General features: G+C 49.9%; 2 protein-coding genes across 2 annotated transcripts; one reads left to right on the top strand and one right to left on the bottom strand.

The window, feature by feature from the left end:
* The first annotated feature begins 7,389 nt into the window (after positions 1-7,389).
* LOC139239083 (thioredoxin domain-containing protein 2-like) lies at positions 7,390-9,708 on the top strand. The gene has a single exon (XM_070867601.1). The coding sequence runs from the start codon at positions 7,437-7,439 to the stop codon at positions 8,139-8,141; it is 705 nt and encodes a 234-aa protein (XP_070723702.1). The 5' UTR covers positions 7,390-7,436; the 3' UTR covers positions 8,142-9,708.
* An 8,991-nt stretch (positions 9,709-18,699) lies between these two features.
* Positions 18,700-68,148, bottom strand: blvrb (biliverdin reductase B). Its single transcript, XM_070867837.1, has 5 exons — positions 67,907-68,148; positions 31,117-31,278; positions 29,155-29,244; positions 25,770-25,901; positions 18,700-18,966 (listed from the first exon to the last, which is right to left on the bottom strand). The coding sequence occupies exons 1-5, from the start codon at positions 67,980-67,982 to the stop codon at positions 18,806-18,808; spliced, it is 621 nt and encodes a 206-aa protein (XP_070723938.1). The 5' UTR covers positions 67,983-68,148; the 3' UTR covers positions 18,700-18,805.
* Positions 68,149-71,064: the final 2,916 nt, after the last annotated feature.

Raw genomic sequence — 71,064 nt, 5'->3', positions numbered from 1 at the left:
CAAAAATACTAGGGGACCGAGGGTCTAGCAAGAAGAGGGAACTGTGGGAAATCCTTATTAGTCAGGAAATGATGGGAAATTGAAGGGACTGAGGCCGATAAATCCCCAGGGCCTGATAGTCTGCATCCCAGAGTACTTAAGGAAGTGGCCCTAGAAATAGTAGATGCATTGGTGGTCATTTTCCAACATTCCACGGACTCTGGTTCAGTTCCTATATATTGGAGGGTAGCTAATGTAACCCCACTTTTTACAAAAGGAGGGAGAGAGAAAACAGGGAATTATACATTAGTCTGATATTGGTGGTGGGGAAAATGCTGGAATCAATTACTAAAGATGAAATAGCAGCACATTTGGAAAGCAGTGACAGGATCGGTCCAAGTCAGCGTGGATTTATGAAAGGGAAATAATGCTTGACAAATCTTTCAGAGTTTTTTGAGGATGTAACTAGTAGAGTGGATAGGGGAGAGCCAGTGGATGAGGTGTATTTGGACTTTCAAAAGGCTTTTGACAAGGTCCCACACAAGAGATTTGTGTGTAAAATTAAGGCACATGGTATTGGGGGGTAACGTATTGATGTGGATAGAGAATTGGTTGGCAGACAGAAAGCAAAGAGTGGGAATAAACATGCCCTTTTCAGAATGGCAAGCAGTGACTAGTGGGGTGCCGCAGGGTTCAGTGCTGGGACCCCAGCTATTTACAATATACATTAATGATTTAGACGAAGGAATTGAATGTAATATCCCCAAGTTTTCAGATGACACTAAGCTGGGTGGCAGTGTGAGCTGTGGGGAGGATGCTAGGAGGCTGCAGGGGGATTTGGACAGGTTAGGTGAATGGGCAAATGCATGGCAGACGCAGTATAATGTGGATAAGTGTGAGGTTATCCACTTTGGTGGCAAAAACAGGAAGACAGAATATTATCTGAATGGTGACAGATTAGTAAAAAGGAGAGACGTGGGTGCCATGGTACATCAATCATTGAAGGTAGGCATGCAGGTACAACAGGCAGTAAAGAAAGCAAATGGCATGCTGGCCTTCATAGCAAGGGGATTTGAGTATAGGAGCAGGGAGGTCTTACTGTACAGGGCCTTGGTGAGACCACACCTTGAGTATTGTGTGCAGTTTTAGTCTCCTAATCTGAGGAAGGACATTCTTGCTATTGAGGGAGTGCAGCGAAGGTTCACCAGACTGATTCCCAGGATGGCAGGACTGTCAGATGAAGAAAGACTGGATCAACTAGGCTTATATTCACTGGAATTTAGAAGAATGAGAGAGGATCGCATAGAAACATATTAAATTCTGACGGGATTGGACAGGTTAGATGCAGGAAGAATGTTCCCGATGTTGGGGAAGTCCAGAACCAGGGGTCACAGTCTAAGGATAAGGGGTAAGCCATTTAGGACCGAGATGAGGAGAAACTTCTTCACTCGGAGAATTGTGAACTTGTGGAATTCTCTACCATAGAATGTTGTTGAGGCCAGTTTGTTAGATATATTCAAAAGGGAGTTAGATGTGGCCCTTACGGCTAAAGGGATCAAGGGGTATGGAGAGAAAGCAGGAAAGGGGTACTGAGGTGAATGATCAGCCATGATCATATTGAATGGTGGTGCATGCTCGAAGGGCCGAATGGCCTACTCCTGCACCTACTTTCTATGTTTCTATATCAATAGAAACACTTTTGACACCGAATCGCAGAAGGAGATACCAGGACAGGTGATGAAAAGTTTAGTCTAAGAGGTAGGTTTTAAGAAGTGTTTCAAAGGAGAATAACTCCCATCCCCCCCCCCCTCCCCCCCCCATGTACACCTGGCAGTGGGAGTTTCCAATTAGGTTGTGAAAGCTTAGGATGGGCAGAACTGAGTGGTTGACGGGAGATGTGTGTAACAGAAGACAGAAACATTTTACCAGTAACTTGAGCACATAAATCTAGGCTGACACTCTCGTGCTCAGGAAGTGCTATATTGTCAGAGGTGCCATTTCGGATGCGATGATAAACATAAACGCCTGCCCTCTCAGTGGACGTAAAAGATCCCATGGCACTATTTTGAAGAAGAGCAGGGGAGTTATCCCTGGTGTCCTGGCCAATATTTATCCCTCAATCAACATTATTAAAACAGTTTCTCTCTTCATTATCACATTGCTGTTAGTGAGAGCTTGCTGTGCGCAAGTTGGCTGCCGCGTTTCCCACATTACAACAGTGACTACACTCCAAAAAATACTTTGTTGGCTGTAAAGCGCTTTGGGACATCCAGTGGTCGTGGAAGGCGCTATAGAAATGCAAGCCTTTTCTTTTATTGTATCTTATTTATACAACTTTAGGTCAGTAGATTGAGTGATGTGTTTTAAAGATTGGCTTTGATTAACTGTAAAGAGTTCCTTTGTCATTTGCGGCGAAGGAGATAAGAACAACACACAAAACAGTCTCGAGATAGCTGTTAGAGTGGAGTCCAGTCACCCACCCATTGTTGATGCTGCTGCCTGTAATCAGAATCTAATCAGGACAAATTTGCTTGGCTTTGCAAGATTGGTAAAGTCAGGGCTAAACTCAATCACCTGTGGTCCCACAATAGAAACATAGAAAATAGGTGCAGGAGTAGGTCATTCGGCCCTTCGAGCCTGCACCACCTTTCAATAAGATCATGGCTGATCATTCACCTTAGTACCCCATTCCTGCTTTCTCTCCATACCCCTTGATCCCTTTAGCCAGAAGGGTCATATCTAACTCCCTTTTGAATATATCTAATGAACTGGCCTCAACAACTTTCTGCAGTAGAGAATTCCACAGGTTCACCACTCTCTGGGTGAAGAAGTTTCTCCTCATCTTGGTCCTAAATGGCTTACCCCTTATCCTTAGACTGTGACCCCTGGTTCTGGACTTCCCCAGCATCGGGAACGTTCTTCCTGCATCTAACCTGTCCAGTCCCGTCAGAATTTTATATGTTTCTATGAGATCCCCTCTCATTCTTCTAAACTCCAGTGAATACAGGCCCAGTCGATCCAGTCTCTCCTCATATGTCAGTCCTGCCATCCCGGGAATCAGTTGCCATCCCGGGAATGCGTCGTGATAAAAGTCCACCATAAGAATTAGGAGCAGGAGTAGGCCATATGGCCCGTTGAGCCTGCTCCGCCATTCAATTCGATCATGGCCGATCTACCTCAACTCCACTTTCCCGCCCGATCTCCAATTCCCTTGATTCCCCTAGGGTCCAAAAATCTTAGCCTTGAATATACTCAGCATCCACAGCCCTTTAGGGGTAGAGTATTCGAAAAGGTTCACAGCCCTTTGAGTGAAGAAATTGCTCCGCATCTCAGTCTTAAACGGCCGACCTCTTATCCTGAGACGATACTCACTAGTTCTAGACTCCCCAGCCAGGGGAAACATGGATCAGCCATGATCCTATCGAATGGCAGAGCAGGCTCAACTGGGAAACAACCAACTCAGTATCTACCCTGTTAATAGCCTTTATATGTTTCAGTGAGTCTGGTGAGCCTTGCTACACGCAGGGTTGGTCCCTGGATTGCGTGGAGTTTGGCTGAATCTCAGCTGAAGAAAGAGGTCAGGGAGCTGAACAATAAACAAGACAACTGCCATCGAACCCTTAATTAAGAACTAGGAGGGATAGTTTATTTGTAGCCTCAAGAACTCTGTTACTGATATCACATCCCACAAGTCCTGCTCAACCATCCTCTTGACCTCATTAACCCATATTGACCCCTGGTCCTCCAACCCCTCAAATTTAAAATTCCCATCCTTGTATTTAAATCCCTCCATGGTAGCTCCACTCCTTATCTCTGCAATCTCCTCTATCCACAAATCTGCACCAAGAAAAGTCATGACCACAAGCCTGCAAAATCTTCAGCAATCCAGGAAGACTCACAGCTAGGGTTGCCAGGTCAAGCCTCCCGGATTGTCCCGGAGTCTCCAGCGATTAAAACATTAACGTCCTGGACACTTCGGCGAGCAAACCCAGAGAAAAATCACAACAACATCAGCTTTTATTTATGAGTCTGGTGAGTCCCAAAGCAAGTGCTCTACTCGGAACTCCTTCACGGCAAACGAGCCAAAGGTGGGCAGAGGATACGTTGCAAGGACACCCTCAAAGCCTCCCTGATAAAGTGCAACATTCCCCACTGACACCTGGGAGTCCCTGGCCAAAGACTGCCCTAAGTGGAGGAAGTACATCCGGGAGGGCGCTGAACACAGAGTCTCATCGGCGAGAGCATGCAGAAAACAAGCGCAGGCAGCGGAAGGAGTGTGCGGCAAACCTGTCCCACCCACCCTTTCCCTCAACGACTATCTGTCCCACCTCTGACAGGGACTGTGGATCTCGGATTGGACTGTTCAGCCACCTAAGGACTCATGTTAAGAGTGGAAGCAAGTCTTCCTCGATTCCGAGGGACTGCCTTGCTGCACACAGGTTTGGTCCCTGGATTGTGCAGAGGTTGGCTGACTCTCAGCTGAAGAAAGAGTTGAATGTAGTGAAATGTCCCAAGGCGCATAACAGCATTATGCGATAAAAATTTGACACTGAGCCGCATAAGTAGAAATTAGCGCAGGTGATCAATAGCTTGGTCAAAGAGGTATGTTTTAAGGAGCGTCTTGAAGGAGGATAGAGAGGCGGAGAGGTTTAGGCAGGGAGTTCCAGAGCTTGGGGCCTAGGCAACAGAAGGCATGGCCACCAATGGTTGAGTGATTATAATCAGGGATGCTCAAGAGGGCAGAATTAGAGGAGCGCAGACATCTCGGGGCGGGGGGGGGGGGGGGGGGTGCGGTTGTGGGTCTGGAGGAGATTAGAGATACGGAGGGGTGAGGCCATGGAGGGATTTGAAAATAAGGATGAGAATTTTGAAATCGGGGCGTTGCTTAGGGTGAAAATGCTCTGGTTGACAGCCAAGAACCATCAATCAGATAACAAAGAGTCTGTTTTACTTTCTATTGGTGGGGCACCGTGAGGATCACCGTGTCAGGCGATCCATGTGAGGTGCAGCGACTGGACATGTGATGAAACCTTCTTCAGGAATATGTCCAATCAGAGTTGGCATCCCCACTCACAGCCGTATTTTCTATGAATTAACACAGCCCATGTTTTCATAGAAACACACAGAACAGGAGGCCGTTCGAACGGACCGTCGTGCCCGTGCCGGCTCTTTGAAAGAGCTCTCCAATTAGTCCTCCTCTTTCTCCTGCAATGTTTTTCTTTTCAAGTATATATCCAATTCCCTTTTGAAAGCTGTTACAGAACCTGCTCCCACCACCCTTTCAGTCAATGCATTCTAGACAACTTAGTAAATTCTCATCTCCCCTAGTTTTGTTTTTGCCAATTCTCTTAATTCTGTATCCTTTGGTTACAGACCCTCCTGCCAGTGGGATGAGCTTCTCCCCATTCACTACCAAAACCGCTCCTACATTTGAACAACTGAATTAAATCTACCCTGCCTGCTCGGAGAACAAACCTAGCGTCTCTAGTCTCTCCACATAACGGATGTCCTGGTTCCAGTCTGGTAATTCTCAACTGTACCCTCTCCAAGGCCTTGACATCCTTCTTAAAATGTGGTGCCCAGAATTGGACACAATACTCTCTAGCTGAGGTCTAACCAATAATTTATAAACATTTAGCATAACTTTCTTGCTTTTATACCGTGTGCTTGTGTTTCTAAAGCCCAGGATCCTGTATTTGTTTTAACAGGTTAATCAACTTGTCCAGCCACCTTCAAAGATTGTATGTGAACCCCCAGGTCCCTCTGATCCAGTATCCCCTTTAAAATTAGACCATTTAGCTTACATTGCCTCTCGTTGTTTTTCCTTCCAAAGTACATCACTTCTCTGCATAAAATTTCATCTGCCACGTGCCTGCCCATTTTGTTTGGATGATGAAATTCCTAGATTCCTGGGTTGCAGGAAGAATGTTCCCAATGTTGGGGAAGTCCAGAACCAGGGGTCACAGTCTAAGGATAAGGGGTAAGCCATTTAGGACCGAGATGAGGAGAAACTTCTTCACCCAGAGAGTGGTGAACCTGTGGAATTCTCTACCACAGAAAGTTGTTGAGGCCAATTCACTAAATATATTCAAAAGGGAGTTAGATGAAGTCCTTACTACTCGGGGGATCAAGGGGTATGGCGAGAAAGCAGGAAGGGGGTACTGAAGTTGCATGTTCAGCCATGAACTCATTGAATGGCGGTGCAGGCTAGAAGGGCCAAATGGCCTGCTCCTGCACCTATTTTCTATCTCATCCTACCTCCAACTCTTTTCAACCTGGGTGATCGTTGACCCCTCTCCTGGGACCGCAACGCTGCTGATTCTTCTAGTGCCTGTCTGCATCACCTTCTCCAGTGCAGCTTGCCTCGCGTCGGTGTTTCGGATGAGACGATAAACCGCAGGATCCATCCGCCCTCTCGGGTGGACGTAAAAGATCCCGTGGCATTATTTCGAAAAAGAGCAGAGGGAATTCTCCCCGGTGTGCTGCGACCAACATTTATCCTTCAATCAACATCACTAAAACAGATGATCTGGTCATTATCCAGTTGCTGTTTTGTGGGATCTTGCTGTGCGATTATTGGTTGTTGCATTTCCCCACGTGACGACAGTGACCACACTTCAAAAAGTACTTCATTGGCTGTAAAGCGCTTTGGGACGCCCCTGAGTTGGTGAAAGTGGCTATATATTTAAATTGCAAGTCTTTTTCATTTTCCTCCAGACCGCAAGGATGGAGGTCGGATGACGTCACACACAGAGCGGGCGCGGTGTCGATTGTGGAACAGCGCGGTCTGTGACGTCACTGCCCGCTTTCCCGCCCGCCCGCCTGCGCGCGCGGAAAATCGTCGGGACTGCGCATGCTCCCCAGTCCGGCGCCTATTCCCGCTCGCCCTGTGGCCGTTACAGGTTGGTCAAAGCGCGCGTGCGAGGAGCCGCCCGCCCGCGCACTCATTCACTCACTCACCTCACGGTGCAACAAGAAATGGTTTATCCTACCCCACACACTTCCCCTTCACCCCACACCTCACCCACCGGAGCTTTTTCCCACCACCTCCGTCCTCCGACGGGACGCCTCACGACGCCACGTCACCTCAGCCTCGTCGTCGCTTGAATTCCGACGTCCCCCTCCTCCTTATTGGCCCAATCTAATCCAATCAGCAGCCGACTGGGGCAATCGCGGTTGCTGATAGGTTCAAGCGCAGCCGGCTCAATGGGGGAATTGATTGGCCGGCCTTTCACCCAATCGCGAAGACGGCTGTGCCGCGCCGGCAGCCGCGGTGATTGGCTGTCGGCGTGGCGGCCGCTAACGTTTAAAAAAAAGAGCGGCAAGGAGGGGGGCGGGGGGAAAGGCGTCTCGTTCCCCGGCAGACCAATCGGGAGACGGCGGGTGACGTCACAGTGGGTGGGCGTGCCGCTGCAGTCAGGGTCGGCGGGGGGAGGGGGCCAGAGGCCGAGCAAAGCATGGCAGGGGCGGGGAGCAATCTGGGCAAGCCCAAGAAAGCGGCGGGCAAGAGCGTGCCGCCGGCCTCCTCCCAGGCCAAGGCCGGCCAGGCCCCGGCCGAGGTGGGGCCGAGCAAGGGCAAGGGCAAGGCCGAGTCGGCGGCCAAGGCCGAGCCCAAGAACACGACGGCTGTCGCCAAGGAGACGCCCGCCGCCCTGCTCTCGCACAAGACACAGGCCAAGCCGGCGGCGGCGGCCGAGGCCAAACCACCGGCGGTCGAGGCCATGCCGGCGGCCGAGGCCAAACCACTGGCAGTCGAGGCCAAACCACTGGCAGCCGAGGCCAAACCACTGGCAGCCGAGGCCAAACCACTGGCAGCCGAGGCCAAGCCAGCGGGCGAGGCCGTGCCGTTCAAGGCCATCAGCAGCAAAAACGAGCTGGACAAGCTGGTCAAGGAGGCGGGCGAGCGGCTGGTGGTCATCTTCTTCTCGGGCATCTGGTGCGAGACGTGCCAGACCCTCAAGCCCTACTTGCGGGAGATGGCCCAGCTCAACACCCTGGTCATGTTCTACGAGGTAAACGTGGACGAATCGGAGGACACGGCCGAGGCCTGCGACGTCATCCACATTCCCACCTTCCAGTTCTTCAAGCTGGGCCAGAAGGTGGCCGAGGTCCTGGACGACAATAAGGATTCGGTGGCGGAGAAGATCAAGGAGCTGAAGTAGACTTTTTGGGGTTCCCTTTTCTGTTTTAAATACGAACCCTTGAGCCTTTAGAACAAAACCCCACACCATCCACTCTCGACTTCGCTGGCTTCCACTGGAGCAACAGCACTGAAAGCCATCCACATCCAACAAGTTTGTAAGTGCAAGATCTTTCATCTGCCAAGTCACCCAGGAGGGAACGGCCAGATCGAACTCGCGCGTTGCCATCTCGTTTCCTTTGCCCCCCTCCCCCCACTCCCTCCATTTTGCTTTTGCCCTTGACAAGTGTCAGAAAGCCAGCAACATCAATGGAGGCAGACCTGTCCCAATCAGTCCACGCCACAGTGGGAAAGCCCCTCTGTTGAAAGTATAAGTGCTGTGGGTGTAATCGAAGGGGGTTCACTACTCTTGGGTTTAGCACTCACTAACGCTTTCCTGCTCTTGAGATTGTGGGGAATTGGCATCAACTTATTGGAAAATCCAATAAAATGTTAAAAGTCATATTTCTCTTCTATACTTTCGCTTCTCTCCACACCATTATTGCACCCTGCAGTGAGAAAAGGCCCCCCAGGTCTCTTGTCTTGCAAAACCAATTTGATTTTGTCCTCCGCAAAACGAGGTTGGTTTGTGGTGAATGAGCCTTTGATTCTACATCCATTCCCATGGAGATGTTGAATATTTTGGGATGGCATGGCCAACATCGGGAACCTTCATCCACTCATTTCCGTGTGTAGTGGGTTGGAGCACAATGGTGACGGGTCCTTGACAGCTTTAAAAACCAAGAACGCACAGCTAACGTGTGTGTACATAGGCAACTGATGTACCAAAGCACGGTGCAAGGATGGACGTGGAACTGGGCGATGGCTGCACGTCACCTGTGAGAAGCGTTTTTTGACTCACCCCAGAAACTAAATAGTTAATATTTCCTTTAGCCACTGGAGATAGATAAATAAATTAAGTTCTTTCCATCACAGACCACTGATACATGAATAGAGAAATCTCCACGTGTCTTTATCAGGTGCGGGGACAGGATCTCTTGAGCTGTACCTCCCATCTGCTGAGAACGTGGTCTCTTTCAGTGAGGACCAAGAAAAGATGAATTTGTATCTTGCTTTAATGTATCTCTGCAGCAGTAATTAGTGTTAAGGAAAGTTCCCGCTTAAATCCACCCGTTTCAGTTCAAAACTTTTATTCAGAAACCTGAACAATAGCGCAGTTCTTCCAGAACTCGTTTTTGTTACTAGTTCAAATGCACATTATTAAAAGAATTGCACCCGCCATGACCATTTATAGTGCACAACATTATTATATAGTGTATGTGTGCATTTCCCTTTCAATTTGTGGTGATTTTTGATGACACTTTTCTGTCAACATTTAACATTGAAACTGTCCATGTCGACATTAAGAATAGAAATCCTGTATGTAAACAGTTGCCTGTAATTTTGCCTGTGGCCTACAGGCGGTGCTGTGGAGCAAGTCAGTTGTGTCTCTCAGCTCTGCAGTACTCTTGTCGCATACATCACTTGATTCTGAGTAACGCTGCAGGAACTTTACTGGTGAATAAAAATGCCAATTTTGAAAGTGCAAAGTTTCATTTGTCACATGTAACTAGCTGCGATTGCTAAATAGACAAACCCAGCTTAACATCCGTGCTAGGAAAAATAATGGAATCCCTCCAGGAGAAAATAGAACATCTAGAAACCAAAAATATAATAACGAATAGTCAGCATGGATTTCAAAAGGGCAGTTTGGGTTTCCATATTTACGAAAGGATATACTTGCTTTGGAGGCAGTTCAGAGAAGGTTCACTAGGTTGATTCTGGAGATGAGGGGGTTGACTTATGAGGAAAGGTTGCATAGGTTGGGCCTCTACTCATTGGAACTCAGAAGAATGAGAGGTGATCTTATCGAAATGTATAAGATTATGAGGGGGCTTGACAAGGTGGATGCAGAGAGGATGTTTCCACTGATGGGGGAGACTGGAACTAGGGGGCATAATCTTAGAATAAAGGGCCGCCCATTTAAAACTGAGATGAGAACGAACTTCTTCTCTCGGAGGATTGTAAATCTGTGGAATTCGCTGCCTCAGAGAGCTGTGGAAGCTGGGACATTGAATAAATTTAAGACAGAAATAGACAGTTTCTTAACCAATAAGGGGTTATGGGGAGTGGGCAGGGAAGTGGACATGAGTCCATGATCGGATCAGCCATGATCGTATTAAATGGCGGAGCAGGCTCGAAGGGCCATTTGGCCTCCTCCTGCTCCTATTTCTTATGTTCTTATGAAATTCTTGCTTGACCAAACTCATTGAATTTTTTGAAGAGGTAACAGAGAGAGTAGACAAGGGTAATGCAGTAGATGTAATTTATCGAGATTTTCAAAAGGCCTTTGATAAGGTATCCCATAATAGACTGATGAACAAAGTCAGAGAATGCGGAGTCGGGACAAGTAGCAGAATAGATAGCTAGCTGGCTTCAAGACAGAGAGTAGGGGTAAAGAGCAGCTATTCGTGGGTAGGGGTGTTCCAAAAGGATCAGTGCTGGGACCACTGTTGTTCACAATTTATATTAACGATTTAAACTTTGGAATCAAAAACACAATTTCAAAATTTGCGGATGACACCGAATTGGGGGATAGTCAATACTGAGGACAGCAACAAATTACAGGAGGACATTCATAAACTTGCAGAATGGGCATATAATTGGCAAATGAAGTTTAACACAGATAAATGTGAGGTATTACATTTTGGTAGGAGGAATAGGGAGGTCACTTATTACTTGGAGGGTGCGAGTCTGGGTGGGATAGAGGAACAAAGGGATCTCGGAGTACAAATACACACATTACTAAAAGTTGCGACACAGATTAGCAAGGCCATAAAAAGCAAACCAAGCACTAGGGTTTATTTTTAGAGGGATAGAATCGAAGTTATGCTAAACCTATATCGAACCTTGGTTAGACCACACTTGGAGTACTGTGTACAGTTCTGGTCACCATATTATCAAAAAGATATAGAGGCACTGGAGAGGGTGCAGGGAAGATTTACAAGAATGACACCAGAAATGCGAGTGTATACATATCAGGAAAGGATGAACAGGCTGGGTCCCCTTTCTCTTAGGGCGACCTAATAGAATCTTTAAAATTATGAAAGGTTTTGATAGAGTGGATACAGAGAGAATGTGTCCACTTATGGGGCAGAGGATAACTAGAGGCCATCAACATAAATTGGTCACCAAGCAATCCAATAGGTAATTCAGAAGAAACTTCCTTTACCCAGAGAGTGGTGAGAATGTGGAACTCGCTGCCACAGGGAGAGGTTGAGGCGAATAGTATCGACGCATTTAAGGGGAGGCTGGACAAACATATGAGGGAGAAGGGAATAGAGGGTTATGCTGATAGATTTAGATGAGGAAAGGCGGGATGAGGCTCAAGTGGACCATAAACGCCGGCATGGACTGTTTGGGCCGAATGGTCTGTTTCTGTGCCGTATATCCTGTGTAATAACTTGCATTGTTTTTCCCACTGCCTCAAAATTCTGAAGAGTTCACGCTTTATCTTGTATTTGATCTTGGCTGCAAAGAAAAATCTCGTGACGTTTACCGCTCCTAAAATGCTTCACTTGGCTGTTAATGCTTTCGGCTGTTCTCAATTAGTGGACCGAGGCAGCGAGGCTTGCAGACATGAATTGCTGGCACATTCTGTCAATGGCGGGGAGGGGGTTGGGGAGGAGTTAAATTTCCTCAGGGCCCCTTCCGTTTCGCCGCTGTAAGGTAAATGAGGTTTCCGCCGATCTTGCGCCAAAGTTGCAGCGTCAGAGCAGGGGAAGGTCCAAGGAAATCCGCTCCGCAGGTGGTCTTGTCAATCAAAACAAAATTCCCAACGCACGATGGGAATTTCTTGCCGCTACCTGGCTCCGCCTCTTCAGATGGCAGGGATGGTTCCTGGTGTTGGGGTAAAAAGAAGACTTCTCTTCTTCAAGGTGGACTCTCTGATATAAGGAATCGACCCCCGCCCGTTAATGTAACCACGGAATCACTCAGACCAAACCTCGTTTCAACCGGTCCTAATTCAAGCATGCAAGGGAAGAGTTCACGAATGAACCTTCGAAGAACAGAAGTTTCGACATCGACAGTTATACATTTTCTGAGGTGTGCGACCCTCCTACAAAACCACCGATTGGCCCACTGCTTACCAGCGAAGTTACATTGATTCGTTGACCCTTATCAGACTGGCTCTGGGTGGTTCCCCCCCAACCTGTCCATCTCCCATCAGTCTTATGGAATGTGTTGTTCAGTGGTATCAATTTTGCCTCAGTTCCTCGTGACGGGTTGATTAACCTTGTTTCCCAGAGTGGTGCCTCCCTCTCCCAAGAACTCTAATCAAAACTACCAGTCAATACTATCCCATTCCCATGCTGCTATAATTTATGTTCCCAAACAGCTTACTCTCTACTGTCCTTGGCAAGCGTTGTTCTGTACTGAAGGTGTTGTTTCCATCTTCTATCAGTCTGTGCTAGGGTTCAATGTATTGTTAGTTACTTATGATGGTTCATTTGCCAGCAAGCCTTGCTTTTTAGCTGTTCTTCATTTTAGAACCCATTTGTAAGTGAGTTTTATAAGCAAGCTTTTCATGCATGTAAGTGAATGTCTACTTCCACTTTGGTGACAGTATTTTGTCCCCTTACACTGGAAACGTCACAAACTCAAGCCTAGGCTCCTCTGGAAGGCACAGGCCACTGGTGGAAAATAAGCACTTACGTTTCAAACAAAATCACCGCTGATAGATGAGCTTAAAGAACATAAGAAATAGGAGCAGGAGTAGACGCTGTGGCCCCTCGAGCCTGCTCCGCCATTCAACAAGATCATGGCTGATCTTCGACCTCAACTCCACTCTCCTGCCCGATCCCCATAGCCCTTAATTCCCCTAGACTCCAAATATCTATCTATCTCAGCCTTTAATATACTCAACATCTGAGAATCCACAGCCCTTTGGGGTAGAGAATTCCAAAGATTAAAACCACTCTCTGAAGAAATTCCTCCTCATCTCAGTCCTAAATGGCCAACCCCTTACCCTGAGACTGTGAACCCTGGTTCTAGTGTCTCCAGCCAGAGGAAACAACCTCTCAGCATCTTGTCTGGCGGCCCCCAGCCTGCGAGCACCATCGGTGAGGCTGGGGAGCGGAAGGAGCAGCATGGCGGCATACCACTGCAGGGAGCAGCACGTCCTGGAGCAGGAGAGCAACGGCAGCGAAAAGTGACGTCATCAAGGTCCAGGTCGGTAATTGGAGCTTGGGCAGGTACTGAAGGAGCGGCGAGAGATTGTAGAGGAACGTGATCGGGGCCCAGGAGGGGAGTGAGTTTGGGGCCCAGAAGAGGCAGCACAGGCCAGCCCACACTGCTACCAGTGCCACGTGCTAATCAGAGTAGAGGGAGTAGGATAGTTAGAATAAATACGTGGCTTGAGCAGTGGTACAAGAGGGAGGGATTCAAATTCCTGGGACATTGGAACCAGTTCTGGGGGAAGTGGGACCTGTACAAAAGGGACAGTCTGCACTTGGGCAGGACTGGAACTGATGTCCTAGGAGTAACATTTGCTAATGCATTTCGGGAGTGTTTAAACTGATATGGCAGGTGGATGGGAACCTATGCAGTGAGATAGGGCGAAGTAATATGGAGTCAGAAACAGATGGTAGAAAGGTAAAAAGCAATAGTGGAAGGCCGAGTAAACAAAGGCAAGAAACAAAAAAGGCCACACTACATCATAATTCTAAAAGGACAAAGGGTGTTAAAAAAACAAGCCTGAAGGCTTTGTGTCTTAATGCAAGGAGTATCCGTAATAAGGTGGATGAATTAATTGTGTAAATAGATGTTAACGGATATGATGTGATTCGGATTACGGAGACGTGGCTCCAGGATGATCAGGGCTGGGAATTCAACATCCGTGGGTATTCAACATTCAGGAAGGATAGAATAAAAGGAAAAGGAGGTGGGGTAGCATTGCTGGTTAAAGAGGAAATTAATGCAATAGTTAGGAAGGACATTAGCTTGGATGATGTGGAATCTATATGGGTAGAGCTGCAGAACACCAAAGGGCAAAAAATGTTAGTGGGAGTTGTGTACAGACCTTCAAACAGTAGTAGTGATGTTGGGGAGGGCATCAAACAGGAAATTAGGGGTGCAAGCAATAAAGGTGCAGCAGTTATCATGGGTGACTTTAATATGCATATAGATTGGGCTAACCAAACTGGAAGCAATACGGTGGAGGAGGATTTCCTGGAGTGCATAAGGGATGGTTTTTTTAGACCAATATGTCGAAGAACCAACTAGGGGGGAGGCCATCTTAGACTGGATGCTGTGTAATGTGAGAGGATTAATTAGTAATCTCGTTGTGCGAGGCTCCTTGGGGCAGAGTGACCATAATATGGTGGAATTCGACACTAGGATGGAGAATGAAACAGTTAATTCAGAGACCATGGTCCAGAACTTAATGAAGAGTAACCTTGAAGGTATGAGGCGTGAATTGGCTAGGATAGATTGGCGAATGATACTTAAGGGGTTGACAGTGGATGCGAAATGGCAGACATTTAGAGACCGCATGGATGAACTACAACAATTGTACACCCCTGTCTGGCGTAAAAATAAAAAAGGGAAGATGGCTCAACCGTGGCTATCAAGGGAAATCAGGGATAGTATTAAAGCCAAGGAAGTGGCCTACAAATTGGCCAGAAATAGCAGTGAACCTGGGGACTGGGAGAAATTTAGAACTCAGCAGAGGAGGACAAAGGGTTTGATTAGGGCAGGGAAAATAGAGTACGAGAGGAAGCTTGCAGGGAACATTAAGAAGGACTGCAAAAGTTTCTATAGATATGTAAAGAGAAAAAGGTTAGTAAAGACAAACGTAGGTCCCCTGCAGTCAGAATCAGGGGAAGTCATAATGGGGAACAAAGAAATGGCAGACCAATTGAACAAGTACTTTGGTTCGGTATTCACTAAGGAGGACACAAACAACCTTCCGGATATAAAAGGGGTCAGAGGGTCTAGTAAGAAGGAGGAACTGAGGGAAATCCTTATTAGTCGGGAAATTGTGTTGGGGAAATTGATGGGATTGAAGGCCGATAAATCCCCAGGGCCTGATGGACTGCATCCCAGAGTACTTAAGGAGGTGGCCTTGGAAATAGCGGATGCATTGACAGTCATTTTCCAACATTCCAAAGACTCTGGATCAGTTCCTATGGAGTGGAGGGTAGCCAATGTAACTCCACTTTTTAAAAAAGGAGGGAGAGAGAAACAGGGAATTATAGACCGGTCAGCCTGACCTCAGTAGTCGGTAAAATGATGGAATCAATTATTAAGGATGTCATAGCAGTGCATTTGGAAAGAGGTGACAAGATAGGTCCAAGTCAGCATGGATTTGTGAAAGGGAAATCATGCTTGACAAATCTTCTGGAATTTTTTGAGGATGTTTCCAGTAGAGTGGACAAGGGAGAACCAGTTGATGTGGTATATTTGGACTTTCAGAAGGCTTTCGACAAGGTCCCACACAAGAGAGTAATGTGCAAAGTTAAAGCACATGGGATTGGGGGTAGTGTGCTGACATGGATTGAGAACTGGTTGTCAGACAGGAAGCAAAGAGTAGGAGTAAATGGGTACTTTTCAGAATGGCAGGCAGTGACTAGTGGGGTATCGCAAGGTTCTGTGCTGGGGCCCCAGCTGTTTACATTGTACATTCATGATTTAGACAAGGGGATTAAATGTAGTATCTCCAAATTTGCGGATGACACTAAGTTGGGTGGCAGTGTGAGCTGCGAGGAAGATGCTATGAGGCTGCAGAGTGACTTGGATAGGTTAGGTGAGTGGGCAAATGCATGGCAGATGAAGTATAATGTGGATAAATGTGAGGTTATCCACTTTGGTGGTAAAAACAGAGAGACAGACTATTATCTGAATGGTGACAGATTAGAAAATGGGAAGTTCAACGAGACCTGGGTGTCATGGTGCATCAGTCATTGAAGGTTGGCATGCAGGTACAGCAGGCGGTTAAGAAAGCAAATGGCATGTTGGTCTTCATAACGAGGGGATTTGAGTACAGGGGCAGGGAGGTGTTGCTACAGTTGTACAGGGCCTTGGTGAGGCCACACCTGGAGTATTGTGTACAGTTTTGGTCTCCTAACTTGAGGAAGTACATTCTTGCTATTGAGGGAGTGCAGCGAAGGTTCACCAGACTGATTCCCGGGATGGCGGGACTGACATATCAAGAAAGACTGGATCAATTGGGCTTGCATTCACTGGAGTTCAGAAGAATGAGAGGGGATCTCATAGAAACGTTTAAAATTCTGACGGGTTTAGACAGGTTAGATGCAGGAAAAATGTTCCCAATGTTGGGGAAGTCCAGAACCAGTTGTCACAGTCTAAGGATAAGGGGTAAGCCATTTAGGACTGAGATGAGGAGAAACTTCTTCACCCAGAGAGTGGTGAACCTGTGGAATTCTCTGCCACAGAAAGTTGTTGAGGCCAATTCACTAAATATATTCAAAAAGGAGTTAGATATAGTCCTTACTACTAGGGGTATGGCGAGAAAGCAGGAATGGGGTACTGAGGTTGCATGTTCAGCCATGAACTCATTGAATGACGGTGCAGGCTCGAAGGGCCGAATGGCCTACTCCTGCACCTATTTTCTATGTGATATGTGATATGTGTGCGCACTAGGTCCGTGCAGCAGAGCCGGTCTCCAGTCGTCTGGGTTAACCCTTGCCACTGTACCAAGACCTAGCTCTGTCAAGCCCGTGTGGTGGCTGGTGTGCAACGGTCACCACACGTTAAAAAAAAATCCATGCACAGGCATCTTCCACCCTTCAAGATTTAGTTCCAAACCTGGAATTTTAGGTCCTTCATTGAAACACCTGTGAACCTTTTGATGTGAAAGCAAGTCATCCTCGACTCAAGGGACTGCCTATGATGATGATGATGTTTCAGTGAGATCACCTCTCATTCTTCAAAACACATAGGAACAGGCCATTTAGTCCCTCGACCCTGTTCCGCCATTCAATTAGATCATGGCTGATCTGTGACCTAACTCCATGCCTCAGATCTCTTAATATCTTTGATTAACAAAAATCTCTCAATCTCAGATTTAAAATGAATAATTGACCTAGCATCAATTGCCGTTTGTGGAAGAGAGTTCCAAACTCCTGCCCCACTTTGGGCTGGATTTTAGGCTTTTATGTTTTTGGGGCGATAATGGCGGCGGGGCGGGAAAGTTAGCTGCTGGGAATAGTTTGCGCTTTTGTATGTAAGTTTGGGCATCAGCGCTAAGGGAGGCATTAGGATGCGAAACTCCCGAGCTAAAGAGCCGAGCCGAGAGACGCCTGGGGGAACCTAAACAAAACGCACAAAAACATTCCGAAAACATTGCCCACACCACCACAACACAAATTGCTAAAATAAAAGGAAAATCAATCACACTTCCCTGAGGAGTCCAGTTCTCACCTCTTCACCGACGGGATGGCCAGACCGCCCTGATTTCCCAGGCGGTCACTGCGGGAGGACCGGTCAGGCAGGAGCTCAAACTCACGCCGGTGTTGCAACCAGGGGCGTTGCACACCGGGCGCAGCTCTTCCGGGAGGTGCTGCTCCACGCCATTCCCCATCTGACTTCCCAGCAAAAGTCACAGAACAGGGATCAGGAGAAGGCAAAGGATCCTATAGCACTATTTCGAAGTAGAGTTGAGTATATTCAAGGCTGAGATAGATTTGTGGACTCGAGGAGGATCAAGGGATCTGGAGATCGGACGGGGAAGTGGAGTTGAGGTTGAAGATCAGCCATGATCTTATTGGATGGCGACGGACCATATGGCCTACTCCTGCTCCTAATTCTTATGTCCTTCTAAGAGCCGAGGAGTTCTTCCTCATTCTCCCCAGTGTCCTCGCCCAATATCTATTCCTCAACCAATCACTAAAACGATGTTTTGGCCATTAGCACATTGCTGTTTGTGGGTTCTTACTGTTTTCCCCCCAGGATTATTGAGGTTAACTTCAGCCCACCCCTCAGCTGAATGCAGCTAATTCAGCACAGACCAGGAATCAAACCCGAGATATTGGGCCTCGACTCATTAGAATTAAGAATGAGAGGTGATTTTATCGAAACGTATAAGATTATGAGGGGGCTTGACAAGGTGGATGCAGAGAGGGGAGACTAGAACTAGAGGGCATAATCTTAGAATAAGGGGCCGCCCATTTAAAACTGAGACGAGGAGGAATTTCTTCTCTCAGAGGGTTGTAAATCTGTGGAATTCGCTGCCTCAGAGAGCTGTGGAAGCTGGGACATTGAAAATATTTAAGACAGGAGTAGACAGTTTCTTAGCCAATAAGGGGTTATGGGGAGCAGGCAGGGAAGTGGACCTGAGTCTATGATTGGATCAGCCATGATCATATTAAATGGCGGAGCAGGCTCGAGGGGCCGTATGGCCTACTCCTGCTCCTATTTCTTATGTTCTTATTCCTGGTCTGTCCGGCTGCAGCAACACACTGTGTGGTGGATTTACCCATTGACTGGCCAAGGGCGACAGGAACATTCAACGAAAGCTGTGGATTTATATCTTTTAATTATTATTCCGACTCCTAATGGTTGGAGAGAAGTGTTAACATTGAACAGCACAGCCCATTCCCGGCTCATGGTAAACTCCCGCCGGGATCACGCGGACGTGTAGGTTCCCGACACACAAACAAACTTCCCATCGTATTCTGCAGTCTCCAGGCACCTGAGGAAGAAGTGTCCTAGGTCGTGTTTGGAGATGACTCGGCCTCCCTTCTCATTGACTGACACGGTATAATTCTTGGTCAGAGGGTGTGCATCTGTGAGAGGAACGAAACAGTGTTAAATAGAACATCGGGACAGGGAGGATACAAACAGGAATATCGGGGGTGAAAAGAGGGATATTATCAGGAGTATTAGGATAGAATCAGCGAATCCTAGAAATTTACAGCGTGGAAGGAGGCCATTTCGGCCCATCGTGTCCGTACCGGCCGACAAAGAGCTATCCAGCCTAATCCCACTTTCCAGCTCTTGATCCGTAGCCCTGTAGGTTACGGCACTTCAAGTGCACATCCAAGTATTTTTTAAATGTGGTGAGGGTTTCTGCCTCTACCACCCTTTCAGGCAGTGAGTTCCAGACCCCCACCACCCTCTGGGTAAAAAAAGTTCTCCTCCATTCCCCTCTAAGCCTTCTACCAATTACTTTAAATCCATGCCCCCCTGGCTATTGACCTCTCTACTAAGGGAAATAGGACCGTCCTATCCACTCTATCTTGGCCCCTCGTCATTTTATACACCTAAATTAAGTCTCCCCTCAGCCTTCTCTGTTCCAAAGGAAACAACCCCAGCCTATCCAATCTTTCCTCACAGCTAAAATTCTCCAGTCCTGGCAACATCCTCGTAAATCTCCTCTGTACCCTCTCTATGCAATCACATCTTCCTGAAATGCGGTGACCAGAACTGCATGCAGTACTCTAGCTGTGGCCTAACTAGTGTTTTATACAGTTCAAGCATAACCTCCCTGCTCTTGTATTCCATGCCTGGGCTAATAAAGGCAAGTATTCCAAATAGAGCATAAAAAATATGTAGCAGGGGCAGAGCGGGATGGGGGGGGGAGAGAGGGGAGAGGATGGTGGGGGGGGGGGGGGGGGGAACGTCCTGAGGTTGTGAAAGGTGCCTTTAAATGCAAATTCTTTCGTGAAACAGTCTTGGGGCCCGAACTTGGTGGCCTTACCGGCCACTGCCACCAGCTGCCGCCGAGTTTTTTGGGCGGTCTCCCCACGGTGACAGATTCCTCTAGGCTTCCTGCCGGCGGGAGGGGAGTACCGCCGGGAACCTCCCGCTGACGGCTTCTGGCGTGCAAGTCGCGTAAGTGTCCTCCCGCCCGCCGAGCTGCCCTATTGTTGCGTGCGGGAGTCGGTGGCAGCAGGGGGAAGGACGTGGAGGCAGGTCTAACCACAAAAGACCTGCAAAAAAAGGTTAGTGAACTTTGAATTTTTTTTTGAGTATAGGGTCCGCTGAAGGTGTTCCAGTGTTTTAAAACATTTTTTATGAAAATGTTTATTTTAGCTGTTCCTCCCGCCCTCTGCCGCCCAGATTGACGGTAAGTCATTATTTTGCTGCCGGTCGGTACTGCCATATCTTTTAGAGGAATCTTCCTGGCAAAGTACCGCCCGGTCTCTTGGCGGTCCTTTGGGTGGCCCCTGGGCGGGCCTTGGCTTTCACCAAGTTCGGTCCCATGGGGTCTAAGAGTGCAAAGTTCACCCAATTCGCCCAAAACAAGAATGCCTTTTATAAAAAAGTAAAATTTAGACCAGTTCTTGGATAACTCACTGAGACAGGTATTACACCAGTGCAATATCCTGTAACTGCCACTAGAGGTCGATAGCAGACTCTAATCCACTGTTTGCTATTGGGTTCACCACAGACTCTTGTGACACCTGGTGGCTGAAACTGGATTGTCTGGCAACCTGCAGAATCTCTCCACTTGCTTGGATGAGTGCAACTCCAACAACACGCAAGAAGCTCGACACCATCCAGGACAAAGCAGTCCGCTTCATTGACACCCCATCCCCCGCCTTCAACATTCACTCCCTCCATCACCGGCACACCGTGGCTGCAGTGTGCACCATCTACAAGATGCAATGCAGCAACTCGCCAAGGCTTCTTCAACAGCACCTCCCAAACCCGCGACCTCGACCGCCTAGAAGAACCAGGGCAGCATGCGCATGGGAACACCACCACCTCCACATTCCCCTCCAAGTCACACACCATCCTGACTTGGAAATATATCGGCCGTTCCTTCATCGTCGCTGGGTCAAACTCCTGGAACTCCCTCCCTAACAGCACTGTGGGAGCACCTTCACCACACGGACTGCAGCGGTTCAAGAAGGTGGCTCACCACCACCTTCTCGAGGGGCGATTAGGGATGGGCAATAAATGGCAGTCGTGCCAATGATGCTGATACGTCCTTACTACACAGTATAAATGCACACGAGGCCCATGCTTGAGAGGTCAGTCTGTGACCTGTCCTTTATTCCTTAGCACTCAAGTGATGAAGGTGGGTGGAGCTTCCCCTTTTATACCTGAAGATCCAGGTTAGGAGTGTCTCCCACCTAGTGGTCAGTGTTCTCACGGTGTACAACTTAGGTCAGTTTATACATGGGTTACAATGCTGGTTGAATACATGACATCACCTCCCCCCGCAAAGTTTTATTGGGATCACAGGTTGAGTCTCTCTGGTGGTTTACGCTCCCTTATAGAGCGCCTGAGTTGGGGCTCCGGTTGTTGGGCTGTCTGCTGTTTGCAGTGCCTCAGGCCTGTCCGGACTGCCCACAGTGACTGGGCTCTCCTCCCTTTGGTTCCGGTGTTCGGTCACCTGTGGTGGAGTGAACTCTATATCGTGTTCTTCCTCTGCTTCTTCGATGGGGTTGCTGAACCTCCTTTTTGTTTGATCCATATGTTTGCGGCAGATTTGTCCATTGGTAAGTTTAACTACCAGAATCCTATTTCCCTCTTTGGCTACCACAGTGCCTGCGAGCCATTTGGGCCCTGCAGCGTAGTTGAGGACAAAAACAGGATCATTTACATCAATACATTGCGCCCTCGCATTCCTGTCATGGTAGTGATATTGTGACTGGCGCCTGCTCTCGACAATTTCTTTCATGGTGGGGTGTATAAGGGATAATCGGGTTTTGAGCATCCTTTTCATTAATAGCTCTGCGGGTGGAACCCCTGTGAGCGAGTGTGGTTGTGATCTATAGGCCAACAGGAGGCGTGATAAGCGGGTTTGTAGGGAACCCCCTTGGAATCTGAGCATCCCTTGTTTGATTATCTGCACTGCTCGTTCTGCCTGGCCGTTTGAGGCCGGCTTGAACAGTGCAGTTCTAACATGGTTAATTCCATTGCCTGCCATGAAGTCCTGGAATTCAGTGCTTGTGAAGCACGGGCCATTGTCGCTGACCAAGATGTCCGGTAGACCGTGGGCGGCGAACATTGCCCGTAGACTTTCTACCGTGGGAGAGGATGTGCTTGAATTTAAAATGTCACACTCGATCCATTTGGAGTAGGCGTCTACTACAACCAAAAACATTTTCCCCATGAAAGGATCTGCGTAGTCCACATGGATGCGTGACCAAGGCTTGGCGGGCCAGGGGCTAAGGGGGGCTTCCCTGGGCGCATGGCCCAACTGGGCACACGTGTTGCACCTGCGAACACAAAGTTCCAGATCTGCGTCTATCCCTGGCCACCAAACGTGTGACCTGGCAATTGCCTTCATCGTGACAATGCCCGGGTGCCCATTGTGGAGTTCTCTGATGAACACCTCTCTGCCCATCTGGGGCATGACTACGCGGTTTCCCCACAGTAGGCAATCGGCCTGAATCGAGAGTTCATCCTTGCGCCTGTGAAATGGTTTAAATTTCTCAGGGCATGCCCTGTACGTGGCTGCCCAGTCCCCATTCAGGACATATTTCTTGACTAGAGACAATAGCGGGTCTCTATTTGTCCAGACTTTAATCTGACGGGCTGTCACGGGTGAGCCTTCGCTTCCAAAAGCTTCAACAGCCATGACCATCTCAGCACCATGCTCGGTAGCCCCCTCAGTGGTGGCTAGTGGGAGCCTGCTGAGTGCATCGGCGCAGTTTTCGGTGCCCGGTCTGTGCCGAATTGTGTAGTCATAGGCAGCTAACGTGAGTGCCCACCTCTGTATGCGGGCCGATGCGTTTGCATTTATGGCCTTGTCGTCGGCCAAAAGGGACGTTAGGGGTTTGTGATCTGTCTCCAGCTCAGATTTCCTACCAAACAGGTACTGGTGCATTTTCTTTACCGCATATACACATGCGAGCGCCTCCTTTTCTACCATCCCGTAGCCCCTTTCTGCAGACTCCTGGAGGCATAAACTACCGGCTGTAACTGACCCTTGGCATTGACATGCTGCAACACACACCCGACACCATAGGACAACGCATCGCACGTTAACACAAGTTTCTTACATGGGTCATATAGCGTTATCAGATTGTTGGAACATAACAAATTGCGTGCTCTATTAAAAGCCCTTTCTTGGCTGTCCCCCCAGACCCATTCACGACCTTTGCGTAGGAGCACGTGTAGCGGCTCTAACAGCGTGCTCAATTTGGGAAGGAAGTTACCAAAATAGTTCATGAGCCCCAGGAACGAACACAGCTCCGTCGTGTTACGGGGTCTGGGTGCTCTCTGGATTGCTTCCGTCTTGGACGCAGTAGGGCTGATCCCGTCTGCTGCTACCCTCATCCCCAGGAATTCTACCTCGAGCTAGGAAGACGCACTTCGCCTTTTTCAGTTGCAGACCTACCCGGTCCAGTCTGCGTAGCACCTCCTCCAGGTTGTGGAGGTGTTCTTCAGTATCGTAACCCGTAATGAGGATGTCGTCCTGAAAAATCACCGTCCCTGGAATCGACTTGAGGTGGCTTTCCATACTTCGTTGGAAGATCGCGGCGGCCGAGCGAATCCCAAACGGACATCTGTTGTACTCAAACAACCCCTTGTGTGTCGTGATGGTGGTCAGCTTCTTCGACTCACTCGCCAACTCCTGGGTCATGTAAGCTGAGGTCAGGTCCAATTTTGAAAAAAGTTTGGCACCGGATAGCGTCGCAAAGAGGTCCTCCGCTCTCGGTAGCGGGTACTGGTCTTGGAGTGACACCCGATTGATGGTGGCCTTGTAATCGCCACATATCCTGACCGACCCATCCGCCTTGAGCACCGGCACAATCGGGCTCGCCCAGTCACTGAATTCGACTGGCGAGATGATGCCTTTCCTCAACAGGCGGTCCAATTCGCCTTCTATCTTTTCCCGCATCACGTACGGCACCGCTCTGGCCTTGTGGTGTACTGGTCTGGCATCCGGGTTTATGTGAATCACTACCTTGGCCCCCATGAAAGTGCCAATGCCGGGTTGAAATAATGAGTCAAATTTGTCCAGGACCTGTGAGCATGATGCTCGCTCCACAGAGGAAATTGCATTGACATCGCCCCATTTCCAGTTCATGACAGCAAGCCAACTCCTCCCCAGTAGTGCGGGACCGTCCCCTGGGACAATCCAGAGTGGCAACCTGTTCTCCGAATCTTTGTGGGTCACGACTACTGTGGCGCTGCCTAGCACCGGAATGATCTGCTTTGTGTAAGTCCGTAGCTGTGCGTCAATCGGCGATAATTTTGGCCTCCTGGCCTTGGATGCCCACAACTTTTCAAACTGTTTGATACCCATCAGGGACTGGCTGGCACCCGTGTCTAACTCCATTAATACTGGGATGCCATTGAGGAGCACTTTCATCATTATCGGTGGCGTCCTGGTGTATGAACTGTATACGTGCTCCACATGAACTCGCTGAACTTTAGCTTCCAGCGATTTCCCCCAGTGTCCATTTCTGCAATTTCTGCAGGTATTTTGCTCATCTCTGCAAACTCCGGCTGAATGTATGCCTCCACGCCTCCAGCATGAGTTGCGGTTTGAAACAAAAGGTCCCTTGCCAGTCGATCATCCCTGACTGCCCCTGTTATTGTCCTTGAATGCACCATTAACAGGTGTTGATGGCCCCATTACTGGCCGCATTGTCCCTTGCAATGGCGTGAATCGCTGTTCAGCTTGCCATTGTCTCTGTCGAACTCCCCCTCTGGGTTCGACTACATGCTGGGGCATGCCTGACTGCCCTTGTCTGCCTGGAGAACTGTGTGCTGCATTAACAATGTTGAATCTCTGTCCCAACCATTCCTTAACACAGTACCTCTCGTCTGTTCTGCTAGTGGCCATGCTCGCGTGGTTTAAATCCCAGTTTCTTGTCGCCATTGATAAGTCCTTACTACACAGTATAAATGCACACGAGGCCCATGCTTGAGAGAAGGTCAGTCTGTGACCTGTCCTTTATTTCTTAGCACTCAAGTGATGAAGGTGGGTGCAGCTTCCCCTTTTATACCTGAAGGTCCAGGTTAGGAGTGTCTCCCACCTAGTGGTCAGTGTTCTCACGGTGTACAACTTAGGTCAGTTTATACATGGGTTACAATGCTGGTTGAATACATGACAGATGCCCACATCCTGAGAACAAATTTAAAAAAATATATAATCTCAGCCACCAATGGGCACCAGCGAGTCGGAGCAGATTGGTTAACGTGCTCAACATTAGTATTATCATAAAAGCTTACAACACAGAAGGAAGCCATTCGGCCCATCGTGCCTATGCTGGCTCTTTGAAAGAGCAGTCCTGCTTAGTGCCACATCCTCACTTTTTGTCCTTAACCCTGCAAGGTCCTCATCCTCAAGTATCTGTCCAACTCACTTTTAGAATGATTGATGGAATCAGCTCCCAACACCATTTCAGGTTGGGCGTTCCAGATCCCAACACCTCTCTGAGTGAAAACATTTCTCCTCATCTCCCCTCTAGACCTTTGTCAATGAATTTGAAGCAATGACCTCTGGTTATTGACACACTCGGCTGAGGGAATAATTTTTCTCCATCCATTCTTGCCAAAACCTCTCATCAGCCCCATTCTACTTCTCTGAGGTGGGAAACCAACTTAGACAGGAAACCCGCTCCATTGCGCCCAGCACCAATTCTAATCCCCATTCCCGCCATAGTAAAGAAAATCTAACCGTCAATGTGAGGTGGAAACACAGCCACATACTCCAGGCCAGACTGCTTCAGCACTTCATACATCCTCTGGTGGTCCTTGGTCACGTCCAGCAGACGTGGAGGAATCTTGGCTTCATCCCACAGCAGGAAAGCTGTAGAAATGGAAATGTCACGTCAACTGCATCTCAACAACAACAACAACTTGTATTTATATAGTGCCTTTAACGTAGTAAAATGTCCCAAGGCGCTTCACAGGAGTATGATGAGACAAAGAACTTGACAACGAGTCAGAAAAAGAAGAAATTAGGGCAGGTAACCAAAAACTTGGTCAAAGAGGTATATCTTAAGGAGCGTATTAAAGAAGGAAGGAGAGGCAGAGAGGTGGGAATTCCAGAGCTTGGGGCCCAGGCAGCTAAAGTAATGGCCACCAATGGTTGAGCGATTACAATCAGAAGTGCTCAAGAGGGCAGAATTAGAGGAGCGCAGACATCTCAGTGGATTGTGGGACTGGAGGAGATTACAGAGATAGGGAGGAGCGAGGCATTGGTGAGACTTGAAAACACAGATGAGAATTTTGAAATCGAAACGTTGCTTAACCGGGGGCCAATGTAGGTCGGCAAGCACAGGGGTGATGGGTGAGCAGGACTTGGTGCGAGTTAGGACACGGGCAGCTGAGTTTTGGATCACCTCAAGTTTACGTAGGGTAGAATGTGGAAGGCCAGCCAGGAGTGCGTTGGAATAGTCAAGTCTAGAGGTAACTATAATAAATTTGCTTCATGGGTTCTTTGCTTAAGAATTCATAGCAACACATTGCTATTAAGAACTAGTTGGCTTATTAACAAAGGTTTAACATTCACACTACACATTAGCAGTTCACTCACTAGGCTCACAACTGCATACCTCATCGTGGATGACCTAGACTCAACTGGCTGGGGTTTTATTGAGTCTTGTGAACATCACATGACCGGCTAAGCCACTCACAATGCAACAGCTCAAACAACCTGTGAGCATGCATAACAGTAACAAAGGCATAGTCGATGTATTTACTGAGGCGTCCGAACGCATGGGCCTTACGCTAAACATCCGTAAGACAAAGTGCCTCCACCAGCCTGTCCTCGCCGCACAGCACTGCCCCCCCAGTCATCAAGATCCATGGCGTGGCCCTGGACAACGTAGACCATTTCCCATACCTCGGGAGCTTCTTATCAATAAGACCAGACACTGACGACGAGATTCAACACCGCTTCCAGTGCGCCAGTGCAGCCTTTGGCCGCCTGAAGAAAAGAGTGTTTGAAGACCAGGCCCTCAAAACAGCTACCAAGCTCATGGTCTATAGGGCTGTAGTAATACTTGCCCTCCTGTATGGCTCAGAGACATGGACCATGTACAGTAGTCACCTCAAGTCACTGGAGAAATACCACCAATGATGCTTCCGCAAGATTCTACAAATCCCCTGGGAGGACAGATGCACCAACATTAGCGTCCTCGACCAGGACAACATCCCCAGCATTGAAGCACTGACCACACTTGATCAGCTCCAATGGGCAGGCCACATCGTTAGCATTCCAGACACAAGACTCCCAAAGCAAGCGCTCTACTCGGAACTCCTTCACGGCAAACGAGCCAAAGGTGGGCAGAGGAAACATTACAGGGACACCCGCAAAGCCTCACTGAAAAGGTGCAACATCCCCACTGACACCTGGGAGTCCCTGGCCAAAGATCGCCCTAAGTGGAGGAAGTGCATCTGGGAGGGCGCTGAGCACCTCGAGCCTCATCGCCGAGAGCGTGCAGAAACCAAGCGCAGGCAGCGGAAGGATTCTACAGTGCAGCATTCCCTCAGCACTGCACTGGGAGTGTCAAGTCTCTCAAGTGAATCCACAATCTTCTGATTCAGAAGTGAGAGAGCTATCCACAGAGGCACGGCTGACATAAGAACATCAGAAATAGGAGCAGGAGTCGGCCATTTGGCCCCTCGAGCCTGCTCTGCCATTCAATAACATCATGGCTGATCTGATCTTGGCCTCAACTCCACTTACCTGCCTGCTCTCCATAACTCTTGACTCCCTTATCGTTCAAAAATCTGTCTATCTCCATCTTAAATATATTCAATGTCACTTTATTCCCTTTTAATTTATAATGGATAGCATTTGATGGTGTTTTACAGAATATTGAAATGTATAAATTGGGAGTTTCCCCAGGCAGCGGAAAGAGTTTGCGGTGAACCAGTCCCACCCTCCCTTCCTCTCAACGACTATCTGTCCCACCTGTGACAGGGACTGTGGCTCTAGTACTGTTCAGCCACCTAAGGACTCATTTTGAGTGGAAGCAAGTCTTCCTCGATTCCGAGGGACTGCCTATGATGATGATGAACAAAGGCATGGATCCAACTGCATCTCTCCTCTGCCCTCACTGCAAAGGACTGGCACTGCCCGTACCCAAAGTTCACTGGATAAAGTCTCTGCCCGGTGTGGTACTGCTTTGCCTGTCTGGGGTGCTCGCTTATTCTGCCACTTTGGCTATTTGGAGCGAATCCAGCTGTACGCTCCAATGTTGACTCGGCATTGCCTCGATCGCATTGAGTAAACCCTCTTCCGGTGGGTCTTCGGGTGTTTTACTGAGATGCAGATTTCTCTGCATTTCTCCTTTGCCTCTTCGTTGAGACATTGGCCGGTCATTTCATTCTCCGTTAAATAACTTTTTAACATTTGTTCAACAGCCCGAGCTGATAGACACGGAGTGACAGCAGGGAAAACTCCCAATTTATACATTTCAATATTCTGTAAAACACCATCAAATGTTATCCATTATAAATTAAAAGGGAATAAAGTGACATTGAATATATTTAAGATGGAGATAGACAGATTTTTGAATGATAAGGGAGTCAAGAGTTATGGAGAGCAGGCAGGTAAGTGGAGTTGAGGCCAAGATCAGATCAGCCATGATGTTATTGAATGGCAGAGCAGGCTCGAGGGGCCAAATGGCCGACTCCTGCTCCTATTTTTAATGTTCTTATGTCAGCCGTGCCTCTGTGGATAGCACTCTCACTTCTGAATCAGAGGATTGTGGATTCACTTGAGAGACTTGACACTCCCAGTGCAGTGATGAGGGAATGCTGCACTGTTGGAGGTGCCGTCTTTCGGATGAGATGTTAAACCAAGGCCCCCTCTGCTCTCTCAGTTGGACGTCAAAGAACCCATGGCACTATTGGAAGAAGAGCAGTGGAGTTATCCCCGGTGCCCTGGCCAATATTTAACCCTCAATCAACATCACTGAAACAGGTTATCTGGTCATTATCTCAAGCGACGACACTTCAAAATTGGCTTTAAAGTGCTTTGGGATGTCCTGAAGTCGTAAAAGGCGCTATATAAATGCAAGTCTTTTCTTTCTTTTTAGCCGTAAACTTACTTGACATGCAGGCCACCACTTTCTTCACATTGTGGGCCTTCATCGCTTCGACAATGTTTCTGGTTCCCTCCGACATCATTGTAGTAGGGCCTGTTGGAGGCAGAAACAGACAAAGGAGGCATCAAACGACGGGTTTTGACCGCAACGCTCCAAGTTCAAGGGTCGTTTTCAGACTTCACACTCCCAGCAATCCAGGTGTGCATGAGGCTCCCCTGCCACAAGAGCAAAGCCAGTAGGCCTGAGTGCTAGGCCCAAAGGGGCTTAAACACCTTCTCCATATCTACCCTATCAAACCCTTTCATAATCTCAATGACCCTCTATCAGATCACCCCTCAGTCTTTGTAATCGAGAGAAAAAAAACCCCAGCATGTTCAATTTTTCCTGATAGTTATAACCTCTTAGCTCTGGTATTGAACCCAGATCCCAGAGCTGAAAAGCCAGAGGTTGACCCACGCCGCCCCCACTACGTATTTTTAATCCTCTCTATCCCACACGGGATACATTCCTTTATTAGCCGAGGCACAGAATACAAAAGCAGGGGAGGTTATGCTTGAATTGTATAAAACACTAGTTAGGCCACAGCTGGAGTAGTTCTGATCATTACAGGAAGGATGTGATCGCACTAGAGAGGGTACAGAGGAGATTTACGAGGATGTTGCCTGGACTGGAGAACTTTAGCTATGAGGAAAGATTGGATAGGCTGGGTTGTTTTCTTTGGAACAGAGGAGGCTGAGGAGGGACTTGATTGAGGTGTATAAAATGATGAGGGGCCTAGATAGAGTGGATAGGAAGGACCTGTTTCCCTTAGCAGAGAGGTCAATAACCAGGGGACATAGACTTAAAGTAATTGGTAGAAGGTTTAGAGGGAAGTTGAGGAGAACTTTTTTCACCCAGAGGGTGGTGGGGGTCTGGAACTCACTGCCTGAAAGGGTGGTAGAGGCTTATTTTAAAATACGTGGATGTGCTCTTGAAGTGCCACAACCTACAGGGCTACGGACCAAGAGCTGGAAAGTGGGATTAGCTTTACTTCATTTCATCCCATCAACATAACCTCCGTTCCTTTCTCCCTCATGTGTTTATCAAGGAGCTTCCCCTTGAATACATCTATACTATTCGCCTCAAGCACTCCACATGGCACCTGTAATTTGCTTCCTGGGTTCTTTGCTTAAGAATTCATAGCAACACATTGCTATTAAGAACTAGTTGGTTTATTAGCAAAGGTTTAACAATCACACTACACATTACCAGTTTAGCCACCAGGCTCACATCCGCCTGCCTCATCGTGGATCCCCCGAACCCAACTAGCTGGGGTTTTATTGGATCTCGTGAACATCATGTGACTGGCTAAGCCGCTCCCAACTCAACAGCTCTACAACTATTTTGAGTTGAACATTTAAATCAAGTACCCCCCTTTTTTAAAATGCACTAGAACCCATAAATCCAAATTAACTTGGGAAATTTATCAAATTAAATCAAAATCATGTTCCCGGGGCGGTGATGCACTCCAGTCCCTCCGGTGCCCACCTCTCGCAGAAGGCCGCGAGCGTACCGGTGGGCACGGGTTGCTCCATCTCCAGGGACACCCTGGCTCAGAGGTACCTGCAGAAGAGAGGCAGGCAGTCGGGCTGAACTATCCCCGCAACCGCCCGCTGCCTGGACCGGTTAATGGCCACCTTGGCCGTGCCCAGGAGCAGTCCTATGAGGAGGCCCTCCGACCTGCCTGCTCCCCCCCGCACCGGGTGCCTAAAGATCAGGAGGGTGGCACCGAAGTGCAACCAGAATTTGAGGAGCAGCCCCTTCAAATATTGTAAGAGGCTGCAACCTCACACATTGTACATAAACATGGAACACGGACTCCTCCAGACCATAGAAATTACAGGCATCAACAGCCCTACAAAGCTATGAGCATGCTCCCGGGTGCTCACATTACAGCAGCGAGGTCCACCTGGCAGACAGACTTACTCAGGTCGTTCCTGGTTCCCAGAACGATGATGACCCCGTCCTGACCTTTGACCGCCTTCTGGACATCTTCCTTATTCAGCACGTCACCAACGATGACCTTTACCCCTTCGCGTTCAGCTGGCAGTGTGGCCAGGTTGCGAACCAGAACGGTGACCTCGTGACCTATGAGACAATGGGAGCAGTCTTTACATGCGTGAAGTGGACAGTGATTCTGACGTGGGGAACCACAGAGACTAAGGACAATCCTTAGAATATTCTCTCCACACTTTTTCAAGATATTAAGGGGAAGAGATAGGGTAGACAGAGAGAAACTATTCCCGCTGGTTAGGGATCTAGGACTAGGGGGCAGAGTCTGAAAATTAGAGCCAGATGTTCCAGGAGTGAAATTAGGAAACACTTCTACACACAAAGAAAGAAAGACTTACATTTATATGGTGCCTTTCACAACCACCGAGTGTCTCAAAACGGTTTACAGTCAATAATGTACCTTTGGAGTGTAGTCACTGTTGTAATGTGGGTAACGCGGCAGTCAATATGAGCACAGCAAGTTCCCACAAACATCAACGTGATAATGACCCAGATAATTTGTATTTTTGATTGAGGGATAAATATCGGCCCCAGGATATCAGGGATAACTCCCCTGCTCTTTTTCAGAATAGTGCCATGAGGATCTTTTATGTGCACTTGAGAGGGCAGACACAGGGCTTCGGTTTAACGTCTCATCCGAAAGACGGCACCTCCGACAGTACGGCACTCCCTCAGCACTGCGCTGGAGTGTCAGCCTTCATTCTTTGTGCTCAAGCCCCTGGAGTGGGACTTGAACCCACAACCTTCTGACTCAAAGGCGAGAGTGCTATCCACTGAGCCACTGACTGATAGAAGTTTGGAACTCTCTTCCGCAAATGACAACTGATGCTAGATCAGTTGTTCATTTTAAATTGGAGATTGATAAATTTTTATTAACCAAAGGTATTAAGGGATATCATCATCATAGGCAGTCCCTCGGAATCGAGGAAGACTTGCTTCCACTCTTAAAATGAGTCCTTAGATGACTGAACAGTCCAATACGAGAACCACAGTCCCTGTCACAGGTGGGACAGATAGTCGTTGAGGGTAAGGGAGGGTGGGACAGGTTTGCCGCACGTTCTTTCCGCTGCCTGCGCTTCATTTCTACACGCTCTCGGCGATGAGACTCGAGGTGTTCAGCGCCCTCCCGGATGCACTTCCTCTACTTAGGGCGGTCTTTGGTCAGGGACTCCCAGGTGCCGATGGGGATGTTGCACTTTATCAGGGAGGCTTTGATATAGAGCAAAGGCGGATTTTTGGAGTTAGGTTGTGGGTCAACCATGATCTCATTGAATGGCGGAACAGGCTTGAGGGGCTGAATGGCCTCCTCCTGTTCCTATTGGGTCCATGTCTGGCACGTTTGCACCACTCAGTAGTTCGCAGCTGGTATTACAGATTGTGTTGAGGGATTATGTACTCTACAATTTAACCCCTGGCTAACCATCTCTTTGTAACTGCAGCTACTGAGGGGTCAGATATCAGTTTCATTGAACTGTGTTCTAACCCTTCTGTTTAATTTTGGTTGCTGATTTTCTACCCACATCTCCTAAAAATGCAGAATCTGGATATGGAAAATGGGCGTTAGTCTCAAGACAGTCGGCAGTGTTTTCGAGAGGCCAACGGTGTTGCAGGGCAGGCAGCAGCATCTCCGAGCAGTTGGACAGTATCGTGAACCAGTTCACAGTGTCTAGGACCAGTTGACAGTGTCTGGGACCAGTTGACAGTGCCTTGGACTAGTTGACAGTGTCTAGGACCAGTTGACAGTGTCTTGGACCAGTTGACAGTGCCTTGGACCAGTTGACAGTGCCTTGGACCAGTTGACACTGCCTTGGACCAGTTGGCAGTGCCTTGGACCAGTTGACAGTGTCTTGGACCAGTTGTCCATGTCTTCGACCAGTTGACAGTGTCTTGGACCAGTTGTCAGTGTCCTAGACCAGTTGACAGTGCCTTGGACCAGTTGTCAGTGTCTTGGACCAGTTGACAGTGCCCTGGACCAGTTGACAGTGCCCTGGACCAGTTGACAGTGTCTACGACCAGTTGACAGTGTCTAGGACCAGTTGTCAGTGTCTTGGACCAGTTGTCAGTGTCCTGGACCAGTTGACTGTGTCTAGGGCCAGTTGACAGTGTCTTGGACCAGTTGTCCGTGTCTTCGACCAATTGACAGTACCTTGGACCAATTGACAGTGTCTACGGCCAGTTGACAGTGTCCTGGACCAGCTGACAGTGCCCTGGACCAGCTGACAGTGCCATTGACCAGTTGGCAGTGTCTAGAACCAGTTGCCAGTGTCCTGGACCAGTTGTCAGTGTCTTGGACCAGTTGACAGTATCTAGGACCAGTTGAAAGTATCTAGGACCAGTTGTCATTGTCTTGGACCAGTTGACAGTATCTAGGACCAGTTGAAAGTGTCCTGGACCAGTTGTCAGTGTCCTGGACCAGTTGCCAGTGTCCTGGACCAGTTTACAGTGTCTTGGACCAGTTGCCAGTGTCCTGGACCAGTTGCCAGTATCTTGGACCAGTTGACAGTGTCTTGGACCAGTTGACAGTGTCTAGGACCAGTTGTCAATGTCCCGGACTAGTTGACAGTGTCTAGGACTTGTTGTCAGTGTCCTTGACCAGTTGATAGTGTCTAGGACCAGTTGGCAGTATTTAGGACCAGTTGACAGTGTCTAGGACCAGTTGTCAAGTGTCCTGGAGCAGTTGTCAGTGTCCTCGACCAGTTGCCAGTGTCTTGGACCAGTTGTCAATGTCCAGGACTAGTTGACAGTGTCTAGGACTGGTTGTCAGTGTCCTTGACCAGTTGATAGTGTCTAGGACCAGGTGACAGTGTTTAGGACCAGTGGACAGTGTCTCGGACCAGGTGTCAGTGTCCTGGAGCAGTTGTCAGTGTCCTGGACCAGGTGTCAGTGCCCTGGACCTGTTGACAGTATCTAGGACCAGTTGATAGTGTCTAGGACCAGTTGACTGTGTCTAGGACCAGTTGACAGTATCTAGGACCAGTTGTCATTATCTTGGAGCAGTTGACAGTATCTAGGACCAGTTGAAAGTGTCCTGGACCACTTTGCAGTGTCTAGGACCAGTTGTCAGTGTCCTGGACCAGTTGTCAGTGTCCTGGACCAGTTGCCATTGTCTTGGACCAGTCAACAGTGTCTTGGACCAGTCGACAGTGTCCTGGACCAGTTGCCAGTGTCTTGGACCAGTTGACAGTGTCTTGGACCAGTTGACAGTGTCTAGGACCAATTGTCAGTGTCCTGGACCAGTTGCCAGTGTCTTGAACCAGTTGCCAGTGTCCTGGACCAGTTGATAGTGTCTAGGAGCAGTTGACAGTGTCTAGGAGCAGTTGACAGTGTCTAGGACCAGTTGTCTGTGTCTAGGGCCAGTTGACAGTGTCCTGGACCAGTTGTCAATAGCCTGGACCAGTTGACAGTGTCGAGCACCAGTTGCCAGTGTCTTGGACCAGTTGACAGTATCTAGGACCAGTTGAAAGTGTCCTGGACCAGTTGTCAGTGTCTAGGACCAGTTGTCAGTGTCCTGGACCAGTTGTCAGTGTCCTGGACCAGTTGCCAGTGTCTTGGACCAGTTTACAGTGTCTTGGACCAGTTGCCAGTGTCTTGGACCAGTTGCAAATGTCTTGGACCAGTTGACAGTGTCTTGGACCAGTTGTCAGTGTCCTGGACCAGTTGCCAGTGTCCTGGACTAGTTGCCAGTGTCATGGACCAGTTGTCAGTGTCCTGGACCAGTTCCCAGTGTCTTGAACCAGTTGTCAATGTCCTTGACCAGTTGCCAGTGTCTTGGACCAGTTGACAGTGTTTAGAAACATAGAAACATAGAAAATAGGTGCAGGAGCAGGCCATTCAGCCCTTCTAGCCTGCACCGCCATTCAATGAGTTCATGGCTGAACATGAAACTTCAGTACCCACTTCCTGCTTTCACGCCATACCCCTTGATCCCCCGAGTAGTAAGGACTTCATCTAACTCCCTTTTGAATATATTTAGTGAATTGGCCTCAACTACTTCCTGTGGTAGAGAATTCCACAGGTTCACCACTCTGGGTGAAGAAGTTTCTCCTTATCTCGGTCCTAAATGGCTTACCCCTTATCCTTAGACTGTGACCCCTGGTTCTGGACTTCCCCAACATTGGGAACATTCTTCCTGCATCCAACCTGTCCAAACCCGTCAGAATTTTAAACGTTTCTATGAGGTCCCCTCTCACTCTTCTGAACTCCAGTGAATACAAGCCCAGTTGATCCAGTCTTTCTTGATAGGTCAGTCCCACCATCCCGGGAATCAGTCTGGTGAATCTTCGCTGCACTCCCTCAATAGCAAGAATGTCCTTCCTCAAGTTAGGAGACCAAAACTGTACACAATACTCCAGGTGTGGCCTCACCAAGGCCCTGTACAACTGTAGCAACACCTCCCTGCCCCTGTACTCAAATCCCCTCGCTATGAAGGCCAACATGCCATTTGCTTTCTTAACCGCCTGCTGTACCTACATGCCAACCTTCAATGACTGATGTACCATGACACCCAAGTCTCGTTGCACCTTCCCTTTTCCTAATCTGTCACCATTCAGATAATAGTCTGTCTCTCTGTTTTTACCACCAAAGTGGATAACCTCACATTTATCCACATTCTACTTCATCTGCCACGCATTTGCCCACTCACCTAACCTATCCAAGTCACTCTGTAGCCTCATAGCATCCTCCTCGCAGCTCACACTGCCACCCAACTTAGTGTCATCCGCAAATTTGGAGATACTACATTTAATCCCCTCGTCTAAATCATTAATGTACAATGTAAACAGCTGGGGGCCCAGCACAGAACCCTGCGGTATCCCACTAGTCACTGCCTGCCATTCCGAAAAGTACCCATTTACTCCTACTCTTTGCTTCCTGTCTGACAACCAGTTCTCAATCCACGTCAGCACACTACCCCCAATCCCATGTGCTTTAACTTTGCATATTAATCTCCTGTGTGGGACCTTGTCGAAAGCCTTCTGAAAGTCCAAATATACCACATCAACTGGTACTCCTTTGTCCACTTTATTGGAAACATCCTCAAAAAATTCCAGAAGATTTGTCAAGCATGATCTCCCTTTCACAAATCCATGCTGACTTGGACCTATCATGTCACCATTTTCCAAATGCGCTGCTATGACATCCTTAATAATTGATTCCATCATTTTACCCACTACTGAGGTCAGGCTGACCGGTCTATAATTCCCTGCTTTCTCTCTCCCTCCTTTTTTAAAAAGTGGGGTTACATTGGCTACCCTCCACTTGATAGGAACTGATCCAGAGTCAATGGAATGTTGGAAAATGACTGTCAATGCATCCGCTATTTCCAAGGCCACCTCCTAAAGTACTCTGGGATGCAGTCCATCAGGCCCTGGGGATTTATCGGCCTTCAATCCCATCAATTTCCCCAACACAATTTCCCGACTAATAAAGATTTCCCTCAGTTCCTCCTCCTTAATAGACCCTCTGACCACTTTTATATCCGGAAGGTTGTTTGTGTCCTCCTTAGTGAATACTGAACCAAAGTACTTGTTCAATTGGTCTGCCATTTCTTTGTTCCCCGTTATGACTTCCCCTGATTCTGACTGCAGGGGACCTACGTTTGTCTTTACTAACCTTTTTCTCTTTACATACCTATAGAAACTTTTGCAATCCGCCTTAATGTTCCCTGCAAGCTTCTTCTCGTACTCCATTTTCCCTGTCCTAATCAAACCCTTTGTCCTCCTCTGCTGAGTTCTAAATTTCTCCCAGTCCCCAGGTTCGCTGCTATTTCTGGCCAATTTGTATGCCATTTCCTTGGCTTTAATACTATCCCTGATTTCCCTAGATAGCCACGGTTGAGCCACCTTCCCTTTTTTATTTTTACGCCAGACAGGAATGTACAATTGTTGTAATTCATCCATGCGGTCTCTAAATGTCTGCCATTGCCCATCCACAGTCAACCCCTTAAGTATCATTAGCCAATCTATCTTAGCCAATTCATGCCTCATACCTTCAAAGTTACCCTTCTTTAAGTTCTGGACCATGGTCTCTGAATTAACTGATTCATTCTCCATCCTAATGCAGAATTCCACCATATTATGGTCACTCTTCCCCAAGGGGCCTCGCACAATGAGATTGCTAATTAATCCTCTCTCATTACACAACACCCAGTCTAAGATGGCCTCCCCCTAGTTGGTTCCTCGACATATTGGTCTAGAAAACCATCCCTTATGCATTCCAGGAAATCCTCCTCCACCGTATTGCTTCCAGTTTGGCTAGCCCAATCTATGTGCATATTAAAGTCACCCATTGTAACTGCTGCACCTTTATTGCATGCACTCCTAATTTCCTGTTTGATGCCCTCCCCAACATCACTACTACTGTTTGGAGGTCTGTACACAACTCCCACTGACGATTTTTGCCCTTTAGTGTTCTGCAGCTCTACCCATATAGATTCCACATCATCCAAGCTAATGTCTTTCCTAACTATTGCATTAATCTCCTCTTTAACCAGCAATGCTACCCCACCTCCTTTTCCTTTTATTCTATCCTTCCTGAATGTTGAATACCCCTGGATGTTGAGTTCCCAGCCCTGGTCATCCTGGAGCCACGTCTCCGTAATCCCAATCACATCATATTTGTTAACATCTATTTGCACAGTTAATTCATCCACCTTATTGCGGATACTCCTTGCATTAAGACACAAAGCCTTCAGGCTTGCTTTTTTAACACCCTTTGTCCTTCTAGAATTTTGCTGTACAGTGGCCCTTTTTGTTCTTTGCCTTGGGTTTCTCTGCCCTCCACTTTTCCTCATCTCCTTTCTGTCTTTTGCTTTTGCCTCATTTTTGTCTCCCTCTGACTCCCTGTATAGGTTCGCATCCCCCTGCAATATTAGTTTAACTCCTCCCCAACAGCACTAGCAAACACTCCCCCTAGGACATTGGTTCCGGACCTGCCCAGGTGCAGACCGTCCGGTTTGTACTGGTCCCACCTCCCCCAGAACCGGTTCCAATGCCCCAAGAATTTGAATCCCTCCCTGCTGCACCACTGCTCAAGCCATGTATTCATCTGCGCTATCCTGCGATTCCTACTCTGACTAGCACGTGGCACTGGTAGCAATCCCGAGATTACTACTTTTGAGGTCCTACTTTTTAATTTAGCTCAGTGTCAGTTGTCCAGGACCAGTTGACAGTGCCTTGGACCAGTTGTCAGTTTCTAGAACCAGTTGACAGTGTCTTGGACCAGTTGACAGTGTCCAGGACCAGTTAACAGTGCCTTGGACCAGTTGACAGTGTCTCGGACTTGTTGTCTAGGGCCAGTTGTCAGTGTCCTGGACCAGTTGTCAGTGTCCTGGACCAGTTGTCAGTGTCTCGGACCAGTTGTCAGTGTCTCGGACCAGTTGTCAGTGTCTAGGACCAGTTGACAGTGTCCTGGACCAGTTGACAGTGCCTTGGACCAGTTGGCAGCCTTGGACCAATTGACAGTGTCTTGGACCAGTTGTCAGTGCCCTGGACCAGTTGACGGTTGTTTTAACCAGTTCACAATATCTAGGGCCAGTTGACAGTATCTAGGACCAGTTGCCAGTGCCCTGGACCAGTTGACAGTGCCTTGGACCAGTTGTCAGTGTCTTGGGCCAGTTGACAGTGTCTTGGGCCAGTTGACAGTGCCCTGGACCAGCTGACAGTGTCTAGGACCAGTTGATCGAGTCTAGGACCAGTTGTCAGTGTCTTGGACTAGTCGACAGTGTCGAGGACCAGTTGACAGTGCCCTAGACTAATTGACAGTGTCCTGGATCAGTTGACAGTGTCTAGGACCAGTTGCCAGTGTCTTGGACCAGTTGGCAGTGCCCTGGACCAGCTGACAGTTCCTTGGACCAGTTGACAGTGTCTAGAACCAGTTGACAGGGTCTTGGACTAATTGTCAGTGTCTAGGACCAGATGACAGTGTCCTGGATCAGTTGTCAGTGGCTTGGAAAGTTGACAGTGTCTAGGACCAGTTGCCAGTGCCTTGGACCAGTTGACAGTGCCCTGGACCAATTGACAGTGTCTTGGACGAGTTGACAGTGTCCTGGATCAGTTGTCACTGGCCTGGACCAGTTGACAGCCTTGGACCAATTGACAGTGTCTCTGACCAGTTGACAGTGCCCTGGACCAGTTGACGGGTGTTCTAACCAGTTCACGGTATCTAGGGCCAGTTGACAGTGTCTTGGACCAGTTGACAGTGCCCTGGACCAGCTGACAGTGTCTAGGTCCAGTTGATAGGGTCTAGGACCAGTTGTCAGTGTCTTGGACTAGTTGTCCGTGTCTTGGACCAATTGACAGTGCCCTGGACCAGCTGACAGTGCCATGGACCAGTTGGTAATGCCTAGAACCAGTTGACAGTGTCTTGGATCAGTTGACCGTGTCCTGGACCAGTTGTCAGTGTCTTGGACCAGTTGACAGTGCCTAGGACCAGTTGTCAGTGTCCTGGACCAGTTGCCAGTGTCTTGAACCAGTTGTCAATGTCCCGGTCTAGTTGACAGTGTCTCGGACTTGTTGTCAGTGTCCTTGACCAGTTGATAGTGTCTAGGACCAGTTGACAGTGTTTAGGACGAGTTGACAGTGTCTAAGACCAGTTGTCAAGTGTCCTGGAGCAGTTGTCAGTGTCCTGGACCAGTTGTCAGTGTCCTGGGCCTGTTGACAGTGTCTAGGACCAGTTGATAGTGTCTAGGACCATTTGTCAGTTTCTAGGACCAGTTGACAGTGCCTTGGACCAGTTGACAGTGCCTTGGACCAGTTGACAGTGAATAGGACCAGTTGACAGTGAATAGGACCAGTTGACAGTGCCTTGGACTAGTTGACAGTGTCTAGGACCAGTTGACAGTGCCTTGGACCAGTTGACACTGCCTTGGACCAGTTGACAGTGCCTTGGACCAGTTGACACTGCCTTGGACCAGTTGACACTGCCTTGGACCAGTTGGCAGTGCCTTGGATCAGTTGACAGTGTCTAGGACCAGTTGACAGTGTCTTGGACCAGTTGTCCATGTCTTCGAACAAATGACAGTGTCTTGGACCAGTTGTCAGTTTCCTAGACCAGTTGACAGTGCCTTGGACCAGTTGTCAGTGTCTTGGACCAGTTGACAGTGCCCTGGACCAGTTGACAGTGTCTAGGACCAGTTGACAGTGTCTAGGACCAGTTGTCAGTGTCTAGAACCAGTTGACAGTGTCTAGGACCAGTTGGACAGTGTCCAGGACCAGTTTTCAGTGTCCTGGACCAGTTGACAGTGTCTAGAACCAGTTGACACTGTCAAGGATTAATTGTCAGTGTCTTGGACCAGTTGTCAGTGCCCTGGACCAGTTGACGGGTGTTTTAACCAGTTCACAATATCTAGGGCCAGTTGACAGTGTCTTGGACCAGTTGTCCGTGTCTTGGACCAATTGACAGTGCGCTGGACCAATTGACAATGTCTTGGACCAGTTGACAGTGTCCTGGACCAGTTGACAGTGTCTAGGACCAGTTGACAGTGTCTTGGCCCAGTTGGCATTGCCCTGGACCAGCTGACAGTGCCTTGGACCAGTTGACAGTGTCTAGAACCAGTTGACAGTGTCTTGGACTAATTGTCAGTATCTAGGACCAGTTGACAGTGCTTTGGACCAGTTGACAGTGCCTTGGACCAGTTGACAGTGCTCTGGACTAGTTGACAGTGTCTAGGACCAGTTGGACAGCCTTGGACCAATTGACAGTGTCTCTGACCAGTTGACAGTGCCCTGGACCAGTTGACAGGTGTTATAACTAGTTCACAGTATCTAGGGTCAGTTGACAGTGTCTAGGACCAGTTGTCCGTGTCTTGGACCAATTGACAGTGCGCTGGACCAATTGACAATGTCTTGGACCAGTTGACAGTGACCTGGACCAGTTGACAGTGTCTAGGACCAGTTGCCAGTGTCTTGGACCAGTTGGCAGTGCCCTGGACCAGCTGACAGTGCCTTGGACCAGTTGGTAGTGCCTAGAACCAGTTGCCAGTGTCTTGGACCAGTTGTCAGTGTCTTGGACCAGTTGACAGTGCCTAGGGCCAGTTGTCAGTGTCTAGGACCAGTTGTCAGTGTCCTGGACCAGTTGCCAGTGTCTTGAACCAGTTATCAATGTCCCGGTCTAGTTGACAGTGTCTCGGACTTGTTGTCAGTGTCCTTGACCAGTTGATAGTGTCTAGGACCAGTTGTCGGTGTCCTGGACCAGTGGTCAGTGTCCTGGACCAGTTGTCAGTGTCCTGGACCAGTTGTCAGTGTCCTGGACCAGTTGTCAGTGTCCTGGACCAGTTGTCAAAGTCCTTGACCAGTTGTCAGTGTCTATGACCATTTGTCAGTTTCTCGGACCAGTTGACAGTGTCAAGGACCAGTCCTCAGTGTCCTGGACCAGTTGTCAGTGTCCAGGACCAGTTGACAGTGCCTTGGACCAGTTGACAGTGTCTAGAACCAGTTGACAGTGTCTCGGACCAGTTGTCAGTGTCTTGGACCAGTTGACAGTGCCCTGGACCAGCTGACAGTGTCTAGGACCAGTTGATCGAGTCTAGGACCAGTTGTCAGTGTCTTGGACTAGTCGACAGTGTCGAGGACCAGTTGACAGTGCCCTAGACTAATTGACAGTGTCCTGGATCAGTTGACAGTGTCTAGGACCAGTTGCCAGTGTCTTGGACCAGTTGGCAGTGCCCTGGACCAGCTGACAGTTCCTTGGACCAGTTGACAGTGTCTAGAACCAGTTGACAGGGTCTTGGACTAATTGTCAGTGTCTAGGACCAGATGACAGTGTCCTGGATCAGTTGTCAGTGGCTTGGAAAGTTGACAGTGTCTAGGACCAGTTGCCAGTGCCTTGGACCAGTTGACAGTGCCCTGGACCAATTGACAGTGTCTTGGACGAGTTGACAGTGTCCTGGATCAGTTGTCACTGGCCTGGACCAGTTGACAGCCTTGGACCAATTGACAGTGTCTCTGACCAGTTGACAGTGCCCTGGACCAGTTGACGGGTGTTCTAACCAGTTCACGGTATCTAGGGCCAGTTGACAGTGTCTTGGACCAGTTGACAGTGCCCTGGACCAGCTGACAGTGTCTAGGTCCAGTTGATAGGGTCTAGGACCAGTTGTCAGTGTCTTGGACTAGTTGTCCGTGTCTTGGACCAATTGACAGTGCCCTGGACCAGCTGACAGTGCCATGGACCAGTTGGTAATGCCTAGAACCAGTTGACAGTGTCTTGGATCAGTTGACCGTGTCCTGGACCAGTTGTCAGTGTCTTGGACCAGTTGACAGTGCCTAGGACCAGTTGTCAGTGTCCTGGACCAGTTGCCAGTGTCTTGAACCAGTTGTCAATGTCCCGGTCTAGTTGACAGTGTCTCGGACTTGTTGTCAGTGTCCTTGACCAGTTGATAGTGTCTAGGACCAGTTGACAGTGTTTAGGACGAGTTGACAGTGTCTAAGACCAGTTGTCAAGTGTCCTGGAGCAGTTGTCAGTGTCCTGGACCAGTTGTCAGTGTCCTGGGCCTGTTGACAGTGTCTAGGACCAGTTGATAGTGTCTAGGACCATTTGTCAGTTTCTAGGACCAGTTGACAGTGCCTTGGACCAGTTGACAGTGCCTTGGACCAGTTGACAGTGAATAGGACCAGTTGACAGTGAATAGGACCAGTTGACAGTGCCTTGGACTAGTTGACAGTGTCTAGGACCAGTTGACAGTGCCTTGGACCAGTTGACACTGCCTTGGACCAGTTGACAGTGCCTTGGACCAGTTGACACTGCCTTGGACCAGTTGACACTGCCTTGGACCAGTTGGCAGTGCCTTGGATCAGTTGACAGTGTCTAGGACCAGTTGACAGTGTCTTGGACCAGTTGTCCATGTCTTCGAACAAATGACAGTGTCTTGGACCAGTTGTCAGTTTCCTAGACCAGTTGACAGTGCCTTGGACCAGTTGTCAGTGTCTTGGACCAGTTGACAGTGCCCTGGACCAGTTGACAGTGTCTAGGACCAGTTGACAGTGTCTAGGACCAGTTGTCAGTGTCTAGAACCAGTTGACAGTGTCTAGGACCAGTTGGACAGTGTCCAGGACCAGTTTTCAGTGTCCTGGACCAGTTGACAGTGTCTAGAACCAGTTGACACTGTCAAGGATTAATTGTCAGTGTCTTGGACCAGTTGTCAGTGCCCTGGACCAGTTGACGGGTGTTTTAACCAGTTCACAATATCTAGGGCCAGTTGACAGTGTCTTGGACCAGTTGTCCGTGTCTTGGACCAATTGACAGTGCGCTGGACCAATTGACAATGTCTTGGACCAGTTGACAGTGTCCTGGACCAGTTGACAGTGTCTAGGACCAGTTGACAGTGTCTTGGCCCAGTTGGCATTGCCCTGGACCAGCTGACAGTGCCTTGGACCAGTTGACAGTGTCTAGAACCAGTTGACAGTGTCTTGGACTAATTGTCAGTATCTAGGACCAGTTGACAGTGCTTTGGACCAGTTGACAGTGCCTTGGACCAGTTGACAGTGCTCTGGACTAGTTGACAGTGTCTAGGACCAGTTGGACAGCCTTGGACCAATTGACAGTGTCTCTGACCAGTTGACAGTGCCCTGGACCAGTTGACAGGTGTTATAACTAGTTCACAGTATCTAGGGTCAGTTGACAGTGTCTAGGACCAGTTGTCCGTGTCTTGGACCAATTGACAGTGCGCTGGACCAATTGACAATGTCTTGGACCAGTTGACAGTGTCCTGGACCAGTTGACAGTGTCTAGGACCAGTTGCCAGTGTCTTGGACCAGTTGGCAGTGCCCTGGACCAGCTGACAGTGCCTTGGACCAGTTGGTAGTGCCTAGAACCAGTTGCCAGTGTCTTGGACCAGTTGTCAGTGTCTTGGACCAGTTGACAGTGCCTAGGGCCAGTTGTCAGTGTCTAGGACCAGTTGTCAGTGTCCTGGACCAGTTGCCAGTGTCTTGAACCAGTTATCAATGTCCCGGTCTAGTTGACAGTGTCTCGGACTTGTTGTCAGTGTCCTTGACCAGTTGATAGTGTCTAGGACCAGTTGTCGGTGTCCTGGACCAGTGGTCAGTGTCCTGGACCAGTTGTCAGTGTCCTGGACCAGTTGTCAGTGTCCTGGACCAGTTGTCAGTGTCCTGGACCAGTTGTCAAAGTCCTTGACCAGTTGTCAGTGTCTATGACCATTTGTCAGTTTCTCGGACCAGTTGACAGTGTCAAGGACCAGTCCTCAGTGTCCTGGACCAGTTGTCAGTGTCCAGGACCAGTTGACAGTGCCTTGGACCAGTTGACAGTGTCTAGAACCAGTTGACAGTGTCTCGGACCAGTTGTCAGTGTCTTGGACCAGTTGTCAGTGTCTTGGACCAGTTGTCAGTGTCTTGGACCAGTTGTCCGTGTCTTGGACCAATTGACAGTGCCCTGGACCAATTGACAGTGTCTTGGACCAGTTGACAATGTCCTGGATCAGTTGTCAGTGGCCTGGACCAGTTGACAGTGTCTAGGACCAGTTAACAGTGTCTTGGACCAGTTGGCAGTGCCCTGGACCAGCTGACAGTGCCTTGGACCAGTTGACAGTGCCTTGGACCAGTTGACAGTGTCTTGGACTAATTGTCAGTGTCTAGGACCAGTTGACAGTGTCTTGGACTAATTGTCAGTGTCTAGGACCAGTTGACATTGCCTTGGACCAGTTGACAGCGCCCTGGACTAGTTGACAGTGTCGAGGACCAGTTGGACAGTGTCCAGGACCAGTTCACAGTGTCTGGGACCAGTTGACAGCCTTGGACCAATTGACAGTGTCTCTGACCAGTTGACAGTGCCCTGGACCAGTAGAGGGGTGTTATAACCAGTTCACAGTATCTCGGGCCAGTTGACAGTGTCTAGGACCAGTTGCCAGTGCCCTGGACCAGTTGGCAGTGCCTTGGACTAGTTGACAGTGTCTAGAACCAGTTGACAGTGTCTTGGACTAATTGTCAGTGTCTAGGACCAGTTGATAATGTTTAAGACCAGGTGTCAGTGTCCTGGACCAGTTGACAGTGTCTAGGAACAGCTGACAGTACCCTGGACCAGGTGACAGTGTCTAGGACCAGTTGTCAGTGTCTTGGACCAGTTAACAGTGTCCAGGACCAGTTGACAGTGTCTAGGACCAATTGGCAGTGTCCTGGACAAGTTGTCAGTGTCCTGGACCAGTTGACAGTGTCTAGGAGCAGTTGCCAGTGTCCTGGACCAGTTGACAGTGTCTCGGACCAGTTGACAGTGTCCTGGACCAGTTGACAGTGTCTAGGACCAGTTGACAGTGTCTCGGACCAGCTGACAGTGTCTAGGACCAGTTGACAGTGTCTTGGACCAGTTGGCAGTGCCCTGAACCTGATGACAGTGTCCTGGACCAGTTGTCAGTGCCTAGGAGCAGTTGCCAGTGTCCTGGACCAGTTGACAGTGTCTCGGACCAGTTGACAGTGTCCTGGACCAGCTGACCGTGTCTAGGACCAGTTGTCTTGGACCAGGTCACAGTATCTAGGACCAGTTGCCAGTGCCCTGGACCAGTTGACAGTGCCTTGGACCAGTTGTCAGTGTCTTGGGCCAGTTGACAGTGCCCTGGACCAGCTGTCAGTGTCGAGGACCAGTTGATAGTGTCCTGGACCAGTTGACAGTGTCTAGGACCAGTTGTCAGTGTCCTGGACCAGCTGTCAGTGTCTAGGACCAGTTGACGGGTGTTATAACCAGTTCACAGTATCTAGGGCCAGTTGACAGTGTCTAGGAGCAGTTGCCAGTGTCCTGGACCAGTTAACAGTGTCCAGGACCAGTTGACAGTGTCTAGGACCAATTGGCAGTGTCCTGGACCAGTTGTCAGTGGCCTGGACCAGTTGACAGTGTCTAGGAGCAGTTACCAGTGTCCTGGACCAGTTGACAGTGTCTAGGACCAGTTGACAGTGTCTCGGACCAGTTGACAGTGCCCTGGACCAGCTGACAGTGTCTAGGACCAGTTGATAGGGTCTAGGACCAGTTGTCAGTGTCTTGGACTAGTTGACAGTGTCGAGGACCAGTTGCCAGTGTCTAGGACCAGTTGACAGTGTCTTGGACCAGTTGACAGTGTCTTGGACCAGTTGTCCTTGTCTTGGACCAGTTGACAGTGTCCGGGACCAGTTGACAGCCTTGGACCAATTGACAGTGTCTAGGACCAGTTGATAGGGTCTAGGACCAGTTGACAGTGTCCTGGACCTGTTGACAGTGTCTAGGACCAGTTGACAGTGTCTCGGACCAGCTGACAGTGTCTAGGACCAGTTGTCTTGGACCTGTTCACAGTATCTAGGGCCAGTTGACAGTGTCTAGGACCAGTTGCCAGTGCCCTGGACCAGTTGACAGTGCCTTGGACCAGTTGTCAGTGTCTTGGGCCAGTTGACAGTGCCCTGGACCAGCTGACAGTGTCTAGGACCAGTTGATAGGGTCTAGGACCAGTTGTCAGTGTCTTGGACTAGTTGACAGTGTCGAGGACCAGTTGCCAGTGTCTAGGACCAGTTGACAGTGTCTTGGACCAGTTGTCCTTGTCTTGGACCAGTTGACAGTGTCCGGGACCAGTTGACAGCCTTGGACCAATTGACAGTGTCTCTGACCAGTTGACAGTGCCCTGGACCAGTTGACGGGTGTCCTGGACCAGTTGACAGTATCCTGGACCAGTTGACAGTGTCTAGGACCAGTTCACAATGTCTAAGACCAGGGGTCATTATATTGGACCAGTTGACAGTGTCTAGGAACAGCTGACAGTGTCTAGGAACATTTGACAGTGTCTAGGACCAATTGGCAGTGTCCTGGACCAGTTGTCAGTGGCCTGGACCAGTTGTCAGTGTCTGGGACCAGTTGTTAGTGTCTAGGACCAGTTGACAGTATCCTGGACCAGTTGATAGTATCCTGGACCAGTTGTCAGTGTCCTGGACCAGTTGACAGTGTCTAGGACCAGTTGACAATGTCTAGGACCAGTTGGCAATGCCCTGGACCTGATGACAGTGTCTAGGACCAGTTGTCAGTGTCTAGGAGCAGTTGCCAGTGTCCTGGACCAGTTGACAGTGTTTCGGACCAGTTGACAGTGTCCTGGACCAGCTGACCGTGTCTAGGACCAGTTGTCTTGGACCAGGTCACAGTATCTAGGGCCAGTTGACAGTGTCTAGGACCAGTTGCCAGTGCCCTGGACCAGTTGACAGTGCCTTGGACCAGTTGTCGGTGTCTTGGGCCAGTTGACAGTGCCCTGGACCAGCTGTCAGTGTCTAGGACCAGTTGACAGTGTCCTGGACCAGTTGACAGTGTCTTGGACTAGTTGACAGTGTCGAGGACCAGTTGACAGTGTCTAGGACCAGTTGTCAGTGTCTTGGACCAGTTGACAGTGTCTAGGACCAGTTGACAGTGTCTAGGACCAGTTGTCAGTGTCCTGGACCAGCTGTCAGTGTCTAGGACCACTTGACGGGTGTTATAACCAGTTCACAGTATCTAGGGCCAGTTGACAGTGTCTAGGAGCAGTTGCCAGTGTCCTGGACCAGTTGACAGTGTCCTGGACCAGTTGACAGTGTCTAGGACCAGTCGTCAGTGTCCTGGACCAGTTGACAGTGTCTCGGACCAGTTGACAGGGTCTTGGACCAGTTGACAGGGTCTTGGACCAGTTGACAGTGTCCTGGACCAGCTGTCAGTGTCTGGGACCAGTTGTTAGTTTCCTGGAGCAGTTGACAGGACCTTGGACCAGTTGACTGTGTATTGGTCCAGTTGACAGTGTCTAGGACCAGTTGTCGGTGTCTTTGACCAGGTGTCAGCATCCTGGACCAGTTGACTGTGTCTAAGACCAGTTGACAGTGTGCTGGACCAGTTGTCAGTGTCTTGGACCAGTTGATAGTATCCTGGACCAGTTGACAGTGTCTAGGACCAGTTCACAATGTCTAAGACCAGGTGTCAGTATATTGGACCAGTTGACAGTGTCTAGGAACAGCTGACAGTGTCTAGGAACATTTGACAGTGTCTAGCACCAATTGGCAGTGTCCTGGACCAGTTGTCAGTGGCCTGGACCAGTTGACAGTGTCTGGAACCAGTTGTTAGTGTCTAGGACCAGTTGACAGTGTCCTGGACCAGTTGACAGTATCCTGGACCAGTTGATAGTGTCCTGGACCAGTTGTCAGTGTCCTGGACCAGTTGACAGTATCCTGGACCAGTTGACAGTGTCTTGGACCAGTTGATAGTGTCCTGGACCAGTTGACAGTGTCTAGGACCAGTTGACAGTGTCCTGGATCCGTTGACAGTGTCTAGGACCAGTTGATAATGTCTAAGACCAGGTGTCAGTGTCCTGAACCAGTTGACAGTGTCTAGGATCAGCTGACATTACCCTGGACCAGTTGTCAGTGTCTAGAACCAGTTGTCAGTGTCTTGGACCAGTTGACAGTGTCCAGGACCAGTTGACAGTGTCTTGGACTAGTTGACAGTGTCGAGGACCAGTTGACCGTGTCTAGGACCAGTTGTCAGTGTCTTGGACCAGTTGACAGTGTCTAGGACCAGTAGACAGTGTCCTGGACCAGTTGACAGTGTCTAGGACCAGTTGTCAGTGTCCTGGACCAGCTGTCAGTGTCTAGGACCAGTTGACGGGTGTTATAACCAGTTCAGAGTATCTAGGGCCAGTTGACAGTGTCTAGGAGCAGTTGCCAGTGTCCTGGACCAGTTGACAGTGTCTAGGACCAGTTGACAGTGTCCTGGACCAGTTGACAGTGTCTAGGACCAGTTGACAGTGTCCTGGACCAGCTGTCAGTGTCTGGGACCAGTGGTTAGTGTCTGGGACCAGTTGACAGGGTCTTGGACCAGTTGACAGGGTCTTGGACCAGTTGACAGGGCTTTGGACCAGTTGACAGTGTCTTGGACCAGTTGACAGTGTCATGGACCAGTTGACAGTGTCTAGCACCAGTTGTCAGTGTCTAGCACCAGATGTCAGTGTCTGGGACCAGTTGTCAGTATCTAGGACCAGTTGACAGGGTCTAGGACCAGTTGACAGTGTCCTGGACCAGTTGACAGTGTCTAGGACCAGTTGACAGTGTCTAGGACCAGTTGATAATGTCTAAGACCAGATGTCAGTGTCCTGAACCAGTTGACAGTGTCTAGGATCAGCTGACAGTACCCTGGACCAGTTGTCAGTGTCTAGAACCAGTTGTCAGTGTCTTGGACCAGTTGACCGTATCCAGGACCAGTTGACAGTGTCCAGGACCAGTTGATGGTGTCTAGAACCAGTTGACGGTGTCTAGGACCAGTCGTCAGTGTCTAGGACCAGTTGACAGTGTCCTGGACCAGTTGACAGTGTCTAGGACCAGTTGACAGTGTCCTGGACCAGCTGTCAGTGTCTGGGACCAGTGGTTAGTGTCTTGGACCAGTTGACAGGGTCTTGGACCAATTGACAGTGTCTCGGACCAGTTGGCAGGGTCTCGGACCAGTTGACAGGGCCTTGGACCAGTTGTCAATGTCTTGGACCAGTTGACAGTGTCAAGGGCCTATTGGCCGTGTCTAGGACCAGTTGACAGTGTCTAGGACCAGTTGACAGTGTCTAGGACCAGTTGTCAGTGGCCTGGACCAGTTGTTAGTGTCTAGAACCAGTTGACAGTCTCCTGGACCAGTTGACAGTATCCTGGACCAGTTGACAGTGTCTTGGACCAGTTGTCAGTGTCCTGGACCAGTTGTCAGTATCCTGGACCAGTTGACAGTGTCAAGGGCCAGTTGACAGTGTCTAGGACCAGTTCACAATGTCTAAGACCAGGTGTCAGTATATTGGACCAGTTGACAGTGTTAGGAACAGCTGACAGTGTCCTGGACCAAGTGACAGTGGCTAAGACCAGTTGTCAGTGTCTTGGACCAGTTGACAGTGTCCTGGACCAGTTGACAGTGTCTAGGAGCAGTTGCCAGTGTCTTGGACCAGTTGTCAGTGTCCTGGACCAGTTGACAGTATCCTGGACCAGTTGACAGTGTCTTTGACCAGTTGACAGTATCAAGGGCCAGTTGACAGTGCCTAGGACCAGTTCACAATGTCTAAGACCAGGTGTCAGTATATTGGACCAGTTGACAGTATCAAGGAACAGCTGACAGTGTCCTGGACCAAGTGACAGTGGCTAAGACCAGTTGTCAGTGTCTTGGACCAGTTGACAGTGTCTCGGACCAGTTGTCAGTGTCTAGGAGCAGTTGACAGTGTCTCGGACCAGTTGTCAGTGTCTAGGAGCAGTTGACAGTGTCTCGGACCAGTTGGCAGGGTCTTGGACCAGTTGACAGTGTCTTGGACCAGTTGACAGTGTCTAGCACCAGTTGTCAGTGTCTAGCACCAGATGTCAGTGTCTGGGACCAGTTGTCAGTATCTAGGTCCAGTTGACAGGGTCTAGGACCAGTTGACAGTGTCCTGGACCAGTTGACAGTGTCCTGGACCAGTTGACAGTGTCTAGGACCAGTTGATAATGTCTAAGACCAGATGTCAGTGTCCTGAACCAGTTGACAGTGTCTAGGATCAGCTGACAGTACTCTGGACCAGTTGTCAGTGTCTAGAACCAGTTGTCAGTGTCTTGGACCAGTTGACAGTGTCCAGGACCAGTTGACAGTGTCCAGGACCAGTTGACAGTGTCCAGGACCAGTTGACAGTGTCCAGGACCAGTTGACGGTGTCTAGGACCAGTCGTCAGTGCCTTGGACCAGTTGACAGTGTCTAGGACCCGTTGTCAGTGTCTAGGACCAATTGACAGGGTCTCGGACCAGTTGGCAGGGTCTCGGACCAGTTGACAGGGCCTTGGACCAGTTGTCAATGTCTTGGACCAGTTGACAGTGTCAAGGGCCAATTAACCATGTCTAGGAGCAGTTGACAGTGTCTAGGACCAGTTGACAGTGTCCTGGACCAGTTGTCAGTCTCTAGGACCAGTTGATAGTGTCTCGGACCAGTTGACAGTATCCTGGACCAGTTGACAGTATCCTGGACCAGTTGACAGTGTCTTGGACCAGTTGTCAGTGTCAAGGGCCAGTTGACAGTGTCTAGGACCAGTTCACAATGTCTAGGACCAGTTGACAGTATCCTGGACCAGTTGACAGTATCCTGGACCAGTTGACAGTGTCTTGGACCAGTTGTCAGTATCCTGGACCAGTTGACAGTGTCTTGGACCAGTTGATAGTATCCTGGACCAGTTGACAGTATCCTGGACCAGTTGACAGTGTCTTGGACCAGTTGTCAGTGTCCTGGACCAGTTGTCAGTGTCTTTGACCAGTTGACAGTATCAAGGGCCAGTTGACAGTGCCTAGGACCAGTTCACAATGTCTAAGACCAGGTATCAGTATATTGGACCAGTTGACAGTATCTAGGAACAGCTGACAGTGTCCTGGACCAAGTGACAGTGGCTAAGACCAGTTGTCAGTGTCTTGGACCAGTTGACAGTGTCTCGGACCAGTTGTCAGTGTCTAGGAGCAGTTGACAGTGTCTCGGACCAGTTGTCAGTGTCTAGGAGCAGTTGACAGTGTCTCGGACCAGTTGGCAGGGTCTTGGACCAGTTGACAGTGTCTTGGACCAGTTGACAGTGTCCTGGACCAGTTGACAGTGTCATGGACCAGTTGACAGTGTCATGGACCAGTTGTCAGTGTCTAGCACCAGATGTCAGTGTCTTGGACCAGTTGACAGTGTCCAGAACCAGTTGACAGTGTCCAGGACCAGTTGACAGTGTCCAGGACCAGTTGACAGTGTCCAGGACCAGTTGACAGTGTCCAGGACCCGTTGTCAGTGTCTAGGACCAGTTGTCAGTGTCTTGGACCAGTTGTTAGTGTCTAGGACCAGTTGACAGTATCCTGGACCAGTTGACAGTATCCTGGACCAGTTGACAGTGTCTTGGACCAGTTGTCAGTGGCCTGGACCAGTTGACAGTGTCTAGGAGCAGTTGCCAGTGTCCTGGACCAGCTGTCAGTGTCTGGGACCAGTTGTTAGTGTCTAGGACCAGTTGACAGTATCCTGGACCAGTTGACAGTATCCTGGACCAGTTGACAGTGTCTTGGACCAGTTGTCAGTGTCCTGGACCAGTTGTCAGTATCCTGGACCAGTTGACAGTGTCTTGGACCAGTTGACAGTGTCTTGGACCAGTTGTCAGTATCCTGGACCAGTTGACAGTGTCTTGGACCAGTTGACAGTGTCTTGGACCAGTTGACAGTATCCTGGACCAGTTGACAGTATCCTGGACCAGTTGACAGTGTCCTGGACCAGTTGTCAGTGTCCTGGACCAGTTGTCAGTATCCTGGACCAGTTGACAGTATCCTGGACCAGTTGACAGTGTCTTGGACCAGTTGTCAGTGTCCTGGACCAGTTGTCAGTATCCTGGACCAGTTGACAGTGTCTTGGACCAGTTGTCAGTGTCCTGGACCAGTTGTCAGTATCCTGGACCAGTTGACAGTGTCTTGGACCAGTTGACAGTGTCTTGGACCAGTTGACAGTATCCTGGACCAGTTGACAGTATCCTGGACCAGTTGACAGTGTCCTGGACCAGTTGTCAGTGTCCTGGACCAGTTGTCAGTATCCTGGACCAGTTGACAGTGTCAAGGGCCAGTTGACAGTGTCTAGGACCAGTTCACAATGTCTAAGACCAGGTGTCAGTATATTGGACCAGTTGACAGTGTTAGGAACAGCTGACAGTGTCCTGGACCAAGTGACAGTGGCTAAGACCAGTTGTCAGTGTCTTGGACCAGTTGACAGTGTCCTGGACCAGTTGACAGTGTCTAGGAGCAGTTGCCAGTGTCTTGGACCAGTTGTCAGTGTCCTGGACCAGTTGACAGTGTCTTGGACCAGTTGTCAGTGTCCTGGACCAGTTGTCAGTATCCTGGACCAGTTGACAGTGTCTTGGACCAGTTGACAGTATCCTGGACCAGTTGACAGTATCCTGGACCAGTTGACAGTGTCTAGGACCAGTTCACAATGTCTAAGACCAGGTGTCAGTATATTGGACCAGTTGACAGTGTTAGGAACAGCTGACAGTGTCCTGGACCAAGTGACAGTGGCTAAGACCAGTTGTCAGTGTCTTGGACCAGTTGACAGTGTCCTGGACCAGTTGACAGTGTCTAGGAGCAGTTGCCAGTGTCTTGGACCAGTTGTCAGTGTCCTGGACCAGTTGACAGTATCCTGGACCAGTTGACAGTGTCTTTGACCAGTTGACAGTATCAAGGGCCAGTTGACAGTGCCTAGGACCAGTTCACAATGTCTAAGACCAGGTATCAGTATATTGGACCAGTTGACAGTATCTAGGAACAGCTGACAGTGTCCTGGACCAAGTGACAGTGGCTAAGACCAGTTGTCAGTGTCTTGGACCAGTTGACAGTGTCTCGGACCAGTTGTCAGTGTCTAGGAGCAGTTGACAGTGTCTCGGACCAGTTGTCAGTGTCTAGGAGCAGTTGACAGTGTCTCGGACCAGTTGGCAGGGTCTTGGACCAGTTGACAGTGTCTTGGACCAGTTGACAGTGTCCTGGACCAGTTGACAGTGTCATGGACCAGTTGACAGTGTCATGGACCAGTTGTCAGTGTCTAGCACCAGATGTCAGTGTCTAGCACCAGATGTCAGTGTCTTGGACCAGTTGACAGTGTCCAGAACCAGTTGACAGTGTCCAGGACCAGTTGACAGTGTCCAGGACCAGTAGCAGTGTCCAGGACCAGTTGACAGTGTCCAGGACCAGTTGACAGTGTCCAGGACCCGTTGTCAGTGTCTAGGACCAGTTGTCAGTGTCTTGGACCAGTTGTTAGTGTCTAGGACCAGTTGACAGTATCCTGGACCAGTTGACAGTATCCTGGACCAGTTGACAGTGTCCAGGACCAGTTGACAGTGTCCATGACCAGTTGACAGTGTCCAGGACCAGTTGACAGTGTCCAGGACCCGTTGTCAGTGTCTAGGACCAATTGACAGTGTCTCGGACCAGTTGGCAGGGTCTCGGACCAGTTGACAGGGCCTCGGACCAGTTGACAGGGCCTTGGACCAGTTGTCAATGTCTTGGACCAGTTGACAGTGTCAAGGGCCAATTGACCGTGTCTAGGAGCAGTTGACAGTGTCTAGGACCAGTTGACAGTGTCCTGGACCAGTTGTCAGTGTCTAGGACCAGTTGACAGTGTCTCGGACCAGTTGACAGTGTCTAGGACCAGTTGTCAGTGGCCTGGACCAGTTGACAGTGTCTAGGAGCAGTTGCCAGTGTCCTGGACCAGCTGTCAGTGTCTGGGACCAGTTGTTAGTGTCTAGGACCAGTTGACAGTATCCTGGACCAGTTGACAGTATCCTGGACCAGTTGACAGTGTCTTGGACCAGTTGTCAGTGGCCTGGACCAGTTGACAGTGTCTAGGAGCAGTTGCCAGTGTCCTGGACCAGCTGTCAGTGTCTGGGACCAGTTGTCAGTGTCCTGGACCAGTTGTCAGTATCCTGGACCAGTTGACAGTGTCTTGGACCAGTTGACAGTATCCTGGACTAGTTGACAGTATCCTGGACCAGTTGACAGTGTCCTGGACCAGTTGTCAGTGTCCTGGACCAGTTGTCAGTATCCTGGACCAGTTGACAGTGTCTTGGACCAGTTGACAGTGTCAAGGGCCAGTTGACAGTGTCTAGGACCAGTTCACAATGTCTAAGACCAGGTGTCAGTATATTGGACCAGTTGACAGTGTTAGGAACAGCTGACAGTGTCCTGGACCAAGTGACAGTGGCTAAGACCAGTTGTCAGTGTCTTGGACCAGTTGACAGTGTCCAGGACCAGTAGCAGTGTCCAGGACCAGTTGACAGTGTCCAGGACCAGTTGACAGTGTCCAGGACCAGTTGACGGTGTCTAGGACCAGTCGTCAGTGCCTTGGACCAGTTGACAGTGTCTAGGACCCGTTGTCAGTGTCTAGGACCAATTGACAGGGTCTCGGACCAGTTGGCAGGGTCTCGGACCAGTTGACAGGGCCTTGGACCAGTTGTCAATGTCTTGGACCAGTTGACAGTGTCAAGGGCCAATTAACCATGTCTAGGAGCAGTTGACAGTGTCTAGGACCAGTTGACAGTGTCCTGGACCAGTTGTCAGTGTCTAGGACCAGTTGATAGTGTCTCGGACCAGTTGACAGTATCCTGGACCAGTTGACAGTATCCTGGACCAGTTGACAGTGTCTTGGACCAGTTGTCAGTGTCAAGGGCCAGTTGACAGTGTCTAGGACCAGTTCACAATGTCTAGGACCAGTTGACAGTATCCTGGACCAGTTGACAGTATCCTGGACCAGTTGACAGTGTCTTGGACCAGTTGTCAGTGTCCTGGACCAGTTGTCAGTGTCCTGGACCAGTTGACAGTGTCTTGGACCAGTTGATAGTATCCTGGACCAGTTGACAGTATCCTGGACCAGTTGACAGTGTCTTGGACCAGTTGTCAGTGTCCTGGACCAGTTGTCAGTGTCTTTGACCAGTTGACAGTATCAAGGGCCAGTTGACAGTGCCTAGGACCAGTTCACAATGTCTAAGACCAGGTATCAGTATATTGGACCAGTTGACAGTATCTAGGAACAGCTGACAGTGTCCTGGACCAAGTGACAGTGGCTAAGACCAGTTGTCAGTGTCTTGGACCAGTTGACAGTGTCTCGGACCAGTTGTCAGTGTCTAGGAGCAGTTGACAGTGTCTCGGACCAGTTGTCAGTGTCTAGGAGCAGTTGACAGTGTCTCGGACCAGTTGGCAGGGTCTTGGACCAGTTGACAGTGTCTTGGACCAGTTGACAGTGTCCTGGACCAGTTGACAGTGTCATGGACCAGTTGACAGTGTCATGGACCAGTTGTCAGTGTCTAGCACCAGATGTCAGTGTCTTGGACCAGTTGACAGTGTCCAGAACCAGTTGACAGTGTCCAGGACCAGTTGACAGTGTCCAGGACCAGTTGACAGTGTCCAGGACCAGTTGACAGTGTCCAGGACCCGTTGTCAGTGTCTAGGACCAGTTGTCAGTGTCTTGGACCAGTTGTTAGTGTCTAGGACCAGTTGACAGTATCCTGGACCAGTTGACAGTATCCTGGACCAGTTGACAGTGTCTTGGACCAGTTGTCAGTGGCCTGGACCAGTTGACAGTGTCTAGGAGCAGTTGCCAGTGTCCTGGACCAGCTGTCAGTGTCTGGGACCAGTTGTTAGTGTCTAGGACCAGTTGACAGTATCCTGGACCAGTTGACAGTATCCTGGACCAGTTGACAGTGTCTTGGACCAGTTGTCAGTGTCCTGGACCAGTTGTCAGTATCCTGGACCAGTTGACAGTGTCTTGGACCAGTTGACAGTGTCTTGGACCAGTTGACAGTATCCTGGACCAGTTGACAGTATCCTGGACCAGTTGACAGTGTCCTGGACCAGTTGTCAGTGTCCTGGACCAGTTGTCAGTATCCTGGACCAGTTGACAGTGTCAAGGGCCAGTTGACAGTGTCTAGGACCAGTTCACAATGTCTAAGACCAGGTGTCAGTATATTGGACCAGTTGACAGTGTTAGGAACAGCTGACAGTGTCCTGGACCAAGTGACAGTGGCTAAGACCAGTTGTCAGTGTCTTGGACCAGTTGACAGTGTCCTGGACCAGTTGACAGTGTCTAGGAGCAGTTGCCAGTGTCTTGGACCAGTTGTCAGTGTCCTGGACCAGTTGACAGTATCCTGGACCAGTTGACAGTGTCTTTGACCAGTTGACAGTATCAAGGGCCAGTTGACAGTGCCTAGGACCAGTTCACAATGTCTAAGACCAGGTATCAGTATATTGGACCAGTTGACAGTATCTAGGAACAGCTGACAGTGTCCTGGACCAAGTGACAGTGGCTAAGACCAGTTGTCAGTGTCTTGGACCAGTTGACAGTGTCTCGGACCAGTTGTCAGTGTCTAGGAGCAGTTGACAGTGTCTCGGACCAGTTGTCAGTGTCTAGGAGCAGTTGACAGTGTCTCGGACCAGTTGGCAGGGTCTTGGACCAGTTGACAGTGTCTTGGACCAGTTGACAGTGTCCTGGACCAGTTGACAGTGTCATGGACCAGTTGACAGTGTCATGGACCAGTTGTCAGTGTCTAGCACCAGATGTCAGTGTCTAGCACCAGATGTCAGTGTCTTGGACCAGTTGACAGTGTCCAGAACCAGTTGACAGTGTCCAGGACCAGTTGACAGTGTCCAGGACCAGTAGCAGTGTCCAGGACCAGTTGACAGTGTCCAGGACCAGTTGACAGTGTCCAGGACCCGTTGTCAGTGTCTAGGACCAGTTGTCAGTGTCTTGGACCAGTTGTTAGTGTCTAGGACCAGTTGACAGTATCCTGGACCAGTTGACAGTATCCTGGACCAGTTGACAGTGTCCAGGACCAGTTGACAGTGTCCATGACCAGTTGACAGTGTCCAGGACCAGTTGACAGTGTCCAGGACCCGTTGTCAGTGTCTAGGACCAATTGACAGTGTCTCGGACCAGTTGGCAGGGTCTCGGACCAGTTGACAGGGCCTCGGACCAGTTGACAGGGCCTTGGACCAGTTGTCAATGTCTTGGACCAGTTGACAGTGTCAAGGGCCAATTGACCGTGTCTAGGAGCAGTTGACAGTGTCTAGGACCAGTTGACAGTGTCCTGGACCAGTTGTCAGTGTCTAGGACCAGTTGACAGTGTCTCGGACCAGTTGACAGTGTCTAGGACCAGTTGTCAGTGGCCTGGACCAGTTGACAGTGTCTAGGAGCAGTTGCCAGTGTCCTGGACCAGCTGTCAGTGTCTGGGACCAGTTGTTAGTGTCTAGGACCAGTTGACAGTATCCTGGACCAGTTGACAGTATCCTGGACCAGTTGACAGTGTCTTGGACCAGTTGTCAGTGGCCTGGACCAGTTGACAGTGTCTAGGAGCAGTTGCCAGTGTCCTGGACCAGCTGTCAGTGTCTGGGACCAGTTGTCAGTGTCCTGGACCAGTTGTCAGTATCCTGGACCAGTTGACAGTGTCTTGGACCAGTTGACAGTATCCTGGACTAGTTGACAGTATCCTGGACCAGTTGACAGTGTCCTGGACCAGTTGTCAGTGTCCTGGACCAGTTGTCAGTATCCTGGACCAGTTGACAGTGTCTTGGACCAGTTGACAGTGTCAAGGGCCAGTTGACAGTGTCTAGGACCAGTTCACAATGTCTAAGACCAGGTGTCAGTATATTGGACCAGTTGACAGTGTTAGGAACAGCTGACAGTGTCCTGGACCAAGTGACAGTGGCTAAGACCAGTTGTCAGTGTCTTGGACCAGTTGACAGTGTCCTGGACCAGTTGACAGTGTCTAGGAGCAGTTGCCAGTGTCTTGGACCAGTTGTCAGTGTCCTGGACCAGTTGACAGTATCCTGGACCAGTTGACAGTGTCTTTGACCAGTTGACAGTGTCAAGGGCCAGTTGACAGTGCCTAGGACCAGTTCACAATGTCTAAGACCAGGTGTCAGTATATTGGACCAGTTGACAGTATCTAGGAATAGCTGACAGTGTCCTGGACCAAGTGACAGTGGCTAAGACCAGTTGTCAGTGTCTTGGACCAGTTGACAGTGTCTCGGACCAGTTGTCAGTGTCTAGGAGCAGTTGACAGTGTCTCGGACCAGTTGTCAGTGTCTAGGAGCAGTTGACAGTGTCTCGGACCAGTTGGCAGGGTCTTGGACCAGTTGACAGTGTCTTGGACCAGTTGACAGTGTCCTGGACCAGTTGACAGTGTCATGGGCCAGTTGACAGTGTCTAGCACCAGTTGTCAGTGTCTAGCACCAGATGTCAGTGTCTGGGACCAGTTGTCAGTATCTAGGACCAGTTGACAGGGTCTTGGACCAGTTGACAGTGTCTTGGACCAGTTGACAGTGTCAAGGGCCAATTGACCGTGTCTATGAGCAGTTGACGGTGTCCTGGACCAGTTGACAGTGTCCTGGACCAGTTGACAGTGTCTAGAACCAGTCGTCAGTGTCCTGAACCAGTTGACAGTGTCTAGTATCAGCTGACAGTACCCTGGACCAGTTGTCAGTGTCTAGAACCAGTTGTCAGTGTCTTGGACCAGTTGACAGTGTCCAGGACCAGTTGACAGTGTCCAGGACCAGTTGACAGTGTCCTGGACTAGTTGACAGTGTCCTGGACCAGTTGACAGTGTCCTGGACCAGTCGTCAGTGTCCTGGACCAGTTGACAGTGTCTAGGACCAGTTGTCAGTGGCCTGGACCAGTTGACAGTGTCTAGGAGCAGTTGCCAGTGTCCTGGACCAGCTGTCACTGTCTGGGACCAGTTGTTAGTGTCTAGGACCAGTTGACAGTATCCTGGACCAGTTGACAGTATCCTGGACCAGTTGACAGTGTCTTGGACCAGTTGTCAGTGTCCTGGACCAGTTGACAGTATCCTGGACCAGTTGACAGTGTCTTGGACCAGTTGACAGTGTCAAGGGCCAGTTGACAGTGTCAAGGGCCAGTTGACAGTGTCTAGGACCAGTTCACAATGTCTAAGACCAGGTGTCAGTATATTGGACCAGTTGACAGTGTCTAGGAACAGCTGACAGTGTCCTGGACCAAGTGGCAGTGGCGAAGACCAGTTGTCAGTGTCTTGGACCAGTTGACAGTGTCCTGGACCAGTTGACAGTGTCTAGGAGCAGTTACCAGTGTCTTGGACCAGTTGTCAGTATCCTGGACCAGTTGACAGTATCCTGGACCAGTTGACAGTGTCTTTGACCAGTTGACAGTGTCAAGGGCCAGTTGACAGTGCCTAGGACCAGTTCACAATGTCTAAGACCAGGTGTCAGTATATTGGACCAGTTGACAGTGTCTAGGAACAGCTGACAGTAACCTGGACCAGTTGACAGTGTCTATGAACAGCTGACAGTACCCTGGACCAGTTGACAGTGTCCAGGACCAGTTGACAGTGTCCAGGACCAGTTGACGGTGTCTAGGACCAGTTGACGGTGTCTAGGACCAGTCGTCAGTGTCCTGGACCAGTTGACAGAGTCTAGGACCCGTTGTCAGTGTCTAGGACCAGTTGACAGTGTCTCGGACCAGTTGTCAGTGTCTAGGAGCAGTTGACAGTGTCTCGGACCAGTTGGCAGGGTCTTGGACCAGTTGACAGTGTCTAGCACCAGTTGTCAGTGTCCTCGACCAGCTTTCAGTGTCTGGGACCAGTTGTCAGTATCTTGGACCAGTTGACAGGGTCTTGGACCAGTTGACAGGGCCTTGGACCAGTTGACAGTGTCTCGGACCAGTTGACAGTGTCTAGGACCAGTTGTCATTGTCCTGGACCAGTCGTCAGTGTCCTGGACCAGTTGACAGTGTCTCGGACCAGTTGACAGTGTCTTGGACCAGTTGACAGTGTCCTGGACCAGTTGACAGTGTCTAGGACCAGTTGTCGGTGTCTTTGACCAGGTGTCAGCGTCCTGGACCAGTTAACTGTGTCTAAGACCAGTTGACAGTGTGCTGGACCAGTTGTCAGTGTCCTGGACTAGTTGACAGTATCCTGGACCAGTTGACAGTGTCTTGGACTAGTTGACAGTGCCTTGGACCAGTTGTCACTGTCCTGAACCAGTTGACAGTGTCTTGTACCAGTTCACAGTGTCGGACAAAAGAGCTCGGAGAGGATTGTTTTCTGCGGGTGGTCTGACTAACTCGATGCGTCTGCCTTCTGATTACAGGAACACGAAGAATTCCTCCCACCCTGATCTGTGAGCCGTTCGTTGATAACCCCCACCTCCCTCTCCTGGGCAGACAGATAAGTGTAGCCAGAAGCCGCTCCACTTATCTGCCAATTCCAAGCTGTTGTTTAATCAACAGAGCAAGGCATCAACTGACGGCTGACAACACTCGTGAGCATGAGTAATCAAAACCCCCCTCCCAGCATGTGAGCGTGAGTCAGCAAACATTGGCTGCAACCAAACACACAATTATCTGGAAGGTTTGCAGGTTTGCTCAAAGCACGAATCTTGAGGAATCCAATCTTTTCCATTTACAGAAAAGAACTTGCATTTATTGAGCGCCATTCACGACCTCAGGTCGTCTCAAAGCGAATCTGTCAGCTGTGGCTCAGTGGGCAGCACCCTCGCCTCTGAGTCAGAAGATTGTGGGTTCAAGTCCCACTCCAGAGAGTGGAGCACAAAAATCTAGGCTGACACTTGCAGTGCAGTGCTGAGGAAGTGCCGCACTGTCGGAGGTGCCGTTCTTCGGATGAGACATTAAACCGAGGCCCCGTCCGCCCCCTCAGTTGGACGTAAAAGATCCCATGGCACTATTCCGAAGAAGAGCAGGGGAGTTCTCCCTGGTCTCCTGGCCAATATGTATCTATCAATACCATGAAAACAGATTATCTGGTCAATATCATATTGCTGTTTGTGGGAGCTAGCTGTGCGCAAGTTGCCTGCTGCGTTTCCTACTTTACAACAGTGACTACATTTCAAAAAGTGTTTCATTGGCTGTAAAGCACTTTGGGAGGTCCGGTGGTCATGAAAGACGCTATGGAAATGCAAGTCTGTCTTTCTTTCAAATGCTTTACAGCCAATCAATGGGATATTTGAAGTGTAGGAAGGAGCTGGTTGTGAACTCCCTGTCTCTCTGTGTTATAGGGTGGGTACTCTGGGGGGGGGTGGTGGAGGGCAGAGTCCCATACTTGCCAGTTATCGGACGCTTAACTTACGGTGTGTTTGCAATGGGAACCCGGCCTAGGAGGCCCCGCAGAAAGGTCCTCAGTGTGCTAACAGGGCCGTCTCCCACTAATCTCACCTGCAGGCCCCGAGTAAGTCCTGGGAGAGGGAGCGTGGGGGGGGCATTGGAGGAAACCATGGCGGGGGTTGGTGCGGCCCATCATCAGTCGTGCTCCAGAGACACACAATCCAGACTGATCCTCCCAGTGCAATGCAATGCTGAGGGAAGAAGGCATGCGGAATACTTTCCTTTATTAGCTGAAGCATGGAATACACGAGCAGGGAGGTTATGCTTGAACTGTATGAAACACTAGTTAGGCCACAGCTGGAGTATTGCGTGCCGTTCTGGAAAGTGATTGCACTGGAGAGGGGATTTATGAAAATGTTGCCTGGGCTGAAGAATTTTAGTTATGAGGAAAGATTAGATACGCTGGGGCTCTTTTCCTTGGAACAGAGGAGGGGAGACCTTATTGAGGTGCATACAATTATGGGCGGCCTAGATAAAGTGGATAGTGTCATGTATTCAACCAGCATTGTAACCCATGTATAATCTGACCTAAATTGTACACTGTGAGAACACTGACCACTAGGTGGTGAACTTGTGGGAGATACTCCTTACCTAGACCTTCAGATATAAAAGGGGAAGCTCCACCCACTTCCTTCACTTGAGTGCTATGAAATAAAGGACAGGTCACAGACTGACCTTCTCTCAAGCATGGGCCTCGTGTGCATTTATACTGTATAGTAAGGACGTATCAATGACGACAAGAAACTGGGATTTAAACCACGCAAGCATGGCCACTAGCAGAACAGACGAGAGTTACTGTGTTAAGGAATGGTTGGGAGAGAGATTCAACATTGTTAAAGCAGCACACAGTTCTCCGGGCAATAACAGGGGCAGTCAGAGACGATCAACTGGCAAGGGACCTTTTGTTTCAAACAGCAGCTCATGCTGGAGGCGTGGAGGCACACACTCAGCCGGAGTTTGCAGAGGTGAGCAAAATACCTGCAGAAATTGCAGAAATGAACACTCGGGGAAATCGCTGGAAGCTGAAGTTCAGCGAGTTCATGTGGAGCACGTATACAGTTCATACACCAGAACGCCACCAATAATGATGAAAGTGCTCCTCAATGGCATCCCAGTATCAATGGAGCTAGACACGGGGGCCAGCCAGTCCCTGATGGGTATCAAACAGTTCGAAAAGTTGTGGCCGTCCAAGGCCAGGAGGCCAAAATTATCGCCGATTGACGCACAGCTACGGACTTACACAAAGCAGATCATTCCGGTGCTAGGCAGCGCCACGGTAGTCGTGACCCACAAAGATTCGGAGAACAGACTGCCACTCTGGATTCTCCCAGGGGACGGTCCCGCACTACTCGGGAGGAGTTGGCTTGCTGTCATGAACTGGAAATGGGGCGATGCCAATGCAATTTTCTCTGTGGAGCGAGTATCATGCTCACAGATCCTGGACAAATTTGACTCATTATTTCAACCCGGCATTGGCACTTTCATGGGGGCCAAGGTAGTGATTCACATAAACCCGGACGCCAGACCAGTACACCACAAGGCCAGAGCGGTGCCGTACGTGATGCGGGAAAAGATAGAAGGCGAATTGGACCGCCTGCTGAGGAAAGGCATCATCTCGCCAGTCGAAGTCAGTGACTGGCGAACCCGATTGTGCCGGTGCTCAAGGCGGATGGGTCGGTCAGGATATGTGGCGATTACAAGGCCACCATCAATCGGGTGTCACTCCAAGACCAGTACCCGTTACCGAGAGCGACGCTATCCGGTGCCAAACTTTTTTCAAAATTGGATCTGACCTCAGCTTACATGACCCAGGAGCTGGCGAGTGAGTCGAAGAAGCTGACCACCATCACGACACACAAGGGGTTGTTTGAGTACAACAGATGTCCGTTCGCGATTCGCTCGGCTGCCGCGATCTTCCAACAAAATATGGAAAGCCTCCTCAAGTCGATTCCAGGAACGGTGGTTTTACAGGACGACATCCTCATTACAGGTTACGATACTGAAGAACACCTCCACAACCTGGAGGAGGTGCTACGCAGACTGGACCGGGTAGGTCTGCGACTGAAAAAGGCGAAGTGCGTCTTCCTAGCTCCAGAGTTAGAATTCCTGGGGATGAGGGTAGCAGCAGACGGGTTCAGCCCTACTGCGTCCAAGACGGAAGCGAACCAGAGAGCACCCAGACCCCGTAACACGACGGAGCTGCGTTCATTCCTGGGGCTCCTGAACTATTTTGGTAACTTTCTTCCCAAATTGAGTATGCTGCTAGAGCTGCTACACGTGCTCCTACTCAAAGGTCGCGAATGGGTCTGGGAGGACAGCCAGGAAAGGGCTTTTAATAGAGCACGCAATTTGTTATGTTCCAACAATCTGTTAATGCTATATGACCCATGTAAGAAACTTGTGTTAACGTGCGATGCGTCGTCCTATGCAGTCGGGTGTATGTTGCAGCATGTCAATGCCAAGGGTCAGTTAAAGCCGGTAGCTTATGCCTCCAGAAGTCTGTCTCAGGCAGAAAGGGGCTACGGAATGGTAGAAAAGGAGGCGTTCGCATGTGTATATGCAGTAAAGAAAATGCACCAGTACCTGTTTGGCAGGAAATTTGAGCTGGAGAACAGATCACAAACCCCTAACGTCCCTTTTGGCCGACAACAAGGCCATAAATGCAAACGCATCGGCCCGCATACAGAGGTGGGCACTCACTTTAGCCGCCTATGACTACACAATTCGGCATAGACCGGGCACCGAAAACTGCGCCGATGCACTCAGCAGGGTCCCACTAGCCACTACTGAGGGGGCTACCGAGCATGCTGCTAAGATGGTCATGGCTGTTAAAGCTTTCGGAAGCGAAGGCTCACCCATGACAGCCAGTCAGATTAAAGTCTGGACAAATAGAGACCCGCTAATGTCTCTAGTCAAGAAATGTATCCTGAATGGGGACTGGGCAGCCACGTACAGGGCATGCCCTGAGAAATTTAAACCATTTCACAGGCGCAAGGATGAACTCTCGATTCAGGCCGATTGCCTACCGCGTAGTCATGCCCCAAATGGGCAGAGAGGTGTTCATCAGAGAACTCCACAATGAGCACCCGGGCATTGTCATGAAGAAGGCATTTGCCAGGTCACACGTTTGGTGGCCAGGGATAGACGCAGATCTGGAACTTTGAGTTCGCAGGTGCAACATGTGTGCCCAGCTGGGCAATGCGCCCAGGGAAGCCCCCCTTAGCCCATGGCCATGGCCCGCCAAGCTTTGGTCACGCATCCATGTGGACTACGCAGGTCCTTTCATGAGAAAAATTTTTTTGGTTGTAGTAGACACCTACTCCAAATGGATCGAGTGTGACATTTTAACTTCAAGTACATCCTCTGCCACAGTAGAAAGTCTACGGGCAATGTTCGCTGCCCACGGTCTACCGGACATCTTGGTCAGCGACACTGGCCCGTGTTTCACAAGCACTGAATTCCAGGACATCATGGCAGGCAATGGAATTAACCATGTTAGAACGGCACTGTTCAAGCCGGCCTCAAACAGCCAGGCAGAACGAGCAGTGCAGATAATCAAACAGCGGATGCTCAGAATCCAAGGGGGTTCCCTACAATGCCGCTTATCACGCCTCCTGTCGGCCTACAGATCCCGATCACACTCGCTCACAGGGGTTCCACCCACAGAGCTGCTAATGAAAAGGACGCTCAAAACCCGGTTATCCCTTATACACCCCATCATGAAAGAAATTGTCGGGAGCAGGAGCCAATCACAATATGACTACCGTGACAGGAATGTGAGGGCGGGATGTATTGATGTAATGACCCTGTTTTTGTCCTCAACTACGCTGCAGGGCCCAAATGGCTCGCAGGCACTGTGGTTGCCAAAGAGGGAAATAGGATTCTGGTAGTTAAACTTACCAATGGACAAATCTGCTGCAAACATGTGGATCAAACAAAAAGGAGGTTCAGCAACCCCATAGAAGAAGCAGAGGAAGAACATGATGTAGAGTTCACTCCACCACAGGTGACCGAACACAGGAACCAAAGGGAGGAGAGCCCAGTCACTGTGGGCAGTCCGGACAGGCCTGAGGCACCGCAAACAGCAGACACTCAGGCCGGCGCCCAACAACCGGAGCCCCAACTCAGGCGCTCTACAAGGGAGCGTAAACCACCAGAGAGACTCAACCTGTGATCCCAATAAGACTTTGGGGGGGGGGGGGAGGTGATGTCATGTATTCAACCAGCATTGTTACCCATGTATAATCTGACCTAAGTTGTACACTGTGAGAACACTGACCACTAGGTGGTGAACTTGTGGGAGACACTCCTAACCTAGACCTTCAGATATAAAAGGGGAAGCTCCACCCACTTCCTTCACTTGAGTGCTATGAAATAAAGGACAGGTCACAGACTGACCTTCTCTCAAGCATGGGCCTCGAGTGCATTTATACTGTATAGTAAGGACGTATCAGATAGGAAGGACCTATTTCCCTTAGCTAGAGGTCAACTACTAGGGGGCATAGATTTACAGTAATTGGGGGGATGTTTAGTGGGGATTTGAGGGGAAATTTCAGAAACCCTCATCACATTTAAAAAGAACTTGGATGTGCACTTGAAACCTACAGGGCTTTGGACCAAGAGCTGGAAAGTAAGATTAGGCCGGATAGCTCTTTTTCGACCAGCGTGGACACGATGGGGCGAAATGACCTCCTTCCGTGCTGTAAATTTCTATGATTCTATGAGTGCTGCACTATCGGAGGTGCCGTCTTTTGGATGAGACATTAAACCGAGGCCCTGACTGCCCTCTCAGGTGGACACAAAAGATCCCACGGCACTATTTCGAAGAAGAGCAGGGGAGTTTCCCCCCCGCCCCCGGTGTCCTGGTCAATATTTATCCCTCAATCATCAATAAAAAACAGATTATCTGGTCAATATCACATTGCTCTTTGTGGGAGCTTGCTGTGCGCAAATTGGCTGCTGCGTTGCCTGCATTCCAACAGTGACCACACTTCAAAAAGTACTTCATTGGCTGTAAAGTGTTTTGGGACATCCTGAGACTATTTAAAGGCGTCATTTCTTTTTTTGAACATTAATAGAGGACATCCAGACAGCAGATAATAACTACCTGAAATGCTGGTGTGTTTAGATCAGGGCAGCAGGTGCATCAAGAATCTTATGCAACTTATTGTATAACTTAAAATTGTATTTGCCACTTAGAATTGATGCTTTAACCAGCGGAGGAAGACTAAAAGCAGTACTACAGGCAATCTATCCGGGCAATTTAATGTTAAACAGAGACGAGTCGCACCCTCCTGGCTCGCTCGATCATTGGCTGATTCCTGTTCCCAAACATAGCCCCTGGCAGAGAGCAGGCCGCTGAGCGTTCAGAGCGAAATAAGCTCCCAGGCTTCGGCCGAGCCACGCTGCTCTCACTGTTCAGTATGTGGTCAGTTTCCCCGCCCTCACTGGTCAGTGCCTGGTCAGTTTCCCCGCTCTCACTGGTCAGTAGGTGATCAGTTTCCCCGCTCTTACTGGTCAGTAGGTGGTCAGTTTCCCTGCTGTCGCTGGTCAGTTTCCCCGCTCACTGGTCAGTTTCCCCAGCTCTCATTGGTCAGTTTCCCCGCTCTCACTGGTCAGTAGGTGGTCAGTTTCCCCGCTCTCACTGGTCAGTGCCTGGTCAGTTTCCCCGTTCTTACTGGTCAGTGCTTGGTCAGTTTCCCTGCTCCCACTGGTCAGTGCCTGGTCAGTTTCCCCGCTCTCACTGGTCAGTGCCTGGTCAGTTTACCAGCTCTCACTGGTCAGTAGGTGGTCAGTTTCCCGGCCCTCACTGGTCAGTGTCTGGCCAGTTTTCCAGCTCTCACTGGTCAGTAGGTGGTCAGTTTCCTGGCCATCACTGGTCAGTGCCTGGTCAATTTCCCAGTTCTCACTGGTCAGTAGGTGGTCAGTTTTCCGGCCGTCACTGGTCAGTGCCTGGTCAGTTTCCCCTCTCTCACTGGTCAGTGCCTGGTCAGTTTCCCAGCTCTCACTGATCAGTTTCCCAGATGTTACTGGTCAGTGCCTGGTCACTTTCCCAGCTATCACTGGTCAGTGGGCGGTCAGTCTCCCTCAGGCTTCGGCACTTTCTCACCTGCAGCGATTGCCTGCGTCAGGGTCGCGAGTCCCGTCATCCCGGTGGAGCCGAAGATCGCCACCTTCTTTCCCATGTCTGCGCCCGCTCTGTTTCTCTCTGTCTCTGACCCTCCGGTCCGCCCGCTCTCCCCGGGCTCAGTAACTTTCTCTGCGGCTTCCGGGTGAGACTCCGCCCAACAGCCGCTCGGGCCCGGGGATCCGCTCTCTCTCCTTTCCCAGTGAGAGTCAGTGAGACACAGTGAACAAGGGGAGGGAGAGAGAGGGGAGAGAAGGGAGGGGGTGGGGAAGGGCAGGGATAGGAGGGAGGGGAGGAGGGGGGTGGGAGAGAGAGGATGGGAAGGAGAGGGGAGAGAAGGGAGGGGGTGGGGAAGGGCAGAGATAGGAGGGGGGAAGGGGTGGGAGAGAGGGGATGGGAAGGAGAGGGGAGAGAAGGGAGGGGGTGGGGAAGGGCAGAGATAGGAGGGAGGGGAGGGGTGGGAGATAGGAGGGAGGGGTGGGAGATAGGAGGGAGGGGAGGGGTGGGAGATAGGAGGGAAGGGAGGGGTGGGAGAGAGGGGATGGGGAGAGAAGGGAGGGGGATGGGAGGAGGGGGTGGGAGAGGGGAGAGCAGAGATAGGAGGGATGGGAGGGGTAGAGAGGATGGGGAGGGCAGAGATAGGAGGGATGGGAGGGGTAGAGAGGATGGGGAGGGTAGGGGAGGGCAGAGATAGGAGGGATGGGAGGGGGAGAGAGGGGAGGGGCGGGGAGAGCAGAGATAGGAGGGATGGGAGGGGAGGGGAGGGGAGGGGAGGGCCGAGATAGGAGGGATGGGAGCGGGAGAGGTGAGGGGAGGGAATGGGAGAGAGGGGAGTGGAAGGGATGGGAGAGAGGGGAGGGGAGGGATGGGATGGGATGGGAAAGGGGGGATGGGATGGGAAAGGGAGGAGGGGATGGGAAAGGGAGGAGGGGATGGAATAGAGGGGAGGGAATGGGAGAGAAGGGAGGGGAAGGGATGGGAGGGAAGGGATGGGAGAGAGGGGAGGGGAAGGGATGGGAGAGAGGGGAGGGGAGGGGATGGGAGAGAGGGGAGGGGAGGGGATGGGAGAGAGAGGAGGGGATGGGCGGGAGGGGAGGGCAGGGAATGGGAGAGAGAGGGGAGGGGAGGAGATGGGAGAGAATGGAAAGGGAGGGTGGAGGGGAGCGGGAGAGCAGAGATGGGAGGGAGAGAGGAGAGGGGAGAGAACGGAAAGGGGAAAGGAGGGGGACGGTGAGAGAGGGATTGAGAGGGGGTTTGAGAAGTTGGGGGAGGGGCATAGAATGAGGAAAATAAAGATTTGCATTTATATAGCCCCATTCATGACCACCGGACCTATCAAAGCGCTTTACAGCCAATGAAGTACAATTGAAGTGTAGTCACTGTTGTAATGTGGGAAACGCGGCAGCCAATTTGCGCACAGCAAGCTCCCACAAATAGCAATGTGACAATGACCAGATAATCTGTTTTAGTGATGTTGATTGAGAGATAAATATTGATGAAATATTACAGACCCGGACCGGGGTCAAACAGGGTTGCGTCATCATTCCAACCCTCTTCTCAATCTTCCTCGCCGCCATGCTCCACCTCACAATCAACAAGCTCCCTGCTGGAGTGGAACTAAACTACAGAACCAGTGGGAAGCTGTTTAACCTACGCTGCCTCCAGGCCAGGTCCAAGATCACCCCAACCTCTGTCGTCTAGCTGCAGTACGCGGACGATGCCTGCGTCTGTGCACATTCAGAGGCTGAACTCCAGGATATAGTCAATGTGTTCACTGAGGCATATGAAAGCATGGGCCTTACGCTTAACATCCGTAAGACAAAGATCCTCCACCAGGCTGTCCCCGCCACACAGCACTGCCCTCCAATCATCAAGATTCACAGCGCAGCCCTCGACAACGTGGACCATTTCCCGTATCTCGGAAGCCTCTTATCTGCAAAGGCAGACATTGATGCGGAGATTCAACATTGCCTCCAGTGCGCCAGTGCAGCCTTCGGCCGTCTGAAGAAAAGAGTGTTTGAAGACCTGGCCCTCAAATCTACCACCAAGCTCATGGTCTACACGGCTGTAGTAATACCCACCCTCCTGTATGGATCTGAGGCATGGACGATGTGTAGAAGGCACCTCAAGTCGCTGGAGATATATCACCAATGATGTCTCCGCATGATAGAAACATAGAAACATAGAAAATAGGTGCAGGAGTGGGCCATTCGGCCCTTCTAGCCTGCACCGCCATTCAATGAGTTCATGGCTGAACATGCAACTTCAGTATCCCATTCCTGCTTTCTCACCATACCCCTTGATCCCCCTAGTAGTAAGGATCCCCTGGGAGGACAGGCGCACCAACATCAGTGTCCTCGTCCAGGTTAACATCCCCAGTATTGAAGCACTGACCACACTCGATCAGCTCCGCTAGGCAGGCCACATAGTTCACATGCCAGATACGAGACTCCCTAAGCAAATACTTTATGCGGAGCTCCGTCATGGTAAACAAGCCAAAGGTGGGATGCGGAAGTGTTACAAGGACACCCTCAAAGCCTCCCTGATAAAGTGCGACATCACCACTGATACCTGGGAGACCCTGGCCGAAGACCGCCCGAGGTGGAGAAAGTGCATCCGGGAGGGTGTTGAGTTCTTAGAGACTCAACGCAAAGAGCGTGAAGAGGTCAGGCACAGACAGCGGAAGGAGTGCGTGGCAAACCAGCCTCACCCACTCCTTCCCTCGACGAATGTCTGTCCCACCTGTGACAGGGTCTGTGGCTCTCGTATTGGACTGTTCAGCCACCAAAGAACTCACTTTGGGAGTGGAAGCAAGTCTTTCTCGATTCCAAGGGACTGCCTATGATGATGAAATATTGGCCCCAGGACATGGGGATAACTCCTCCTGCTCTTCTTCGAAATAGTGCCATGGGATCTTTTATGTCCACCTGAGAGAACAGACGGGGTCTCGGTTTAACGTCTCATCTGAAAGACGGCACCTCCGACAGTGCAGCACTTCCTCAGCACTGCAGTGGGAGTGTCAGCCTGGGTTTTTGTGCTCAAGTCCTTGGAGTGGGATACGAACCCATGACCCCCTAACTCAGAGGCTAATACTAAATGTTGAGCTCCGCGCATCGACTGGTTTATCTTTAATTGAATGC

Source organism: Pristiophorus japonicus, chromosome 26 (genome assembly GCF_044704955.1).
Source record: "Pristiophorus japonicus isolate sPriJap1 chromosome 26, sPriJap1.hap1, whole genome shotgun sequence".
Lineage (NCBI taxonomy): Eukaryota > Metazoa > Chordata > Chondrichthyes > Pristiophoridae > Pristiophorus > Pristiophorus japonicus.
The sequence above is the reverse complement of the archived record's forward strand: the minus strand, read 5'-3'. Positions and strand labels throughout refer to the sequence as shown.

What these genes read in the sequence shown, in the direction of transcription:
- LOC139239083 (XM_070867601.1), top strand. Translation starts at nt 7,437, where the DNA reads ATGGCAGGGGCGGGGAGCAATCTGGGCAAGCCCAAGAAAGCGGCGGGC.
- blvrb (XM_070867837.1), bottom strand. Translation starts at nt 67,982, where the DNA reads ATGGGAAAGAAGGTGGCGATCTTCGGCTCCACCGGGATGACGGGACTC. An exon ending in GACGCAGGCAATCGCTGCAG is followed by an intron (nt 31,279 to 67,906) that starts GTGAGAAAGTGC and finishes ATTGTCTCATAG; the next exon opens with GTCACGAGGTCACCGTTCTG. An exon ending in AGTGGTGGCCTGCATGTCAA is followed by an intron (nt 25,902 to 29,154) that starts GTAAGTTTACGG and finishes CCATTTCTACAG; the next exon opens with CTTTCCTGCTGTGGGATGAA.